General features: G+C 47.6%; 1 protein-coding gene across 1 annotated transcript; it reads right to left on the minus strand.

Moving 5' to 3' along the window:
• Positions 1-291: 291 nt before the first annotated feature.
• On the minus strand, positions 292-33,371 carry Dkk3 (dickkopf WNT signaling pathway inhibitor 3). The gene is made up of 7 exons (XM_048360730.1): positions 33,095-33,371; positions 26,915-27,052; positions 25,410-25,493; positions 5,137-5,229; positions 4,164-4,308; positions 3,164-3,320; positions 292-1,736 (listed from the first exon to the last, which is right to left on the minus strand). The coding sequence occupies exons 1-7, from the start codon at positions 33,317-33,319 to the stop codon at positions 1,529-1,531; spliced, it is 1,050 nt and encodes a 349-aa protein (XP_048216687.1). The 5' UTR covers positions 33,320-33,371; the 3' UTR covers positions 292-1,528.
• Between the last annotated feature and the right edge of the window lie 38,163 nt (positions 33,372-71,534).

The raw sequence follows: 71,534 nt of genomic DNA on the forward strand, positions 1-71,534 counted from the left end.
CCCAGGACTACATTTGACTCCAAGACAAAGACTCAAATAGCCCACTTGTTCTTTCAGGAGACAGTGAAATATTTACTGTCCTAAAACTAACTTTTTCCATCCAGAAAATGATTAAGATTTCTGACATATTTTGATGCTAAAAAAGGGTGTGTTCAGATGTCTGGAAATCTTGCTTTTATGGAAGAAACCTTTCTTTTTTTCAACACAGGTCATTCCTGTTTTATTTTTCCTGGCTGAAAGAGTTATATTTTATTCAGAGTCAAAAGGAAAAAAGTCCAAGAACTACAGAAGAGTAGTTGATGTGATTTATGCCTGATTTTTAAATGCAGCATATGTGTTTATACATAATTTAAAACTCAAAGCATGCTTATACAGTTGTGTGCAACTTGAAATTTTAATAACTCTGGATGAATACATGATGGAAACAATTTCTGGCACCTAAAAATTATCCATTGTGGGAGGACATCCAGTTCGGTGTGCTCAGTGTTGGTTATTACAGTCATATTTCACTTTCTCCATGTGGCTGATACAGCTCTAAAGGTGCTGGTAAGCGATTTTGCACATTTCTGTTATGATCTTGGCTCTACAATTACCTATGTTTTCTGCAGGTTAACTTGCATACTGCATTCCAGTAGTGTGCCTTCAAAGCTGCCAACATGGTTACACTGTCCATGCCACTGGTCTCTATGAGAACAATAACCACCCACACATCATTGTTTCTAATAGAAGTTTAATCTCAGAGGGGACACAAGAAGTAGTCTGACCTTGATTCCAGGTCTGCCTCAAAAGGAACATTCATTCTCCTTCCTTTTCAGGGCACTGCTGGTGGCACTGCGGCTGGTGTGGAGTAAATGGGAAAACACTTGGCTTGTTGGTCACGCCTGAGTGATTCACCTGACCACCCAATAAAACTAGCTGTGCAACCTGAACAAGAAACTTGTCATCTCTGAGCCTCCAAGGTCCTTGAGAAACAGAAGAGTTCCTTCCCCAGAGAAGAGAAAATGATTGCTGTGGGAGCTGAGGCAAAGGGCTGAAGGCTGGATGCAGGTGGTGTATGCAGATGGGTGGGAGCTGGCTGGTTCCTAGCAGTTGCCTCCTCCCACCAGGAGAACTGCTTGAAAAAGTCAGGGGCTATATCTTCCAGGTGATTACAAAGCAGGCACCCTTTTCCACATTTTCCCCTAAACACATCAAGGGGAGTCTCCATCTATTCTCCCTCTTCTCCCTTAAACAATTCTCAGTTTGATATAGAACAAAGTGTATTATCTGTCCATTATAGAGGCCAAGTGGCCAACAGCACGGGGCCACTGGGCCCCAGCCCCCCGCTGTGCTGCAAGGAACAGCAGTGCGTGGATGACAGGTAGGGGCAGCAAGACAAACACACAACATCTCATTTTGTCAAGCCAAAGTGAAAATTTACTGGGAAGGGGGCACAGAGAAAGCCTGGCCAGCCCACACCTAGGGGACACACCTGGAGAAATAAGTTAGGCATTTCTATTGCACATCTACCCACTGCATGGGTCTGGATCTAAATCTCCTTTCCACCTAGTAGCTCAGTGGGGGGATCCCTGGGCATTATCTCCTGGGCCAGGCTCCTCTCCAGGTCCTCTAGGTCCTGGCGCACTGCCTCCATGATGTCGCCATCTTCGTACTCCATGGGGACGTCCCTGGGCAGCAGGCTTTCTTCAGGTTGGCTGCCAACAAAAGTTGGCTTGCACACGTACACCAGGCTGTGGCTGTGAAAAGAAAGGCTGTGTCTTGCCTGGGGAAAAAGGAGGTATCTAGGCTCTGTACCAGCCTCCAGCCTCACCTGCATACCACCTCTTCGTATGGCTTAAAAGGGCTCCCCTCCTGCCAACGTCTTACTGAAGAGTAATTGGAACATTGTCCTCCAGCAATAGCAACCCCCCACCAACTGTAAACTTGGCTTCCTGGGAATGCCTCTCCTGGCTTGATAGCACAGAGAGAGCCCCAAGGACTCCAGGGTTTGGGGCTTCAGAGTCACATGGTGCCCTTTCAGCTGCCTGCCCATCTGGACTCCTGACAGGAAGCCTGACAGTGAGGCACACCCTAAACTCCCACATCAGTTGCACACCTGGGCTCTGGGGACCCTGGGCCTCTACAAGGGGGAATTCCATCTGGCCAGGCACCCTGGATTCTGCTGAGACAGAAGGTTGAAGAATGCCAGCACTACGGCTCACACCTGTAATATAACTAACTACTCAGGAGGCTGACATCTGCAGATCGTGGTTAGAAGTCAGCTCAGGCAGGAAGGTCCATGATGCTCTTAACTCCAATTAACCAACCAAAACAGCTAGAAATAGAGCTGTGGTTCAAGTGGTAGAGCACCTGTCTATTTGTCTCTGTCTGTCTGTCTCTGTCTCTCACTCTCTCTCTCTTTTTGCTGGTCTTGGGGCTTGAACTCTGGGCTTGGGTGTTACCCCTGAGCTTCTTTTGCTCAAGGGGAGTGCTCTACCACTTGAACCACAGTACCACTTTTTTTGAGTAATTTATTGGAGATAAGAATCTAACGGACTTCCCTGCCTGGGCTGGCATTGAGCCATGATCTTCAGATCTCAGCCTCCTGAGCAGCTAGGATTACAGGCGTGAGCCACTGGTACCTGGCAAGCACCAATCTTCAATGAAAAAACTGAAGGACAGAGTTCAGGCCCTAAGTTCAAGCCCCAGTGCTGGCATACATACATACACACACACACACACACACACACACACACACACACAAAATACTAGTGTACACATACACACACAAAGAAGGTTAAGTAGAGGCTGCTAAGAGAACAGAAATAGGTAAAGAGACATTGACCATGTCTCAGCCGGTTCTAGCAGCCTGTGCCACTTTGATGGTCTTCTCTCCTTCCTGGCTCTTGGCCAGCTCCTCGTCCTCCAGTTGAGCAGGGGTCTATCACTATGATGGGACTGGGCCCCTCTACCAGTTTTTGTTCTTTTCCTCCACATTCTCACCATCTAGAGCCCTAGGTCCGTACCTCAGAACCCCCAACCTGTTATCCAAAGGATACCTCCACTTACACCCCCCTAAACTGCATCCACATCTTCTTCAGCCCAAACCTCCTGCTCTCTAGAAGTGCTACATGGCACTTCGTGTGCCCTCTGTCCCCAGGAGGGACGGCGGGAGGAGCCTCACCTTTGTGGCTGGCAGAGAAGGCCACTGGCACATGGGCATCGGTCCAAAGCTCCATCAGGCTCTAGCTCCCAGGTGATGAGGTCCAGCAGCCGGCTGGCAGGGTCATGGCAGAGCTCGCCCTCCACGGGCAGGGGTGTGCACACGGGGAACAGCAGGCCTGGAAGCAAGCAGGGAAACGGGTGCAGCCTCCTCCTACCTCAGCACGCCCAGGTAAGGTTAGGATTGAGGAAGAAGAAAGAGAGGACGGAAAAGGCAGTATGCATGTGGGAGAAAATGGCCTGTGAGGACGGGAGCAGCTAGGGAGCCACTCCACCAGCGGGTGAGCTGGCTGTTGAGGGCCAATACGACCCGGAGAAATTAGGAGTGGGAAAGAGGCACTCAAGCTGAGCAAAGGCCGGAGGTCAACATAGCAGGAGAAACTGGAATGGAACTGGGGTGGGGTACGGGTGGGTGAGCTGGGACAGATAAGGCCTTGCCTGTGGGAGACACGGGAGCTACTGCAGGCCCTAAAGGGAGCAAAGCCCCAGAAGGTCACTCTTCATATGAAATGCACTGAGGCAGCATGTGCTGGAAAAGACCCAGGGGATGGGGGAGACCCAACTGGGGAGGGAGCTAAAGAGAGCTTCTGGACATCCTGGTGAGAGCAGAGAAGCCTGCGCATGCCTTGCCTAGGAAAGGCAATGGCACTGAAGCTAAAGGTGGAAGGGGCGAGTCACAGGAAGAAGGGCCGGGGCTCAGGCTACAGTCAGGCCTGGCTAGCAAGTGGATGCTTGAACTCTTCATATGGGCTGTTCCTTCTTCCCTGGGTGCAGGCATCCTTAAAGAATGAACTTTCTTAAGTATCAACAGGACAAAACAGTAAGACGACAGTCTGCAGAGGTGTAGGTCTGGGCCCTGAGCATTTGAGGAACCTGTGGGGAGGTGACAGACTGGGGCCCGGCAGGAAAGTCCACTGGAGCTTGCGACAGGCTGCCCTGCCACCCATGGGGGTCCCGCCTACCTTTCCGGAAAGCACAGCACAGCCCAGGCTGGCAGTCCCTCTGGTTGTCACAGATGGTCCCGTTGCCACCTTTGATGGCCTTTCTGGTGCAGTGACCCCACACGCACAGCTGGTCTCCACAGCACTCACTGTCCCGGGTGCAGAGCTGGGGAGAGGTGGGAAGAAACAAGGGGGTGCCGCTCATGGACCCAGGAGCTCAGCTGACTCAGCCTGGAGGTACAACATGCGGGTGGGCTCCCCTGCTTCCCCCTCCCATCAGAGAGGGGAGGCTGTGGTCATAGGTGGTGGGACATTAGTGGGAAGACAGGAAATGGCAGTCACAGGTCAATATGGGGTCCCAGTGGTGTGGGGGTAGCCTGGAAGGTATACCAACAGCTACTATACCCCAGATAGAGCCGAGCAGAGTCATAGGAACCCCTTTATTTTCCTTATTATGTTACTATTATAAGGAAAAACGAAAATCTGATCCCAAGGCCTTCTGGGTAGAAGACAGTTTTCCAGTAAAACCTCCACTGAGGGACCGCTCCCTCCTCTTGGCTCCTCTCTCTTCCCACTTACAAAGCAGATTGGGAGACGAATCTGGAGAGTGGGCTGTAGGTCCAGGAAGAGAAAGGAAGAGACGGGCAGGTAGCCCTTGTTCCTGCCTAGGGGCTTCAGACTTGTCATTTTGTGTCTACAAAGACAGGTGTCCCAGGACAAGGGACTGGGGCTGGGCCTTATCTCTGGGCCATACACGAGGCAGACAGTGTGGCCAGGGATTGTGAAGTTCAGTGGCAGTGGCAGCATGTCTGCAGGTAGCTTCCTGAAACCCTAGGTTGAGATGGCTTCCTAGGCAGTCAGGAGTTGGTCCCTTTAGGGGCATGCCTGTCATTGAAGGGCTCTTCCAGGGAGCCCAGCTATGAACCCCTGTGGTCCCTGGCCTTCTTTCTGACCCCCCTAGTGCTGTTGCTTTGGAGACTCCCGGCATTCTCACCGTCTGCTGGTCCCGGCATGGCTGGCAGGTATACTGGAAGCTGGAGAACTGGCAGTAGCTGGTGGGCCCACAGTCTTCATCAATGATACACTCCTGGAGGAGAGGAAGGGCAGCTTTGTTGGTCAACTGCAGAGCTGGAAGGGCCAAGCCTGGTTTTATCCCAGTCTTGGATGAGGCACAGACCCAGGAAGTTCAATAAAGGCCTGCAGACTTCAGTCCTCCCTGAGCCCAGCCTGGCTGGCATTCTCAACATCTGCCTCACCCACAAGGAGGGCAGCACTATCTTCTCAAACACCCCCAGAGCCTCGACAGTCCCACGTCTGCCCAAGTCACATGATCATGGCCTGTGTACAGTCTCCTCCTATACCCAGGGTGGGGAGCAGAAGGACCTGAGATGCTCTTATAGGGAGCAGATGGGTTTAATAAAAGGCGTTAATGCATTCCAGGCCCTGCATGACTGCACAGGAAGGACCAGAGGCCAGGCCCAGCGGGCTCTGCTGCCTGGGAAGACAGCAGATGCTGCCCCACTAGCCACCGCCCTGGAGGCCACAATCAGGTTGTAGGATGCCCTTTGGTAGCTTCCTGGGGTTAGTGCTCCTGCTGAGAGGTGAAGGCAACTCCAGCTTCCTAGGGAATGTTAGGTGGCTGGGTTCAAATCCTCCCACACATGTCCCTTCTTCTCACACTCCTGGTTCCACTTGGCAGAGGAGGGAAGGCCATCAGACCTGCTGTCAGGCTCAGAATGAGCTAGCTTCTTAGCAGGGGAAGGAGGCATGGCGGGCAGCAATGATAAGACAACCATGAATCAGCTGTGTCCTGGGAGTGAGAACTGCGCTGAACTTGACATCTTTGACCAGCTAGGACCGGCCTTCCCTGTGTTGCTCCTGTGAATGGAGGCCCGGCAAGGCCACAGGGGTCTCTGTGAGGATAAGGTTAGTTCAGGTAGAGGGACAATTCTTTTTTTTTTTTTTTTGGCCAGTCCTGAGCCTTGGACTCAGGGCCTGAGCACTGTCCCTGGCCTCTTCCCGCTCAAGGCCAGCACTCTGCCACCTGAGCCACAGCGCCCCTTCTGGCCGTTTTCCATATATGTGGTGCTGGGGAATCGAACTGAGAGCTTCATGTGTAGGAGGCAAGCACTCTTGCCACTAGGCCATATTCCCAGCCCGGGACAATTCTTACCCATGGCCTCAAGTAGAGGGGCTCAATCAGGGCTCCTGATGTGGTAGCCAGAGATGGGAAAGGCTCCCCAGAGGCCTGGTGTTACCAGGTCTACCATGTGGAAAAGGGTCTTGATGGAGAGTGTGACCTACCACCTTCCACTTGGTCTCAGGACATCCTTCAACCTGAAAATGGGTGGAGTCCACCCTGGAAAAGCATGGGTGAGCAGGCAGGCCTAGGCTACCATGCTCAGGGTCATCCCCACTTCTGCTGAGCAAAGCTAGTTGGGCCCTGGGCTCCAAACAGGGTCTCTAGCGCTCTCAGCTTGTGTGGGCAGGGGATCAGGAGAGAGGCCCTGGCCAGGTGGCTGAGGGAAAGAGCAGGCACCCTAGCTCCAGGTCTGGCTGCCCCCTGGTCAGCCCTGCAGGATCTGAGGAGATGGTGTTAGGATGAGGGCAGCTGCAGGCCTGGCAATGGCCCCAAGGCACTCATGGCTGGATGGTAGAAGTCACCATCACACGGGGCTTTGTGCACAGCAGGGGCTTCAGACTGACTCACAAAGTGACACAAAACAAGTTTACTCTTCACTGTGATTTCCTCAGACAAAAAGAGAGAGAGGGAGAGAATGCCAAAAGTGATCCCTTTGCCTGACCACCCCACAAATGACCTTACTCTCCTGAGCCTCTCCCCACAATCCTGCTTCATCCTGGCCCAGCAGCCGCCGCAGGCCTCTCCGAAGGCAGTGCCGACACCGTGGGGTGCTGACAGCTCAGCCCTGTGGGGTGCCCCAGCACAGTGGAGTGGCTCTTTACATACTGATTTGTTCAATACATGACTAAAGTGAACAGAGGTCAAAAGTATATTTCCCACTTTTAAAAAGCAGACTGATAACACACATCTGCCTGCGGAGTCCAGCCGAGTTCGTACCTGGCACAGAGCAGGCACACAATGGATATGCATGGATGAAACTGTACATTGCCGAGGTGAAGAGGCCCAAAATGCTGACCATGAGCAGTGATTGCAAATCAAAGCAAAGAACAAATACATGCCATGATCTTGGCTCTCATTTCCCCAAAGTCCTTGAAGAATGAGTAATTTTACTATATCCTTCCTTTCCAGATCTTCAATCAAATAATCATAGACATACATACACATATACACACATATACACACACACGAGCTAGGAGCCTCCGTACAACAATCCTTCCCGACTCTCCATTGTGAAATGTCTGTCAATCCTCCCACCCCATGCTTGCAGTGCAGCAGTGAAACAGTTTGCCTCTTTCATTTTTTGTTTCCAGGAATGGGAAAAGTATGAGGCCTAGAAACTTTTCAAAGGCCCTTTAATAACCTAAATACAGGAAAGCTAACACGTTTTTGATACTCCCAAGAGCTCTGGGAGGTCAGTTCCATCTGACATTCCATTCAGAATATTCTGTGTTTTTGTTACAAGAGAGCTTTACAGCTCGTCTGCAGAGAACATGCAGCCATCCTTCTTAGCAATCTCTATCATCGCTCTTGAACCCAGGGCCTCATGCGTGCTAGGTAAGCACTCCACCATGAAGCCACATTTCCAGCCCATTGCTTTCCAAAGGGCACAATTAGACTAGAGATCCTGATACACCCAGAAACCTTGAATCCTGGCTTTGCCTCTTGAGAGCTGTGTGACCTTAGCTGCTGGTTTAACTTCATTAAGAAGCATGGACCAGCTAGGCAATGGTGGCTGATATCTGTAATTTTAGCTACTCAGGAGGCTGAGATCTGAGAATCACGATTCAAAGCCAGCCCAGGAAAGTCTGTGAAACTCTTATCTCCAATTATCTATCCAAGAAAGCTGGAAATGGCACTATGGCTCAAAATGATAGAGCACCAGCCTCGAGTATAAAAGCTAACGGACAGTACCCAGGCCCTGAGTTCAAGCCCCAGGACCACACACAGAAGACAGAAGAAGAAAGCAGCAGCAGCATGGACCACAGCAGGAGCTATGTGCAAGGCTGTTGTGCTATTGTGGTCTCTGAATAGTGGCCATAGCAACAGGCAGCCCGGCACCAGCTCCTCCTTTCCTCCAAGGCCTAATTCCTGGCATGTCCCACCTGGGGCCAGTGTGTCTGTAGAAAGCAGCAGGTCTGAAAAATAGGGGCCTAATGCTTCCTCCAGCACCTATTGAGTCTCTGTGTCAGCATCGGGGCTCCACATCTAGTCCTGACTTCTATCTACAGAGCATCAACAAGTGGGCAGCAGCCTGTGTGCTCTCAGGAGAACAAGTCTTGGTGTGAAGCAGGCCATGGGTGCAATCACACCCGGCTTTCCCTGTGGTAAGGTTGTTTATATGGGTTCTCTCCAAAGGACCCCTTAGAGATAGGAGTGTTAGCTACCTAAGGAAGAGATCTAGTTCTCCGTCCTTAGCAGAACTAAGCAGGTGAAAGAGACAATGTGGGCCAGTGACCCCCTAAGCACAGCCAGCCCCAAAGCCTGGTTTGGATTTTTTTTTTTCCATTCATTCCTTCTCTTTCTTGTGCTCTTCATTTAGGTCAACACACAAAGGGAGGTCAACTGGGCCCAGGCTGGGGAGAGGGCTGAGGTACAAGACAAAGGTCTGGGGGAGAGGAGGGAGGGGGAGGGTGTCTGGGGTGAGGGGTGAAACTCAGCTGCTTCCCCCATTACAGGCACCTACAGGCCTCCTGTCTCTGAGGCTCTAGGGCTGGTGGAGGACTTCAGAACACAAACAGAAGACTCACACAGAGGGCAGAGCACAGCAGGATGGACGAGCTGCTCTGCTGGTCACCTCCACTTCAGAGGCTGTCATGGTCATCCATCTCCTCCCAACACGCACCGCATGCCACCAGGAGGCACAGATATGGTAATTGCATTCACCTCACAGATGTGGACACTGAGACTTAAGGCCAAGGATCTGCCTGAGTCAGGTAATGACAGTCTCTTCCTAGTCCCTGGGAAGATCATGGATTTCCTCTCCCTTTAGCCCCAGCCCGGCTCCTCTTTGCTCAGTCACAGCCCAGCAGAGTTGACCCAGGCCAGGGCTCTGAGCCCACACAGCCTCAGAGACAAAAGGCCAAGGCCATGGCCTCCGGGAGTCTGGACCTAAATGTCACTAGGCTGCATAGTGACTTTTATGGCTGGCTCAAACAAGTCCCAGCCATCTGCTTTCCTGACACACGGCCCAGAAACTGGTCATCGGGACTGCAGCCATGGGCACATGGTCTCTCTGTTGTTCTGGGAAGGAGCTATATTTAGCAGGCTCGGCAGGCAGCAGGGCTGTGGACTGGGAGTGCAACTCGGCCTTAGCAGGGATGCTTGGGCCTGGCCCCCGCCCCTGTGCATCCACACAATGCTGAGATAGTGGAAAATGGTAAAGAAGCCACTCCACGTCTTTGATGTTCCACTTCAGAGTGTGTCCAAGGACAGAGGCTCCCAGGAAGTGGAGGGCAAAAGTTCCGCAGGGAAGAGCAGTCAACAACCTTGTCTTCCTAAGATTTCCAGGGTGTCTGTGTGGAGCCAGGGGCACATGGTATCCACTGACTCATCTCTATTTTGCAGATGGGGAAACTGATCCTCAGAGCCTAAGATCATTAGAGGAAGAAAAAATAAGATGACACATATCTTAGTGTGCAATTGTGTGTGCATACTCTTTCCACTTGCATTCTATGGCCTCAAAATGTCCTGCTCAGGATTTGTGTCCAAATTCCCATGTTCAAGTCCTAACTTCAGAGTGAGATTTTACTTGGGAGATTGGGTCGCTGGTTGCCGTCCTTGTAGGAGAAGGACTCTAGGCCCACACTCACACGGGGAAAACAAACACGGAGAGAAGACACATCTCCAAACCAAGGAGAAAGGCCTGGAATGCTTCCTTCCCCACAGCCCTCAGAGGGGAGCAACCTGCCAGTTGGGTTCTTTTCCTCCAGAACTGTAACATCCTAGATTTCAGTTAAGTGACCCAATTCATGCTACTGTGTCCCAGACAACATTACTACAAGCTTGGAACTACAGAAGCTCCTGGGTGGCCTCAGGAATGCTCCAGCAACCTGCCAAGTTTCAGTCTGAGCCACTGGATCTCATTCTAGCAATGAATACTTGCTCTCTCAATTCTCCCCATCCATTACTCCATCTCAACCTCTTGCTTCCTCCCAGAGTCCTCTGGTAGGGAAAAAGACAAGCCAGAGGAGAACAGCCACGCACAACTCCAGGAGGACCCAAGACTGGCCAAGGTAGACAAGCAGGTGGGCAAAAGCCAAGAAAGTATAAACACAAAATCAATGTTAAGAGCCAGGCACTGGTGGCTAACACCTGTACTCATAGTTACTCAGGAAGCTGAGGTCTGAGGATCGTGATTCCAAGCTAGTCCAAGCAGGAAAGTCTGTAAGACTCTTATCTCCAATAAACGACTCAGAAAAAGTCAGAAATGATGCTATAGAGCTCAATGGATAGAGCACTATACTTGATGAAAAGAAACTCAGGGACAGGGCCCAGGTCCTGAGTTTAGACCCAGGACTGGCAACACACACACACACACACACACACACACACACACACACACACACACACACACTGCTAGAAGCTACATCCTGGCTGAGAATGTGGCTTAGTGATAGAGTACTTGCCTTGTATGCATGAAGCCCTGGGTTCAATTTCTCAGTATCACATAAACAGAAAAAGTCAGAAATGGCACTGTGGCTCAAGTGGTAGAGTACTAGCCTTGAGCACAAAGAGGCTCAGGGACAGTGCCCAGGCCCTGAGTTCAAGTCCCAGAACACCCCCCGCTAAAAAAAGAAGAAAAGAAAGAAAGGAAGAAAGAAAAAGAAAAAAGAAGAAGCTACATCTACCCATAGCCTCATCCTCAAACTGTCTTATCTTCCAAAGTGCATGGAAAAGCCCTGATTTACCACAAGGAAACTGAGGCAATGGGATGAAGTCATTTTTCAAGGTCATAGGTGAATGCAAGGCTACACTCGACCCCTAATTTAGGATTCTGTGAAGATAAGGGTAGACACTGGGTCCCTCCAGACTGGCCCTTCTGCTAGTGACTGGAAAGTAAAGAGTAGTGCTCTAGGGAAGTGCACGAAGCGGCCTTCCCTTTCTTCTAGAGATTTCTAGGTCAGATCTTTCTCATTCTTGGAGATCCTTTTATGACCTGTGAGCCAAGCCAAGAAGCTATTAATGCACATCTGTCTCAAACACAGAACACAGCGGGGAGCCTAGAACCTTTTCTGGAGGCTGTGTTGAAAACTGACTGGCCGTTCAGGACCATGGGGCAACCCCACCAAGGGTTCTGGCCTGGCACATGTTGTAGAGTCCCTCCTTTGGAAAAATCTGAGTAGGAGCCAGTAGGAATTGATGCCAGCCATTTGTCATCCTCGAGTGCCAGCCAGTGTCTACAGAAGCCTGCATTGCCTGGGCCTGCTGCCACCAACTCCTCCTCTCCCAAGTCTCAGGGTCCATGGAACAGGTGCACACCCCGGCTCCCCAAGCTGGAGTGTGAAGCACACCGTGCTCCCAACCCACGAGGGCCTGGGATTGTGAAGTCTTCTTGGAGTTTGCTCCTCCCATTTTTCCTTCAGCCCCCAAGGTTGGGGCTCCTGAACAGCCTCCTCTCGCTGGGCCCGCAGGGGTTGTCAACAGAACAGCCTGCTCCTTTCTTGAGGGACCTTACTCTGCTGCCAGGCTACAGGCTGCCAGCCAAACACCCCATGCTCACCTGCACATTGTTGGAGCTTGAGTGCTAGGAACCTTCTCTTGAAAACATATGTGCCCAACTGGGAGTCTTTGGGTCTGCACAGCCCCTTACCCCATTCCAAGAGCACACAGGGGAACCACTGAGCCTGCCCTGAGCCCATCCTCTCCAAGCACAGTGGCGCACACTTGATGTTCCCCCTGCAGAAGGCCAGGACACTGGCATAAGTTCAGGTATAAACCTCATCTGACATCTCATGGCTCCCTGTGTGAGCAAAGAGCCTGTCCTGTCCGCCTCCCCCAATATTACATCATCCCTTATCCTGGGAGCTGCAGGTAGGATTGCCAAATGTCACCAAGAAAAACACAAGATGGCCAATGGTCTTTGAATTTCATATAAGCAATTTTTAGTAGAGTATATCCCGATTCGTGCATAGGACAGACTTACAGTAAACATTATTTTGGCATTACACAGTATTTGACATGACAAGTGGACCAACAGGGCAAGTGCCACAGGTGTTTGGGAGAGGCAGGGCAGTGGCCTTGGGCAGCAGGATGAGGAGGGAGGCTGGTGGCCACAGAAGGAGCCACTTGATCTTAGGCCGCCACGTGCCATGAAAGATCTGACTTCTCAAAGGAGGAGGCTGAGCGGGGCTGCCCACAACATCTGGGTGCCCCAGACTCTGGCCTGGACTTAGAGGCTATGTTGCAGGTACAGGGTTGAACTGAAGGCCTCCACTGGAGCCATACTCCAATCCTTTTGCTGTTGATTTGTTTTCCAGATAACGTGGTGAGCTGTTGCGAGGGCTGGTCTTAGACACTGATTCTTCTACTCTACCTCCCAAGTAGCTGGGATTACATGTGGGCACCTGCATGCCCAGCTGGTCCTCTGGTGCTCTAGGATGGGAACAGTTATAGGAAACCCATCATAGTCCCAGCAGACCACGCTGACACTGCACTTCTTGTGAACTATGCCGGAGCTGCTTTGCATCCTAAATACCAATGTGTGGAATCCCCAGAACAAATCCATCCATACTGTATGCACTGAAACAACTCTTTAACACTGTGACTATTACCTCCTGGTTTACAAATGGGGAAAAAAAACCCAGAAACACAGTAAGGCCAGGTAACTTTCCCAAAGACACAGAGCTACTGAGAGATGGAGCTGGGATATGAAGCTACCAATTGGCTCTTAAACCTAGATCAGCCAGCAGTTAGAGGCCAGAAGGCAAGATGCCATGGGCTCAGTGCCCCTGTGGCCTTGCTTCTCCTAGCCAGACCCTCTGCCCTCATGCATTTTCTGGTGGGTTATAAAAAGCAAGGCAACAGAAGTGAAAGATAAAGTCACCTATCTAGGCAGGGTGCTATGATTTGGATGTAGAATGTTCCCCCAAAGGTCCATGTGTTACAGGCTTGCCAGTCATCTTTAAGAAGTAAGTTGGTTAACGCAAATATTGGAACCCAGGCCCCTCCCCTCCTCTACTTTCCATCTATCACGAGGTGAACAGCTTTGCTCCAGCACCCCCCCCCCACCATGAGGCTCTGCCTCAGCCCAAGGGAGCCAGCTGACCACAGGCTCAAACCTCTGAGACCATGAGACCAAACAAACCTTTCCTCCTTTGAGCTGACTATCACAAGGATAGAAAGCTAACAGAGAAAAGCACAAGTCATGAGAATGACCACCCATGACCTCCCCCTGCCATTCAGGTCTCCTCCCACCCACTAGGAGTGAACTTTACTTCTGCTGCTCCCCCTTACCCTCAGGAGCTCTGCCCACCCTCTGGCTAGGCAAAACGGTGACAAAGGTGGGCTAGATCTGACCAGGTAAAACCCTTCTAGGCTCTTGTTTCTACACAGGACCCTCAGGCCTTGCCATACTGCCCACTCGAGGCTGTAAGCCCCTCTGGGCCTCCACTGTAGCCCACGGGAGACATTCCTACGTGAGTGTAAAGTCACGTGGATGACTCCAAGAGAGATGTTCCAGCAATAGGCAGAGAGCTAAGATCTTCCCAGGAACCAAATCTGATCCTAGGTCCCCAAGAAGATGCTAAGGACCAGAGAGAAACTGAGTCAGCCTCATTCTTGTTTACCTTAGTTTCCTGAGTGGGCTCTCCCGGGCCTAGCTCCTGCTTGAGGTTGGAAGTTTGGGAGAAAGGCTCTGGGGATTTGAGGTTCTCTCTTAAGCTTAAACGTGAGTGGCTTTCCTGGCAGGCAGTGGAGAGCTTTGCTGCCCTCACAGATAACCCTCTCCCCCTCCCCCTCAAAAGCTCCTCCATAGCCACCAGTCAGCCTCCCTCTCCACCAGCTCCATGCTGCCCCAGTGAGCATCTTCAAATGCAGCCCTTAGCTAGGCACATCCCAAGAGGCCCTGAGCTAATTCAATCAACACATAATTAGAGGAGACAGCCGCCTTCTAGGCCCTGGTAACGGTCACACTGCATCTTTGATGCTGGCATAATCAAATAATGTGACAAGGAGAGAGCATGAAAGTAAGTGGGAAAATAAGTGTGTCCCTGAGTGACCAGGGAGTAGGGGCCCTGGAGTGTCTGCTGGGATTGCACCAGGCAGTACCCAGGAAGTATCCCTTCAGTAACTTCTCCTTTGGCTTTGATGTTCACCAGTAACCTAAAGACAGCCAGTTTTGTCCTCTAGGATCCTGACACCAAATAGATAATGATCTGGATAGGATCCCAACTTTCCTGCCACTGGAAAGAGATGCTTCTCACCTACTGCAAACTGGTAATGTTGCTTTTGGAAGGGAGGGATAGGTAAAGTGGGGTCTTGCTAGGCAGCCCAGGCTGGCCTCCAAGTCACAATCTTCCTGCCTCAGCCTCTCAAGTGTTGGGATGACAGTTGTGTACTAACACAGTTGAATGACAACCTGACATGAGTGAGGTCTGAATCTAGTTAGAACCAGAATATGGATCTGCAGGGCTCTAGTAAGTTCACCAAGGCTGTGAGCCCGAGTATGTCCTTCTACCTTCTCTACTCTCACCAGACAGGAAATACAATCCAGTTGTCTCACCCTAATTTTCTGACTATAATCTGGATTTCCATCCATGCTTCTAGTATCTCTTACCTCCCCTACCTGCTGATTCATATTTAAGGAGCAGCACAATAGCTATTCCAAATAGAAGCCTTTCCTGTCTTGACTCCCTGCAGTAGGTAGCCGGTATAGCTCTCTTTGGTGCTCTCCAGGCCTTCAGGCTCTACCCCAGGCAAAGTCGGATAAAAAGACAGAGGAGTAAGTTCAGGCTTAAAGGACCAACAGGTGTTTATAAGATTTTCCAAGACTCACACTCAGAAAGCCAGTGACTTTACTGACTGCACCTAGCAGTCAGCGTGACCTGTGGCTGGCTGGTATCTGTCTTTCTCTAGGTGAGATAAACAATCTTGTCACCAGTCACCATTTTGTACTAATATTTCCCTAGAATGATTTGTTTCTAGACCTTAGACTGTAACTATCAGCTGTGTTATTTGTAACCAGCCAGCTGTGTCAAGGGTCTGAGTCCTTACCAAACAGGTTAAAGAACAGACACACATACACCCTCCATGAGAATGTTTTCACTGTCAGAATGAGTTCTAACTTCCTTGTGCCACATCCATTACATTGGTAGCCACAATAAAATGTGAGCTTGACCCTTAATAACAAGAAGAGACAGTGACACCCTTTGTATTAAGATAAAAACAAAGCAGTCTTCTCCATTCAGTGTGTCTGCCTAACTCTGGGTATTGTACCCTTCCGCACAGAAGTAAATTGCCTTGATGAGATCTCCTTTATCTATTATGTGTCTATGTATCTACTATCTACTATGAATTATAGGCCTGGACCACCAGTGCAAAGCTACCACTGGTCTTTTTTTGTTTGTTTGCTTTTCCAGTCCTGGGGCATGAACTCTGGGCCTGGGCTCTATCCCTGAGCCTCTCTGTGCTCAAGGCTAGCACTCTACCACTTGAGTCACAGCACCACTTATGGCTTTTTCAGATTAGTTTACTGGCGATAGAATCTCACAGACTTTCTTGCCTGGGCTGGCTTTGAACGATGATCCTCAGATCTCAGCCTCCTGAGTAGCTAGGATTATAGGTATGAGCCACCAGCACCCAGCTTCAAGCAGCTTTGTTTTATTCTGCTTCTGAGCAGGCAGATTAGAGAGGCAATTATGATGTATACTCAAGGATAAGAACTACTTTTTCAGGGCTGACAGCCTATCATCCTTCTTTAAAGATATATCCCAAGGCTGGGTACCCAGTGGTTCATGCCTATAATCCTAGCTACTTGGCGGATAAATACTGGATGGACCACAGTTCTGAACCAGTCTATGCCAAAAGTTCTCTAGACCCCATGTCAACAAGTAGATGTGTACAGTTGTTTCATGCCTGTCATTCCAACCACACAGAAGACTGAGATCAGAAGGATCATGGTTCTAGGCTAGCTTGTACCAAAAAAAAAATTGCAAGACACTGTTCTTAACAGAAAAAGGCTGGGCATGGTAGTATGTGTGAGCGGTATCCAGCTATGGTAAGATACAGAAATAGGAGGATCATGATTCAGGCCAACCCAGACAAAACAATTTAAAAAGACCCTATCTCAAAAGACTGGGGGCCTGCGTGGCTTAGCAGTAAAGCTCCTATCTGGCGGCACAAAGCCCTGAGTTTAAAGACCCCATATTGCCAAGGAAAAACAAACATCCCAAAGGGTTCCCACAACTTCTTTTTAAAATAAGCAAACAAAATTAAGAGGTGGGAAAAGATGAAGGCAACGGAAAGCAACACAGCTCCTGGCAGGGCTGCAGGGAAGAGACACCGCCAGGCATTCACCAGGGCCTCTTGTGAGTTCCAAACCCCTCAGATTATTTTTATTTCTGCATTTGCCATTTTTCTTCCTCTCCCCCTAATGCTACCCACAAAGTTCTTCCACAGCATGGATGAAAAGTGGGAGCCTGGAATTTTCTAACTTCATGTTGAGCCAATTATGTTAATGGTTTTGGTAGTGGAAAACAACAACAACTATATTTGCCCTCGGTTTGCTCATCAGGACCCACAAGGCTCTGCTTCATCTTCTTGGGCCAACAGAGAATGCAGGGAGCTTCCACTTCAAGCAGAAGACTTTGTGCATGGATGGTGAGTACCCCCCGTCTTGCCCAGACTCCTCCCCCGCCATGCTTATTCTACTTACATGCAAGTAAGGGGCCTACAAGAATACAGGAAAACCATATGGGACATGGTCACACAGTGCCTGGCACAGAGTAGGTATGTTTCTCTTCCTTCTATTGCCCTGGGAATCCCAGGCAAACTGGGGGCAGGGGAGCCGCTATGCCTGCAGCCCTGCTGAGTGACTGCAGTCCTTGGACGTGGCCAGTGTGCTGCAGGAAACACAACCTCCCTGGCCAAGGAGATTCCCAGAGATATTCTCAAGAGGCGCAGGACCCTGGAAGTAATGGGGGCAAAGCCAACTGCTGGTGGGACCCGTGCAGGTATAGGTGAGCCTGTCCAGGCCTGCTACCTGCCAGGCTTGGCAAAGATGGGTCTGCTGGCGTCTGTCCACTTTAGTCCCTGGGACTCTCTTGCCTGGGATGTCAGCCACAGGGAAAACTCATAGTTGAGGGCCAGGCAGAGTACACAGTGGTTAGGATACAAAAGCACACAGTCTGCCTCTGGTATCTGCCTCCTCATTTCAGAGGCCCTCAACTATGAGTCTATGGAACATTCTGGCTGCTTTCCCTGTGGCTGAATTTTCCATTCGCATCATTGAAATGAGTCAGTCAAGTGGCCAATGTCTTTGGGCAGATGCATGGTCACCTACTTAAAGAGCTCCTCAGGGGTGGTGGAGAATGTTCCTCTGCAGTGGCACCAAGTCTGCTGTCATCAATTAAAAGCTCAAAGAGGGTGAGGGAGAGGGTGTGATTTCCTAACCACTCTCCTCTGCTGTCCTCTCCCATGCGTCCCAGGTAGAAGGCAAGAGTCCTGTGTGTCTCTCCCCTGCTTGTCCTTTTGTGATTCTGCTTTGCTGCTTCATTCAGCCATGGGGGACCCGTGCTGCTCAATAATGGCTCACATAAAGGATCGAAGTTACAATCCAGGGGAAGGAGACCCAAAGCTATGGCTGCAAGCTTCCATGACCTTTCCTACCCTGAAGATAGCAGTATGTTGAAATAAATAATAAGCCCCGCCCAACTGGAGCTCCAAGTCTTCTAGAACATTCTCCTGTCAAGTTATGAACTTCTGTTCCCCTCATCACACCCACACCCACACAAAGCCCCAGGCTGTGAAAACCCTTTTCCTCAGCACGGGGCAGCTCCTCTTCCCTGCTGCTAATCCTCTGAGTCATGACAAACCAGGGCACCTACGCCTGCTTCCTGGAAGAGGAAATTCCTGGTCCACTGTGTATTAAAATCTGCATCAAACTAGAGGAAGATTATATCCCTCCCATTGCTGTTTTCTTTTTTTTTTTTCTTGCCAGTCCTGCAGCTTGAACTCAGGGCCTGAGCACTGTCCCTGGCTTCTTTTTGCTCCAGGCTAGCACTCTACCACTTGAGCCATGGTGATACTTCTGGCTTTTTCTGTGTATGTGGTGCTGAGGAATGGAGCCCAGGGCTTCATGCATGCTATGCAAGCACTCTACCACTAGGCCACATTCCCAGCCCTGCTGTTTTCTTATCTACAAAATGGGAGGTTAAGAGGAGTGGAAAGTGGGTTTCAAATATGGTTCTTTTCCAGTTCATTATTTAGTAATACTACGTGGGCTCAAGTGCTGAGACTATCTGGGTTCACAAGGAAATAACTCTGAGATCAATTAGTAATGTCTGCTACAGGTGTGGAGGTGAGGTGGCAGTGTGTGTGTGCTGTGTGTTTTCATTTTGTATGGAGGGGACTTCAATGGACCCCGTGAATTTTGCAATCATAATTGTATAACTCCATGAACTCTTTCATTTTCTTTGGCACAAGGCCCGTCTCCACACATACATCTATTTGGTCTGGCTCCTTGGCCACTGCCACTTTTCAGAAACGTTCTCAGTTACTGTATCTGACGCCACATTAACCTGACAACAAAATAAATGTCTCTGATGATTTATCACACTCATATCCAGTAAACAACTGCATCCTACCTCACGGGGTCCAGGAAATCAACTCAGCATAATTTATACTCAAGGTAATTTACACTTACTCAGCATCTCTTAAGTACCAGATACTATTTCCCATACGTTGCATCCTCCCTCCCCACTCGCCCAGGTCTTGCTGTGTAGCCCAGGCTGAACTCCTCATCTTCCCAGTCCAGCCTACCCAGCACTGGGATTAGACCATGTCTGATCCAGAGCATTATCACCTGATTCTAACACACACTCCTTAGGCTGTCACTATATCTTCCTGCAGAGAAGGCCTCAGAGGAATGCCCGATTACAGCCTAGAGTGGGGGTTCAAACCTGTGGCAATGTGAATTCCAAATTCTAATGCACAGTACACACCAAAGTGTCTTGTTATAAATGAACCATGGGTCTAGACAGAGCAATGAGATCTGGACAAGTCTTTAGATGGCTGGCCCTCCATCCATCATGTCCACCTATCCGTCTCTTGGGATGGGACCAGACTAGAAGCTTCCTTCCTGCTGATTTTGGAGGCCAGCCTGGCTTGTCCTGCTGGAGCAGACTGCACATCTCCTGGAAGCATCAAGCGTCTCCCCGACATTCCTCACCCTCTCTGACTCAGTCTCCTTCCTCTGCCCCTGCAGCTTATCCTGGAGGAAAGGGCTTAACTCTCTCGGCACCTCTCAGGAAGCCCTTCCTACTGCTGGTGTGACTCGAACACCACTGCCACCACAAGATCTCCTTGGGGGCTAGAGCCTCGAAGCCCTGGAGTCCCTGACTCCTGGACCTCCCAGAAGCCTTGAGGGATTTCTGCGGGAGGAAGTCGTGGAGGAACTCCTGTAGGGAAAGCCCACAGTGGATCCTGCAGCTGAGTCTGAGGTGCAGCCCCAGCCTGAAGACAGCAGGCCTGGAGTGTCTTTGGCATGTTGCTAAGGGCCTCTGAGCAGTGGCCTGGCTTATACCTCCAGAACATTCCACTGCAGAGGCATTCCTGGAACCAGGATCGGAGGGTGCTGTCCACCCAAGGTAGCAGAGATCAGGGACGCTCCCACTGCTCTGAGACCACAGGAATTAGTTGTTCTGCATCAGTCTAACATGATTTCAAGTCCAACCACTGCTGCTTCTCCAGCCAGTCAACTGGCACTAAGTAAAGGCGGGCTGCTCCACTTCTAAAATCAAAGTTTCCAGATTTTCAGGCCTCGAGCCAGGCATCTGTAGGGCACAGGCTTGGCAGCCACAGCCCAAAGGAAACTCAGGCCTCAAGCTTCAACAGGACCAGGCCAAGCCCAAGCATGTGTCTGCCATCTTAACCACGTGCCCCTGGCTTTGTCCTCTGGAGATTGCGTGGCAGCTTATTATTTTATGAAGTGCAGGCTTGCTTGGGAAGGCCCTGCAGACACAGGCTCCGCATGGATTCCTCACTCCTTGCCTGGCTCACAGAGCTCTTCCTGATCCAGCTTCTGATGAAGACATCCTTTTAGTCTTTGATACCAGCTGATACAAAGCCTCACTGATTAACTCCATAGTATTCTGATATAGGATGTGGGATCATGTATGTTTAATAAATTACTTTTTATTGGGGGTGCTGTTACTGTGTCTTGAACTCAGGCCCTCACAATCTCATAGCTTTCTTTTTTTTTTTTTCCTTTTGCCAGTCCTGGGCCTTGGACTCAGGGCCTGAGCACCGTCCCTGGCTTCTTCTAGCTCAAGGCTAGCACTCTGCCACCTGAGCCACAGCGCCCCTTCTGGCCGTTTTCCATATATGTGGTGCTGGGGAATCAAACCGAGAGCTTCATGTGTAGGAGGCAAGCACTCTTGCCACTAGGCCATATTCCCAGCCCTTCTCATAGCTTTCTTACTCACAGTTGGTGCTCTACCACTTGAGCCACACCTCTACTTCCAGATTTTTGGTGTTTAATTGGGGATATGAGTCTCATGGATTTTCCTGCCCTGCTGGCTTCAAACTATGATCCTTAATCTCATGTCTCCTGAGTAGCAAGGGTTCTAGTCATGAGCCACCAGGACTTGGCTAATAAATACCTTTTGGAAGGGTATATAACATAATACCCCAGGTTCAAAAAGAAAGGCCTCCACCTATACATTGCCCATTCACCGCATCTATATTTGGGGGGAGCTCACCTACTCATTTCTCAGAATAGTAGCATTCTTCAACTTCCCCTATCATTTCTTCTACTAGGTGAAGGCATGTGGGCCTTATATTTGGTCATAAGTCAACTCAAAATAGGCGTCTAGAAACATAAATGTTCCACATGGCTTATGTGATAGTGGGGAACACCATGGAACTGGAAACCCCCCCAGACTGAGCCATCATCCCTTACACAGCAGGTCTGTTTTCATCTATAGAAACACACATGTACCCAGCCACCTGGGACCTCAGCCTCCAACCTGTTAGTACCTGACCCGCAGCCACTTCTCTGGTCATGCGTGGTGACCTGCCCTTCCTGCCTTCCTTTGTTTGCATTCCCATTTCTTCCCCAGACACATGGTCCCAGCTAGATGAGTCAGCTCGTGATTAGGAGCATGTAGCTTCAGGCAAGGCTTGTACTTCGAGGTGGAGGCAGAGGCACAGAAGGGAATGAAGCCCAGAGCCACAGCACCAGGGGAGAGGGACACAGCAGGCCTAGCACAGAGCCTCAGCTTCCATCCCAATTCCTTTTTGCAGAAAGTTGCTAGGAACCAGGGCAGAAGCCAATTAGAGCCTGGTTTTAATTAGTTTTCGATATTAATGATCCCCACACAAAGGAGCTTTTGTAAAACTTGCCCTGGCCTTGTGAAAGGGAGATTATCAGCTCCATTTGGTAGATAAAGCCACCAGTACCCCTAAGGGGAAAGTCTGTTAGGATTATATCAGGACTCGAACCTAGGTCTGCCTCATGCCTTGTTCAAACTTCTCCATTCTGCCTCAAGACTGACTGAAGGAAGAGTGGCATTTCCCTTGGCTTAGCTATCCTGGCAGGACGCCACTGGAGGTAGATCCTCCTAGAAACTGTGTCTCTCCAAAAGGCCTAAGTCTTCCCCTAGGGCAACTGTTAAAATGACCCCCCCCCCCCCCAGGGGATGGACAGTAAGTTAAGTACTCTCTGGCCTTCCATTATCTTGAAAAGACAGCAGCAGCAGTAATCAGGGCATCTTTCCTCTGTGATATATGACCAAGTTGAGGGCAGGGAAACTGCAAGGCCTGAGCAGGTTACTTGATTCATCTTCCTCTGTGTCAATAAACATGCGTGCGCGTGCAAGCGCACACACACACGTGCACCCCATCGCCACCACTATCACTGAAAAAGAGAAAGAGCAAACAACTCCCAAGAGTTGTGTCACAGTTAACGTCCCTCTCTCCTCAGCTTCCAACACAAATATCATCACAGCAGGGAAAGCCCTGCATGGGCAAAGCCTTCAGCCCCACTATCTACAGCCTAAAAGGCGCTGTCAGCACTAGGCACTCTGGAACAAAGAAGCCACTGGGGCACTGAAATGTCTATGGCCTGGATGTTTCTGGTAGTAAAATAGGTCCCCCAATGGCTTCAAAAATGCAGACCAGTCAGACACCAGTGGCTCATGCCTGTAATCCTAGCTACTCAGGAGGAAACCTGTGGTTCATGCCTGTAATCCCAGTTACTCAGGAGGCTGAGATCAGAAAATTAGAGCATGAAGCCAGTCCTAGAAGGTCCTAGAAGGAAGGTCTCTGAGAACTTATCTCCAAATAACCATTCAAAGGCCAGAGAATGGAGCTGTGACTCAAGAGGAGTGGAGTGCCAGCCTTGAGCAAGAAAAAAACCTAAGAGACAGTGCCCAGACCCTAAGTTCAGCTCCAGTACCGAGGAGGAGGGGAAAGAAAGAAAAGGATCGAAAGTGAGAGGAGGGGGAGTGGAGAGAGGGAGAAAAAGGAGAAAGAAGTGGGAAAGGAAAGAGAGAGAAGAGGAGAGAGAGGGAGAGAGATTGGTTGGACTGAATGAACCTATAGCTACAAACCAGAGGTGTTAAGGTGGAAAAATAAACTCACTCAGTTATTATCACCTTCAAAGGTAAAACCAGAAAGAAAACAAATGTAGGACTTGTGAAGCTCTGTCACTGGAAGCTAGATTTGAATCAAAGGGAGCCTCACCCGGATAGAAAAGTCCGCTCCTTTTGAAAGGGCACCCTGGCTCAGTGAGCCAAACTCTTCTATAAATAAAGCTTCCTATGCATGCACAATGGCCCGTCCACTCTCCAGCTTCCAAGGCCCCACGTCCCCCTAATCCCCATACAAAGGTGGCACAATAGGTCAGCCACCCGCTGCCCTATGAAGGGGCCACTGTGAGACTCAGCACAAATGCTCCCTCTGAGACTTCCCTCCACATCAGCACCACCCTGTGCACTCAGGAGAAATAACAAGCGGTGGGGCTCCTCTCCCCCTCACACTTGAGTGTAAAAACAGACCAGTGCCTTGCACAGACTGCAGTTTCTAGACAGGCAGATAGTGTTACTGTCTGTAACTTTCCATACGCAGCCTCAAGTTACCATACCTAGTAACACACATACTAGCATTTAAAGAAAGGCAAGTGCAGGGTTCTTGGTAATTACTTTTAAAGGGATCCACTTGGGGAATTTTAAATCCTCCAGATTTAGCCTCTGTTAATGGTATCGGAAGGTTTTGAACAGTATATGATTCTGCCTTTAGAGTGATAAATCTCCCTTTTCCCATTAAAAGATGCTTTCTGTCCTGCGAAGTGGTGTTCAGAGCCAGCTGTAAAAATGATTAAATTGCAAAACTATGGAGAGGGATAGTGGTGACAAGCCATGACACTTTTTATTGCTTTCCTGCCTGGATAAAGGAGCTCTGTGCCTTTGCAAAGATGGTACCTGGGCCCTGGTTCAATGTTGGGCAACAAGAAGCCCAAAGTGTGATTGGATGGAGAATGCTGTAGACCCTAGATCTCACCTCCCTGGCCTTTGATAGACCACTTTAACATGGGCTGCTGTGACATACCATCGCTGCCACAAGACATCCTTCCAGTGGATAGCTTGAAAAGCCTAGAGTCTGTTGTTAACAAGCCAGACATGGGGGCTGGGAATGTGGCTTAGCAGTCGAGTGCTTGCCTAACATGCGTGAGGCCCATAGGTTTGATTCCTTGGTACCACATAAACAAAAAGTAAATAAAATTAGTTTTCAAAAGCACCAGACATCAGTTAGTCAAGTGTCAGATCCTCGGGCCTTCCTTCTAGGCAGTCAAAATTGCATTTATTCTCATAGAAAACTTCACTGAGCTCACATCCCCAGGGCCTGAGCAGAACTCAAGAAAAACGTGACAAGTCCCTGTCTTTCTAGGTCTCGTGGATCTGGTGCTCTGCCAGAGTCTTCTGCACTCTGGGTCTATTACATCCCAGGAATCTGATTATAGGCTGCACAAGGATACTGTGCTTATGTACCTGCCACCAGGTGCATGAATGTGAGGTTGTGGGCACATGAAAATTTCCTGGGTGAGACCCAAAACCGGGGTTCATGTGGGCATAGCACCCATGCACAGCAGGAAAGCTGACAAAGACCCAAGAGTGTTCACACATTAACTAGGATTTGAACTTCAGGCCTCACATTTGCTAGGCTGTCTCTCTATCACTTGAGCCATGCCATCATCCTTACTTTTTGCTGTGTTTTGGGGAGATGGAATCTAGTGAACTTTTCTGCCCAGGATGGCCTCAAACTATAATCCTCCAGATCACAATCTCCTGAATTGCTAGGATTACAGGTGTGAGTTACTTTTATTCTAAACCTGAAAGGGAAAGACTAGACCAATGACTCTGAAAGAGTTATCTCCAAATCCTTGGCCTTATTTTTCCCCCTTTTTCTTTCTTGCCAACTGTGAGATTTTTATAATCCTATAAAATCCCCAGGCAACCAGCAACAGCGTTGGGACCAGAGCCCACCGCTTGGACCAACAGGCAGTCTTTTTCCCTCTTTAAACACCTGGATTCCATTTAAGGCACCCTTGCTCTCAAACCACCTGGTCAGATTTGGGATGACACAGGGGGAGGGCTATCCCAGAGCCTTTGTCAATTCATTAGCTGATGTACCTACCAGCTCTGCTACTAGAGCCCCAATCTATTTACCCAGCACTTGCTTGATCTCTTTCAAAGCTAAGATGCAAAGACACGTGGGTTTAATATCTTTGTGGCTTCTGATAGCCGGTGCCTAGAAACATAGCTTGTTACCAGACTGCGTGTGGGTTCAGAAATGGAGTAATGAGGAATCTGGGCAGAAACAAGAGGGTCCATGGGAGTCTGCTCCCTTCTCCACCCCCATCCTCCAGGGCAAGTTACACAAGGCCTAGGAGCCTGGAGATGTCAACTTACATGGTTCCTTTTGCCTTCTTCATCTCCCACGGATGTACTGATTGTCTCTGAAATGACCATCTGCCCAGTCTGGTTGTTGGTTATCTGCAGTAGAACAGAGACAGAAAGTGTAAAATGAAGGAGCTCTGGAACTCTAGGAAAATACCACAAGGTATTTTTTTTTTGGTTGGTTTTCATTTCCTGAAGCAAGAGCGTGCAAGCCAGGCTGTCCACCCCCTTCCTCTGAGCTCCACCAGCACGGAGGGGTGCACAGCTCCCCCTTGGTGCAGTGCCAGGAGGTGTTAACACAGCCTGCCTCACTGGGTGGTCACGAGGAAGAATGAGGTGACGGAGGACAGCACTCAGTGCGCTTGCCTTGATACCTTAGCAACTTCTCAACAACACAGCTATTTTTGCTATTCTTGGGGCTCATCACTTGACACTCCGTGTCATCTTGTGTTCTGACAAGTTTCAGGTCTGGGTGTGGAGTGGAATGTCCTCATGAGAGGCAGATGGGTCTTGGCCACAGCAGCCTCATGCTTCTAAAGACTGAAAAATGGAGCCCTGTCCCACGCATCTGCCTGTTATCTGTCTCTGATTCTGAACCAGGTAGAGACACCTCAGGCTAAGTAAGCATGGTGTGGAACCAGGCCACCCCTGCCCTTTGCTAAGGCCAGGTCTAATCATGAGAGTGGACCAGGGAGTCAGAGATGGTGTTCACAAAGCCCTTGCTTTGTTGCCAACCACATCTAGTATGTTACCTGGAAGGCCATTCCTTTTCACTGATTTCTCATTTCCACCTCATTTATAAGGTCCCTCTCAGCTTTAATCATGAGACTCGGAACTGGAAATTCACAACGGCAGGTCAACACTAAGGCCTCCAGCAATGACCCTGAGTATTTGTGATTCTCTTCATGAGATGACTGACTTAGTACTCTCTCTATGTTCTGCCAAAACACACTAGAAATATATCAGAGTAGGGGTAAACTAGTACTCTGCTACTCTAGATTTGTAAAGTTCTTCATCAGGCCAGTTTAGGAATAAATCTGCTTGTTCCTCACATAAGATCTGGGTCCAAGAGACATTGAGACAGGTGGTGGACTGGAAAAAATACTGTTATAGAATGTCAAATCAACAACCAACAAATGAATAAATGTTGAATCTTGTGGCAACAGAAGGCTTCCTTTCTGAAAGTAGAGTGCACACACTTGAGTTATTTCTAAGGAAACAGTGAGAAGCCTTTCACCATAATTGGTGTTTATTTCAACCCCTCCTGAGACACCCATAGAAACCTGAGATACATTTTCCTTGAAATGTTGGGAAGCCTAGAGGTAAGTACCAAATGCAAAAGCAATTTAGGTTCCTGATACACATCTATCTCTTTTAAATCGCATCCTTTTTCTCTCTGGTTCTTAATCTATTTTATCATATGCATTTGAATTTGTGACTTGTTGATGAAACACAGAAATAAGCCCTCAGTGGTCTGACAGTGGGAAAAGGGAAGTACAGGTCAGGACCTTGCTTACCTTGTAAATTTCTTGATGCACATGGATGGTATTGTTCCCAACCTTGGTATCCATGCTGCTCTCATTGTGATAGTTGGGGGGTAAGCTTGCCACGTTCACTTCCGATGTCGTTTTAGCAGCAGCTTCTTCTGCCTCCATCTGTTAAGTCAAGGAAGTTAATGAGAAAAATTATTTAGTTACTGAGGGTCCATTAGGAAAAAAGCACCATCTCTCTTTGCATTGTCTACAACTACAAAGGGGGGGGGTGTGCCACTAAGTAGGCATTAGGACAAGACCTCATATCAAATGTTTCATGTGCATTTCCACCCTTATATCTGACAACCTCCCACAGGAGCTGGGTGTTGAAGCCTCCATTTTATAAATGGGGAAACTGAAGCTCTGGGAGGCTAGTTGGATTCCCAAGACTCCCAGTGGAAGGTAAAGTTGAATTTGAACATACTTCATAAAGCAGTCATTTATGCAGGTGCCATTGGTGCTTTGACCATCTCCTAGAAGCCTAATCTGGAGATTATCTGCAACCAATTCATGCCAGCAATCACCTCTGTGTCTCTCCAAGGATATTCTCTGGCCCCACACATGTGCTCATCTTGCCCAGGCTCCAATAACAGGTTCCAGGGATAAGAACTCTTTTTTTTTCCCCTCCCCTCCCAAGACAATTAGAGTTTGCAGTCTCTCTCTATTGGCCCCAAGTGAGATTGCCCATTGCTTATAGCAGTAATCTTTCTATAGAAATAACCCATCTATAGCAGTAACATGTGGGTGGGCATACTTTTGATTCCCTTTCTACATGATGCTCCCACTTCTTGCTAGTGGGAATAATAAATGATTTGTTCCCACATCTTTGTTGCAGGGTCTGATGGTAATGGTGATCAGGGAACAGGGGGGCGCAAACTAAGATAGGGCTGTATCTCTGTGCAGATATGGCCATAGGATGTCTCCTTTCCCACCATGCCTAGAGACCCTTCTATAACACCAGTAGACTAGTTCCCAGGATCCATGCCCTATCTGACTCTCCTTGAACATTTGTCTGTCCTTCTCTGTTTCAGATTTCTGAGGTCTTGTCCTCAAATCTTCCAATCTCATGAGTCTCTTTGATATCTATATCAGACCTACCAGTCAACATGCTTCAGGGCCCAACTTGCCCTTCCAGATTCATCACCCTGCCTTAGCCCTCCCAAGTGGGCAGGTGACAATGTGACCCATTCATAGCTGAATGGGCCTGAAGGCAGGCCACATCATAGAATAGTGTGCAAATCAGATACTCTCTCTAGCAATTTCAACTACAAAGTACAGTGAATTCTAGTTGATGACTGGCAGTTTTCCAATATTACCATCTAAGACTCTATTTTTATTCCTTAAAACGAATCCTCAAAAGGTATTTTTATATGTCTTTTACTCCCTTAAGTATTAGAGGAGCCTCTCATTGCTCCTTGATTAGGTAGAGGGCCCTCGCTAGGAGCAGGAGGAAATGGTGTCTGATGGAGTACAGAGGTTTCAACAGGCAACTCCAAGGGCAGTCCCAAAGCAGAGATGTTCATCTGCTTCTCAACCAAATGGAGACTTCAAAGTCATGCCTATAATTAAAAAAAATATTTATCTGGATTTCTTCCCTGACCTGTCAAATTGTAATTCCTGTTGATGGTACTCCAAATACCAGTTTTCTCAGGTAATTCTTAAGATTTCCCTCCTCTCCACCTCCCCCCAGATAAGAAGGCTGCTATGGGCAACAGGGAGCTACAATAAGTTTTGGACTACTTGGGAAACAATTGAGGGAGCAGGGAAGCAAGAGAAAAGAGTCAGGGCACTGGTTTGGATTGGTATAGGAGAAGAGAGGCATATTTAGGGAGAGACCGTCTAGGCAGCAAGGCTCCAAACAAGTTTAGCACACAGAGGGATTACGTAGGCAGTTGCCTCCAGCATTAGAGGAAGGCACAATGGTAGGGAGGTTCTGGACTCAGAGAAGATGAGTCCAAGTTATGGCTCTGTTCCAAAGTGTCCATGTGACCCTGGGCATGATACCAAATCCCTCTAAATCTCAGCTTGCTATTTGTAAAATGTGGGTAAGGCTTTGTTGAGTGGATAAAAGAATTATGGAACAGGAAATCTAAGTGTTAGCACAATACTTGTCACATGGTTGACATGTAAAATGTAGCTGCGTGCATACTAGTGCCTGCAGGAAAGCAGTTTTGGAAGACATAGTTTGCCAGAAAGGGGGCGGGGGACATGCAGTAGATAGCATTGGCTTAAAGAATCTCTTCCCCCCCCCAAAAAAAAATGGAGAAGAAAGAAAGGGATAGGAGAAAGGCTAGGCATGAAATGACTTATCTTTTCAAGCAAGAGACCCTTACATGTTTAGCAATAGAAAAGAGGAAACAAAAGATATCCCAGCAGGTCTCTTCCAAAGGAGGAAAAAGATATTTCAATGCTTTAAAAATTCCTGCGGGAATGTTACTGTACAGTTTGGTTTTCAGATAACTGACACACACCCCCACCTCCTTCAGTTTGCTAGGGGCTCAGCCCACAGCCTGCAAAGCCTCTCCATCTCAGCCAGTGGTTGTTTGAACAGAATGAGCTCAGAGTTTTTCAGTGGCACTGTGAGCTAAAAGTACAGTTTACAATGGAAAGTTCAGCCACAACCACGACAGCCACTAGCAAGAGAAACTTAAGCCTGAAGCCATAGTTATTTCATAGAGGAAGAATGTGAGTGTTGCTTAAAATGGTATTTAGGGTTGGTTAAAGCTGTGTCTGTTAAAGGGGGGGGGGCAGTAGGAAGAACTAGACAGATAGAAACACCAGCTGGGTGATGGGGTTCCCCTAAACTCAGTGAGGCCATAAGAACATGCTAAAATGTACCAGCTAAAGATGAGGCAGTGAGGGTGAGAGAGAAAGGTGGATCAAGCCTCCTCCACATGCATTAATTGGAAGTATATAGCATAATAAAGCAGGAAAATAGAAGCATCTCAGGCTGAAGCCACTGGAAGACTTGCTTTTCCTAATAATGATCCTACAAGTAAAACTACTTTGTCTTTTCCCTTAAGAGACATCAACAGCTTGAGGCAGCTGGAATAAATAAAATACCAGGAAGTTACTTGAAAGCAGACTCATGATGCAGCTATGTAAACAATTAATGCATCTGCTTCAGGCTTTAAAAAAAATTTCCTTGGACAACAACTAAGTAGAAACTATTCTTTCTGTTTATGAGACTTAAGGGCCTTTCTGAAAGCTTCTTGATTTTTATTGTTTGTGGGGGGGCAGGGCAAGGGTCTTCCTAAGTACTGGGACTATAGGCAACCTACTGACTACATCTACTCTATTTTTAAAGATATTCTTTCTTTTTTTTTTTTTTTTTTTTTTTTTTTTTTTGCCAGTCCTGGGGCTTGGACTCAGGGCCTGAGCCCTGTCCCTGGCTTCTTGCTCAAGGCTAGCATTCTGCCACTAGAGCCACAGCGCCACTTCTGGCCATTTTCTGTATATGTGGTGCTGGGGAATCGAACCCAGGGCCTCATGTATACGAGGCAAGCACTCTTGCCACTAGGCCACATCCCCAGCCCTTAAAGATATTCTTTTTTTTTTTTTTTTTTTTTTTGGCCAGTCCTGGGCCTTGGACTCAGGGCCTGAGCACTGTCCCTGGCTTCTTCCCGCTCAAGGCTAGCACTCTGCCACTTGAGCCACAGCGCCGCTTCTGGCCGTTTTCTGTATATGTGGTGCTGGGGAATCGAACCTAGGGCCTCGTGTATCCGAGGCAGGCACTCTTGCCACTAGGCTATATCCCCAGCCCAAAGATATTCTTAAAAGGTATTTTTATGTTCAAAAATTAATTCTTAGTACGTTGAGATAATTAAAACATGCCATTGAGAATCCATGAGATGCTAGTAGTATTACTGTTGATATGACAGGAAAGATATTTACTGTCTAGTGGGAAGTGTCTCCAAATCAAGAAACTTGTATTACATCTGTTTTATTCCTAAATTATAGGACAACTTGCTTTACTCACATGCACTTCCAATTCTCCCTTTTCCTGAAATGAGGATACTTTCTCCATTTTGGGCCCTGGATTCTATCACTAGTAAATGATAGACTTGGGACTGGATGGAGGAAATCCCCTCCCCACCCATGCTTCTTCTATGAAAGAGTTCAATCTCATCCTGTCCCTACAGTCCAATAAGATACTCCTTGATAAATGACTGTTGATGAGAACAGATGTGTGACAGTTGGATATGCACAAGGTCAGCAGAGCTGCAACAGGAAAGGAAGAGGATGGAACAACGACAAATTCCCCAGGGATACCTCCCACAGAGAAGTCATGGTCTCACTGGACCCCCAAAGCGTTCTGACCAATGAAGAAGCTGAAGAGGCCCAGTCTTCATCAGGAGCTCAGATCCCAGATCATGTTGCAAACTTTCTGAATGGTAGTGGGCATTGCCTCACTAAAGAAAAGCATGGGGTGACTTTTAGTCTTACTGGGAATCTGTGTGCTGCAGGAAAAGTTCTAGAACCCAGATTAGGAAGGCAGAGACCTGCCCTAGAACCTACCCTAGAACCAGAAGGATCACCAGAAAGATCATTTTCATTTGAAGCTGACAGATTCAGGAGATCTGATTGTCCTCATCCTTTAGGTATATTCCCAGTCACCATGACTTTGTCATCTCAGGAAACTGACAGCAGTGGGGGATGGGATCTGTCCAGTGGATATCCAGGTATAGCTGCCCATGTCACTGCCTCCCAATCCAGGGTGCCCTTCACTGACATCTCCACCAGCCTGGCCTTTAGAGGACATAAGGTAACACAAAGCTGAGGAGAAAGCAACCCTTCCCAGTAGACAAGAGCCAGCACTTCCCCCAGCCCAAGGGTGTATGTACCAAATTAAAGATGCCAGGAATGTGGAGACCCCAGCTGATTCCTTCACTGGGATAGCCAGCTTCCCCTCCCCCCAACAGGTGCTAGCCAGCTGGTCCCAACTATGGCCATGCCTGCCCAGACCAGGTTCCAGGGACAGCTTGCTACACCTGAGTCAGGAGGGCCCAGACCGCTTTCTCCATGTTTGGGGTCCATCTTAGGGGACTGAACACAATGCCATCCACAGTGGGTTTTTTGTTTTTTTTTTTTGCCAGTCCTGGGCCTTGGACTCAGGGCCTGAGCACTGTCCCTGGCTTCTTCCCGCTCAAGGCTAGCACTCTGCCACTTGAGCCACAGCGCCGCTTCTGGCCGTTTTCTGTATATGTGGTGCTGGGGAATCGAACCTAGGGCCTCGTGTATCCGAGGCAGGCACTCTTGCCGCTAGGCTATATCCCCAGCCCCGTCATCCACAGTGTTTTGAAGCCGGGTGATGAAGGAAGAAGTCAGACAAAGCTTTCAAAAGTACCGGAGTACCAGGTAACAACAGCTACCTATTATTCACTAGGTGCTCGCACTTTATTATAGCATGTAATTCCTTACAGGAAGCTCAAGATCAGGATGCTAAATGACTTGCCAGTGTGCCTTGCTAGCAAGCAACAGAGGGGGTGCCTGAGCCCTCTTGGGTGGGGCCAGAGTTGCCTCTCAGGCTCACCCACTATCATCTGATGATTTATGTAGCCTGCGATTTAGGAGTCCCAACTTCCTTTTTCTGCGCTGCTGTAAGAAGCCAGACAAGTCAGACTGTCTGCCAGCAAAGCTCAGGACTCTGTCTCTTTGTCTCCACACCACATCCTGTATCTTGGGAAGATGGTGCAGGCTCAATGCCCAAGGGACACGCTAGCACCTGGGAACTGCCTGGAGCTGCCTGGCCTTTCTGCAAAACTACAGCGTGGGGAACACCAGGGGCCTTGCAAGCAGTTTCCAATAGGGGATAGCCAAGTGCATGCTCTAAGGCAAGGGAGGCTGGATGACCCGCAGCCTACGGGCAGATAGATGGTGACCCCTGCTACCCAAGGAGGGTCCAGCCCAAACCCTTCCAGGACTAGCTGTGATCCAGACCTCTGGGCCAAGAGGAAAAACCAACAAGAGGTGGGGGGAAAGGCTTGTCCCGTGTTGCGCTCAGGTCTCTCTAGGGCCGCGCCCTTCCCAGGTGCTTGGCGCCACGCCAGGTCCCCGTGGCCAGTGCACGGAGCCCCCTGCTTCCCCCACTCCCCGCCCCCAGGCCTGCTGCTCGACGCCCCGCTTTACCCTTCCTGATCCCCCGCGCGGTCAGGGCGCCCTCACCTCCTCCACCGCGCTGCGCAGTTTGTGCTGCGTGTCCTCCATCAGTTCCTCAACCTCGCGGAACATCTCGTTGAGGGTGGCCTCCTCCTGCGGGTAGCTGAGAGCCGGGCCCGACTCCACCGGAGCCGAAGTCGCCTCGGGAGCGGTGGTGGGAGCGGGCGCGGGGGCGGTGGGGACCGCCACGGCCAGCAGCAGGCACAGCAGGGGACCCCCGGGCCGCGGCATGTCTGCTCCGCGCCGGCCGCCACCGCCTGTGTGTCCCGGAACACAGTCGGAGGCGCGGGGACCACCCCCCTCGCCGACTCCGCCCCGACGCCCGCCTCCCCGGCGCCCCTCTCCCCCCAACCCCGCCCCCAGATCCCGAGAAACCCAGCGCGCGTCCCACACTCAGCAACTCCCGGACCCTGGAGTCTCCACCCACCCCCACCCCCAACACTACCACCCCAGCTCCGCACCCTGATCCTGTCTGCACCCCTCATTCTAGTACCTAGAGGGAGCTCTGCTCTTTGCCTGGGGGTGCACCCCCACTGCCGAGCCCAAGAACCAAGCACCCCAACACTGATAGGCGCCCCCACCCCTGCTCATCCCACCTCCCGTGCGAGGTTCGACGAGGTCGGAACTCAACCGTCCTGCTGGGAACCCCAGCCCGCCCCCAAACTTCTCCTTGCGCCCCCAACCTGGGTGGGCAGAGCAGAGGTCAGCTTGCCACCAGTCCAGCGCCCTTCCCAGCGGGACCAAGCCCGGCGGCCATCCCCGCCCTCGCCGCTGCCTCTCACCCCACCGGGACCCGACCCCCGGCTGGATCCGCCACCGAGAGCGCAGCGCTCGCGGCGAGTGCGGAAGCCCAGCAGGATGCGGCACCGAGAGGGCGAACCCGCAGCCCGTGCGGCGCCCGCGCCCCGCGAGAGGGGCCAAGCCCACTCTTCCCGACTTGAATGCCCACAGGAAGCCACCCTCCGCTCCGTGCCCCCCACCCCCTACCCCGCCACACCCCAGGCTGCTGGCTGGGGTCATAGCTTTCCGGAGTGGCACCTTGCTGACTCCAGCTGACCTCGCCAACCTGCGGGGTGGAGTCCCAGCCCCTCAACCTTCACAGGCTGGCCTGACACAGCCCACCTCGGTTAAGGTCGTGGGTGACCCCCGGGTAGCTCCCTAAGTGGGTCACGGAGTGTCACGCAAGCTCCCACAGGGTGGCAAAGCAGCAGGGTCAGGACCACACACTTGCAGCTAACGCTGGCTTCCCACCTGGGCCAAATTGGTGCAAAACCAGATGATCTGTGCCCGAGTAGCCAAATGTAAAATGAAGGCTACAGTAGTCTATGTACCTCCTCGTTAATATGTGTGGTACATGCAGATGCAGAGCAGTGGGAGGCATGCTGTCAGCTGTGTGCACACGCGCACGAGTGTGTGATGTGCCACCATAGGGGTTTGAACTCAGAGGCCGGCACTCTGACGCTTCAGCCACACCTCCACTTTGTGCTTGCTAATTGCAGATCAGAATCTCTTCGATTTGCCTGCTTCCAAATGGCCTTCCTCAGCCTCCTGAGTAGCTGGGATTACAGGCATGAGCCACCAGCGCCCCACCAGCTATTGATGGGTGCTGAACTTTGTCTTAAAGCAGGAATGCTCAGACTTTATATTAAAACAGGTGTAAAGAGTTTATTTAGCAAAGAGAAAATAAAGTCCGCTCATTAGAGTGAGCAGTGGACTTAGAAACTTTTGTATCTAGTCTTTTCAACTTCTGGACTAAGAGCTCTCCACATCCAGCATCTTCTGCCTTCTCCTCTGAGTATTTGGCAATCCTGGTAGGACCACTCATTCGCTTGGAGTTCTTAAAACAATAGGATATTATCTACAGGGAGAGTAACAAACAATATTTACAAGCAATAAAGTCACTACCTTGAAAACACAATGTGGAGTGGCAATTTGCAAAATGAAATCTTCAGAAGACTGTTGGTGCACGTTTGTAAGACAGAAACAATGGCTTCTGTTATTTATGGATGCCACATGTAGAGTACCAGTGCTGAGGTGTGCAGGCTGCCTGTCAGTGAGAAGAAAGCTGTAGCTGCACTTCTGTCATTTTATTTCTTTCCTTTTTAAGTTTTTAATTGTATTATATAGGTGATGTACAGAGGGGTTACAGTTACACAAGTCAGGTAAAGAATGCATTTCTTTTTGGGCAATGTCACCCATTCCTTGGCTTTCATTTTATTTCTTTAAAAAGGAGTATAGCTGGGCTCCTGAGGCTCACACCTGTAATCCTAGCTACTCAGGAGGGTGATATCTGAGGATCACAGTTCTAACAAAGCCGGCCTGGGCAGGTGCCCAGTTAATTAGTTATTTCTAATTAAGCATCAAAAAAGCGGAAGTAGAGGTGTGGCTCAAGTAGTACTGTGCTAGCCTTCAGTGAAAAAATTAAGGGACAATGCCCAGGCCAGGCCCTGAATTCTAGCCTCACTGGCAGCATGTGTGCACGTGTATACACACACACACACACACACACACACACACACCAGCAAGAAGGCATTCTGAGCAAAAATCCCTGAATAGTCATATTTGTTTAATCATCCCAGTTGACTGACAACACATAGGTATAAAGACATGTTTGATTAGCATTGGTTTATTTGAAATGTTTTGTGAATACACTGGCAAAAGACAAAAGAGAAAGAGATAAGGCAAAAGACAAGAGAGAAAAAGGCAACTCTCACACACAACATGCAATAGAGAAAACACAACAAAGAAAACCTTTCTTATGCCCAAGCCGATGGCTTTTAGCTCTGTTTATGACGGATGTTGATCCACGGCCCAGCAGTAGCTTCAGTCGGAGAGGTATGGGAATACACACGCAGGCCGAGGGGTGTAGACACATGGCCATTATTCACTGAGTTTTTTTTCCCTTTTGTTATATTTAATGTTTAAATTGTTATCTTTTAGCATTGGGGTTTGAAAGGAGGGCCCCATACTTGTTAGACTTGCTCTCTAACGCTCAAGTCACCCATCCAGCCAGGTTTTATGATTGCGATTTTTTGAGAGAGGGTCTCATGAACTTTTCTACCTGAGTCTGGACTTGGCCCACAATCCTCCTGCTGTTGGCCTCTCAAGTAGCTAGGATTACCAGCATGAGCCACTGGTACCTGAGTGTTTTTTTAAATTAACCAAGTGGGTTAAAAAAAATGAACATCAATTAATTGTACAAAGGTGTTGTGTTTTAGCATGTCCATTTATCAATGCATCTTGATGAAAGTTGCCCCATTGGTAGTGTTTATTATACATTTTTTCTCATTTCTTCCCTCTCACTTCCATCTTAAATAGATTGTTGTGAATATAACTTAGAACAAAAATGGAAAGAGCTGGGATGAGAGGTAATACATCTGCCAGCTCTTCAGTGTCTGTTTTCTCTGTTAGAATTCATGAGATCACACATGGCATTTTCCCTCCAACCACCTCCCATCCCAGCCTCCATAAAGACATGCTGAGTACATGCAGGACGATGAATCCACTGGAAAATCTACAGTGATGAGATGGTAAGATGGAGGAGAAGACAAGGAGACAAGTGAAGGAAAGGAGGAGAAAGACCTTCACAGTGTTCAGGAAGGTTATCCATCCCTGGCCCACCTACTTGAGTGACCAACCACCATGGACAGCTAAGTGGAGATGGATGCATCCGATTTGAAAAACTGAAGAAGAGAGTTGCTTAAAGAAGAACCCAAGAACATGATCAATTTTGTAGGACTCTAGTCATTCACACACAGTGAGCCCAAAGGAGGATATTCTTAGAAGAAGATCATAAAGGCACAATGTCAATGTGCATTTGATTATATGAAATATTTATCGAAATGAGCTCCAGAAAATGGAAGCGAGGTTTTCTTTTCTTCTTTGTTGCTGTTTTTGTTTTCTTTTCCTTTTGTCTTGTTTGTTTATCTGTCTTTGGGAGGGTAAGGGGGAACACAGAAATGGAGGGATAAAGGGCGAACAAATGCAGCAGTAGTGCCTACTAGACACTATGTTGAAAATAAACTATACAACTTGTGGTTAGGGATGGGAGGGAAAAACTGGGAGAGAGTGAGGGAAGGGGTGACATTGTTCCAAAAAGAAATGTACTCTACCTGACTTATGCAACTGTAACGTCTCTGTACATCACGTTTATAATAATAATAAATTAAAATTGCTTCATACCCTTAAACAAAAAAGCCCAAGAGCCTGAAGGAGCAGGGAGGGTGATGGGAAAAGAACACCTGCTTCACTCCACCAGCATGATAGAGTGGCTTACTCTCTAGTTCTTGGTTCTAGTCTGTATGAGCTCTACTGAGATCCAGCTGCATCATGGGCCCTTAGGCTCTAAGTTGTTTCTATTATCTTTCCTCCTTGAGGAATTGGTGTCAGAACCTCCATAGATACCATAATCTGTGATTTCTAAGTTCATTATATAAAATGGTATAGTACTTGCATGTATTTGTGCTCATCCTTTACTTTTTCTTCCTTCCTTCCTTCTTTCTTTCCTTCCTTCCTTCCTTCCTTCCTTTTGTGTGTGTAAGCTACATTTCCAGACCCCCTCTTTCTATGAGTAGGTTACTTCTGAAACCTAATATGATGCAAATGCTATGTAAATTATTGTCATTCTGATTTATGACATCATGGAAGAAAAAAATGACATGGGTTCAGTTCAGATGCAGAGTGTTAGGGTTAATACTTTCAAACCATGGTTGGTAGAATCCACTGATGGAAACCACAGATATAGATGGCTGACTCTATTTCCCTTTTGGTTCAAGCTGGTTTAATGGCTTTCCATTACTGTCTACCACACTGCCAACTAAGACACCAATCATTCTTACAAGCATCTGGTTGGGGCTTCTTATATATTCATAAACCTATTCTCATCAAGATAAGCTTGCTTAAAATGGGGTTAACCCCATCTGAAACCCTGAAGAAATAGGTCCTGATTAAAAAAGGACAGGTCATCAGGAGTGTGTCTTCTGTATTAATCAACCTATGTGCCGGCCACCAACTTCATCATACCTTCCCTGGCCCTGCCTGCAACTTGCTATTGTTCTGACAAAATCGATGCCAAGGTTTTTCTGAATGGAAACTCCATCTGCCTTTGGAAAGAGTATCCACATGGATTCAGGGTTTCCATGAGTAAGAGCCACTGAATATCCAAAACATACATTTAATTTGCCAAGTTTCCGTGGGTTACTGTGAAAGAGGCCCAGAGGACCTCGTGGCTGGCCATCGCCCATCACCCTTGGAGCACAGCAGAGGAGTGGGGAAGATGTAGCCTGGGGTTTGCTTAATTATGAAGTGTGTGTGTGTGTGTGTGTGTGTGTGTGTGTGTGTGTGAGAGAGAGAGAGAGAGAGAGAGAGAGAGAGAGAGAGAGAGAGAATGTACAGGAGCAAAAGAAATTTGATGGATTCAGCACCCAAAGAGGAAAAGTGAAGAATTAACATTAGGCACCTATGGAGGAAAACTATCTAGAACTGTGTTTCTACTCAATTGTCTCCACTGCCTGGGTGCAGAATTGCATGCTTATCTCTTCCCTGGGGCAGTTTATGGTTTGTGTATGTTATCAGTGTTAACCAATGCCTAGGTGCTGAAATTGATTAGACACGCAGGGGCTACCCTTAATGCTGTGAGTCAGTCCTCGTTCTGCAGAATGTGGTTCTTGCTGAGAAATCTGTTATCATCTTGTTTTCCCCCAAAGCTCTCTTGCCCTCCCATTGGCCTCCTGTCTGGCCTTCTCAACAGTGCAGCCAACCACAGCAGAGCTGGCTCTCCTGCTGATGTGGTTGAAACTGCTGGAGTAGTCAGAAGAAAGTTGGACTTAGAGGTAGCTGATACTGCTGAGTTCAAGTTCTGGGATGGCTCCTAATTGTCAATGATCTTAATCTCCCAGGAATCTCCAGCCTGTGGGTGTGTCAATGCCCAAACCACTGGGTTCCTTGCACCCTGACTCAGCCATCACTCATCATCTGGGGAGTTGTTTTTCTTTTTTTGGGGGGGGGGCGGAGCTTCCCCTGGGAGCCAATCCCAGCTTCCAATCATTGTCACGACCTCCATCTCCAGCACAGGTGTGCCCTCCTGAAGACAGTGAGGCAACATCTAAGTGCTGCTCTCAACCCCCTGGCAGGGATTCCTGTGGAAGTGGGGCAGCTCCTGGTGGGTTTGACCCCATTAAGATCCTTGCTGGCCCGCAGTAAAAGGGAGTGGTCTGCTATTGTGCATGGCAAGAGGGATGCAACTCAAACGTACTGAGCCACGCAAAAGAAACTGGATTTAAAAGGCTATCTTTGGATTCCATTTATATAATGTTCTAGAATTGGCAAAACTGTTGGGGCAATAAGCAGATCTCTAGTTTCCAAGGCTGGGGTGAGGAGGGCTTGACAATAGCTGAGGAACACTGGAAGATTCTATGCCTTGGTTGTTGTAGTAGGTATATGCTGTTAATATGTCTATCTATCAAAACTGAATTTGGGCCAGGCACCAGTGGCTCATGCTTATAATCCTAGCTAGAAGGCTGAGATCTGAGGACTCTGGTTCAAAGTTATCCCAGGCAAGAAAGCCTGTGCAGCTCTTATCTCCAATTAACCACCAAAAAGCCAGAAGTGGAGCTATGACTCAAGTGGCAAAATACCAGCCGTGAGCAAAAAAAAAGCTAAGGGATAGTGGTCAGGCCCTGAGTTCAGTCCTAGTACTGGCACAACAAACAAACAAACTGAATTTGAAAAGACTGAACTTAATGTATATGCATTAATCTAGATTAAAAGAAAAAGGAAGTAGAAGATTATTTGCTCCAGGTCAGAGTCAGGGATTCAGCCAAGTATGTTTAACTTCTGAATTCTGACTTTGAATTGCCACCTAGTATGGTCACTGGAATGTTCCACTCGGCTCTACAGGTGAAGAGGGTTGAGTCTCTGGAAGGGCTTTGTCTGGGTTCAGGTTAGCCAGACAAAGCAGCCTGGCATGGTAGTGTTAAACAGAGCTGGGTTCTTGTCATGGATTTGCTGGTGATCTTGGATAAGTGTATTTCTCTAAGGTTTCTCATTTTTAACATAAAAAAGTGTAACAAAAGCCTTTAAAACATTGTTGTGAGTGGTGCTGTGGCTCAAGTGGTACAGCAATAACTTTGAACTGAAGAGCCCAGGCCCAAAGTTCAAGCCCCACTACCGACAAAAAACAAAACAAAATAAAACAACAAATTGTGTGGTAGCCAAGTGCCAGTGGCTCATGCGTGTAATCTTAGCTTCTCAGGAGGCTGAGGTCTGAGGATTTTGATGGAAAGTTAGCCTGAGCAGGAAAGTGTATGAGACGCTTATCTCCAATTAACCACCAGAAAACCAGAAGTGGTGCTGTAACTCAAGTGGGAGAGCACTAGCCTTGAGCAAAAAGAGGTCAGGGACAGCACCCAGGCCAAGTTCCAGCCCTACAACTGAAGAAAAAAAAAAAGATCATTGTGGGAGTGCTGTAATTAATTGTCAAATCAGAGACTCTGAGTTCGAGCTTGTCCTCCATCGCTCATCCCAGGTGACCTGAACAAGTCTCTCCATCCTGAGCTCCATCACCCTTATTGCTACAAGCATGGGAGGAACACAATCTATCCCATGGGATCATTGTGAATCTTGCAAAAGAAAAATAGTTCCTCAAAGCACACAGCAAAGTGCCTGGCTGATAGCAGGCCCTGGGGAGCACTGGCTCATTAGATGCAGTCATCATGGACATCATTACCAGGCCTGGGCCAACAGGGCTTTGAGCCTTTTATCACAAAGTGAGCATGGAACAGAGCCCCTTTGTGCAGACTCAGCCAGGATCCGGAGAAGGCAGGGCCTAGGCAGTGTCCATAGTAAATGTGCTGGGACCACAAAGGGCTCTGGAGGGTCCGGTGCAGACAGCTCTTTCTGTTGATGCAGGCAAATCTTTTATCTTGCATAGAGCTCTTGCATAGAGCTGCCAGGATGGCTGGGTCAGAAGTTCACATAATAAACATATTCTGTCCCCAGAACATGGTCCCTTCCCTCCAGGGTCCTGTCACTAGGATTCTCGATTTTAGACTGCTTTTCATTTCTCAGAATCTCAGATCTCCATAGCCACTCCTGGGATATGATTCCCATCTAGCTTTCGCATGAAACATGAGTAAATTCAAATGAAGGCAGTTATCTCAAGTACTCCCATGGCTTCCCATGATTAGAGCAATGTGGGTTGGTTATGGGATCTACCGTGATCCTTTGGGGTATAATGTAGACCAGGACTTTGCTTATTACCTCTGCAAGACAATAATCCCTTATTATTTGGCTAGGCTGCCATCCCTGCCAGGAGTACATTCCAGCATCCAGCATCTTCTACATGAGCGATTCTCAAACTTCAGTATCAGAATCACTGGAACAGTGGGTGTTAAACACAGATTTCTGGAAGAGGTCCTGGACTAGACCACAAATTCCCAGGTAATGACCCCAGTAGAACTGATTCAGGGTTCAAGCCTTCAGAACTTCTTTTTTTTTACCCTTGAGAACCAGGGAGAGTGCATGCTTCATTTGGTGTCAAGAGGCAAACCCCAGCTCAAGTAAAGGAGAGACCTGAACCCACATAAAATGGAAAGAAAAATTAGGGGCGGGGACTCCACGTTTTCCATGCTTCTTCCAGTTTGCTGTTACCACTGTTTATGAATAGGTTCACAACACAAGACAAGGCCAAGAGAGGAAGAACTGGTAACTAATCTAAAGTGGGCCAGGGGAGGCTTCTAGAGTCACGGGAAGAAGGCTGTAGACAGAACACAATTTCAGAGGACACAGCTGGAAATATAATACTGGGTGTCCTAATTTATTCAGCAAGATAAGGTTGAAAAAATAAGAGATGATAAAAAGCCAGTAGACAAAAACTTTGTTAGAAAAATGGTTGTGACTCAAATTAGACTGTGGGATACAAAATATAGTTCTTACTTTAAAAGTAATGAGATTGTTAATTAGCCAAGTAGTGTGGTACACACTTAAAATTCCAGTACTTGGGTGGCTAGGGCAAGACAATTGAGAATTTGAGGCCAGCTTAGATTATAGAGTGAGACTCTATCTCAGAGAGAGACAGAGATGAAGAGACAGAGAGAGCAATTTTATTCTGAGCCAAACACAAATTGCCATGGCTAAGAATACAGATTCAAGTCATCCTGAATGACATGTTCCACAATGGAAGACGGTTATATGAACTCTTAGAGTCACAGAACTAAAGCAAGACATAAATCAGTGTTTCAAATGTAACTCTTCTAATTCTTAAAGATTTTTTAAAGGTACTTCCAAAAATAATTTCGAAGCATTATTGTAAGCTAATAATGCTGTGTTCTCCCAGCTTCAACTCCAGGTCTCTGGTTTGGTTTTGATAGCCTTGGGCTGGGTCTTTACCACGGGCCTTCTTCCTTCCCAATGATCTTTCCCTGGCAGTGCTACCCAGGCTCCAGGAAGAGCTGTGACTGGTGATGCACCTACTTCCAAAGTCATGGCTCCAGAATTCAATTCCTCAGGGCCAGGACTCAGGGAGACCCCAACTTGATGGAGGGGGGGCGCTCCTCCTGCAGCCCACAGACTCCTATGTACTGGCTGCCATGGTCTGCATCAGGCTCAGAGTCCCTTACTTGCTTCCCTAGCAACAGTTGAAAGGTTTTACAAACCAAATTGCAAGTCCTTGCCATCACTGGGCTCTGGGCATCACCCACGATGCTGCCTTCTTTCTGGCAGGAAAATGTGCACTGCAATTGGCTCAGGATGGATTAGTCTCTGTGTTACACTCCAGGGGGCTCAGTGACAGGACCCCACGTTTTTATGAGTGTTCCCTCTCATTTGTGGAAACTAGATCTAAAATAAAGCTGGGCATAATAACCTCTACAGGACTTCAGGCAATCACATACCAACCGTCAGACTAAAGGAGGATATCTTTTTTTTTTTTTTTTTGGCCAGTCCTGGGCCTTGGACTCAGGGCCTGAGCACTGTCCCTGGCTTCTTTTTGCTCAAGGCTAGCACTCTGCCACTTGAGCCACAGCGCCACTTCTGGCCGTTTTTCTGTATATGTGGTGCTGGGGAATCGAACCCAGGGCCTTATGTATACAAGGCAAGCACTCTTGCCACTAGGCCATATCCCCAGCCCTAAAGGAGGATATCTTTAGGGGGGAATCACAAAGGTGGAACTTCTCTGAACATTTAGAATACTATCTGTTGAAATGGACAAAAAAGACAAAACAGTATATGCAGTACGCTACTAGGTATCTATCTCCTGTTTGCTACTTTTCTGAACCTGCTGAAGTCTGTAACATGTGTTTCCCAGGCAAAACACTAGGAACAAGGAAATACATAGTTCATTTTTCTTTCTTCAAACATTTTTGTTGTTATTATAAACGTGATGTTCAGGAGGGTTACAGTTACATAAGTCAGGTAAAGAGTAAATTTCTTTCTGGACAATGCCACCCCTTCCTTCCATCTCTCCCAGTTTTTCCCTCCCATGCCCATCCACAAGTGGTTAGTTCATTTTTCAACATAGCGTCCAGTGAGTACCACTGCTACATTTGTTCACCCTCTGTCCCTCCATTTCTGTGCCTCTCCTTACATTCCTAAAGATAGGTAAACAAACATACAGAACAAGAAGCAATGAAAACAAAAGCCGCAAAAAAGAAAAAAAAAAACCCTCTGTTTCCATTTCCTGGAGTTCATTTTGATAAATATTACTTTGAATGATCAAATCACATAGGCATCGTGTCTTTCTGTTTCTCTTCTAAGGGTAGAAATCATTTTTCCAAGCTAAGTGCTGAGTTAGATCTGGGCTGAGATCCCACTTCTGCCCCACCCTCTCCAGCTCGTGTCCACGTGTCCTGTCAACCCGCAGCCTCTGCCCTGAGTTGCACATCAGTGACATGAGGATGACAGTGCTCTGCTGCTGAGTTAATTCATGAGATGGTGGGCAAAGAGCATAGTGCTTGGAGTTTGGTGAACACTGGTGGCAAGCCATGGTGAGCAGCTCCTCCTCACAACACTTCTCATACCAAATGTATGGTGTTTCCACAGCAACACAAGCTCTCTCCAACTCTTCAAATGCCTGCTGGGTATCCTGAAATTCCATTTGGTTTTGACATTCACTTCCAGGAGTTCATGCAGCCCCCATAGGTTCAGAGGTTAGTCCCACTCCCCATCCTACTTGAAGTTTTAGGCTGAACCGGGGCATTGAGCTTCAACAAAAGCTTCTAATGGCCGAGTATCTGTGGCTCATGCCTATAATCTTAGCTACTCAGGAGGCTGAGATCTGAGAATCGAGGTTTGAAGCTAGCCGGCACAGGAAAGGCTGTGAGACTCTTATCTCCAATTAATCACAGAAGAAACTGGAAGCAGCACTATGGCTCAAATGGTAGAGTGATAACCTTGAACAGAAGGAGCTCAGGGACAGCACCCAGGCCCAGACTTCAAGCCCCAGAACCGGCACCAAAAAAAAGAAAAAGAAAAAAAAAAGCTTCTGATCCTCTCCTCTCTTCGGGCTCAATAATTTGTCATATGGCTTACTATTTCTATGATGTACTTTTAAAAATTAGTTCCTTAAAAGTGCTTTACTACTGATAGCACATTATTATAAAGGCTAAAACTTAGGAACAATCCAGATGCAGGTGTGCAGAATGTCCACATCCTGTCTGGGTGCTTAGGAAAACCCCAGGCCACTTGCTCAGTATTTGTACCCTTTGTCCTAAAACCACAAGAGTTTAGCTGTACAGTTTGGTCTCTTAAATGTGCCTTTGAGGCCCATGTGTCAATGGCTTGTTTGTCAGCCTGTGGTTCTTCTGGGAGGTGGTGGAACCTTTAAAAGGTGGGCCCTTTAAGAGGTGGGCCCTAGCAGAAGGAAGTTAGGTCACTGGGGGTGTGGCCTGGAAGGGGTGGAGCCACCATGAGGAGAGCAGCTTGTTCCACCATGTGCTCATTCCATGATATTGTGCTTCTCCACAGGCCCTAAACTAATGGGACCAATTGACCAAGGACTGGAACCATGAGTCAAAATTACTCTTTCCTCCCTATACACTGATTATCAAATATTTTGTCACAGGGATGACAGAAAGCTGATTAACATATTAACTTGGTAATTCTTCAAATTCTCTGCTGTTTAGGGTTTTTATTTTTTTTTTTGCCAGTCCTGGGGCTTGGACTCAGGGCCTGAGCACTGTCCCTGGCTTCTTTTTGCTCAAGTCTAACACTCTGCCGCTTGAGCCACAGCACCACTTCTGGCCATTTTTTATATATGTGGTGCTGGGGAATTGAACCCAGGGCTTCATGTATACAAGCACTCTTGCCACTAGGCCATATTCCCAGCCCATTTAGGGTTTTTAAAGGAGGTTCCATTACATAGCTGTGATTGAGAAAATCATTGGCCATTGAGGAATGACCCAATGTCCAGCCCCTTTTCCTCTTCCCTGAGATTCAAATTGGGGTTGAAATTTCCAGCGTTCTTATCATCCTTGACCTTTCTCTGTGGTAGACTAGGGACTGACTACCTTTCAATCATAAACACCAGTCATCTCATGACTATACAAAAGAGACTCTTCTGTGCCAGGGGGCCAGGGTCAAATATATATTTCCCCTTGTACCATAGGTTGTTTATTAGCCAGATCTTCAAAGGAAGAAAGAAAAAACTAAGAGAAAGAAGAAGAAAAAACACCATATAAACACTATTCTCTCCCCCCAAATCATCCAGAATTTATTTTCTTCCTTTCTTCTCTTGTTTTTTTTTTTTTTTCCTTTTCTTTTCTTTTTTTGGTCAGTTGTGGGACTTGAACTCAGGGCCTGTGTGCTGTCCTTGGAGCTTTTTTGTTTAAGGCTAGCGCTCTACCACTTTGAGCCACAGCTCCACTTCTGGTTTTCTGGTGGTTAATTGGAGAGAAGAGTCTCAAGCACTTTCCTGCTGGGGCTAACTTTGAACTGTAACCCTCGGCTCTCAGCTCTCTGAGTAGCTAGGATTACAGGCATGAGCCACTGGTGCCTGCCTTCCTTCCTTCTTTCCTTCCTTCCTTCCTTCCTTCCTTCCTTCCTTCCTTCCTTCCTTCCTTCCTTTCTTCCTTCCTTTCTTCCTTCCTTCCCAGTGGAAAAGTCTTTGAGGCTTCTCATACCAAGTCAAAGACAGGGTCACACATCAGAGCTACCCTAAATACCCTCCCGAGGTGCCCATTTACACTGGAGTAAGGCCAAACCACAGCCAGGTGATGAAGAGTCATTTTTAAGAGACGAGACTGGGAGAGTCAACTGCCATTGCTCCAACATGCACATGGGGTTAAAAGCCACACCCTTCACTGCTGCCCAGCCTGGCCACAGCCCACAGCACCCAAGGGACTTCATTGGCTGCTGTTCCCATACTATAGTGCATCCTCTCCTTCCAAAAGCCCATAACCAGCCTGAGATATGCCTCTGGCCCCCTCAGTCGCCTGCAAGTGCTGCTGAGCTGCTAAACGTGTTTTTGAGCTAGTGGTCACTGGACAGAGAAGGTACTCTTCCAACAAGCCCTAGGCACTGCTTCTGCAAGCACTCGCTGCCCACTTGGCCCACAAGTTAGGAGGAGGGGGAAAGCTTGGCGTCCCTGCCTTCATTTCACATCTGTCTTCATTGTCTTAGCTTCCGATTATATTCCTGCTTAGCTATCATACAGGCATGTTAACCATTCTAGGAATGTGTCTACAATCCAGCCATACCTAACTAATCTCATTTATCCCCCTTCCAGGAGAAAGGCTTGAAGGTCAGAGTCACAGAGGCATCTTACTATCATCTTGCACCCCGCCCCATTCCAGACCCCCATGAAGGTGCCAGGAAAGCTTCATAGACAGATCACCAGGATGAGGACACCCCTACTCCCACCCCACGTAGGAGCCATCATCCCATGGGAGCCAGGTGGTCCTTTGTAGCCATAAGACCTTGGCCCTGACTCCTGTTGCCTGCCCGCCTGCTGGCTCTGCTGTAATCACTGGCCTCTCAGGTGCTCAGCATTTTGCTTCTGTGTTTGAAGCTCAGTTTCTCAGGTCCTGGGCCTCCTTGAGGATAGAGCTTCTCCTTATTACCCATGAGTCTGCCCAGCAGGAGGCTGGGCCTCCACAAGCGAGTGTTACCCTGAGGGGGCAAGGGCTCCATATTTAGAGGGACAGATACTTTTCTCTTTGTGTAGAGATCACACAGGTGTATATAGTACACATATAGCATATACACTGAGAGTGTATCTGTGCATTAAAATTGCACCAGGTACAGGGGTACTCACTGGACACTATGTGGACACTTGTGGGCAGGGATGGGATGGAAAAACTAGGAGAGAGTGAAGGAAGGGGTGACATTGTCCAAAAGGGAATGCACTCATTACTTGTCTTATGTAACTGTAATCCTTCTGTACATCACCTTTATAATAACGATTAAACAATAGCTATTGGTGGACTCACTGCTAACAGTAATCCTAGTTTTGAAGACATGCTTATTATGATGTTCCTTTTTCTTTGGGTATCACAAATTGATATTATTTATCCTGCCCTTCAACATTATTTAACTACTAAACAATAAACTTTTGTTCTATTTTATCTTTACTTATTTTGTACAACTGTGGACTGAACCCATTGTTTTGCTCTGCACATACTCTACTTCTGAGCTGTACTCCCAGGCATGTAGGACTAGCATTTTTAAGCAACATGGAATCATACTTGATTCTTATTAAATGCTATGTAAGTAAATATGAAGTAAATATGAAGTTCCCAATATGGGAACACACATGGTTCTTAATTTGTCCTTGTATCAGTGAATACTTTGGCCTAAATAGAAGACTTGAATTTCAGTCCTCATTCCAATAAAATATCTTTGTTCAACTTAAGAGAAACAAACAAATTTACACCACATGTCTGGGAAAGCAGGTTGGAAATGTAAAAAGAAAAAAAAATCCCAGAGGAGAAATAATGAAAAGGGAGGTAGCTACAGAACACATGAGCCAATAAAGCCACCAGAGTCTGTTAAGTTGAGTCACCTACACACAGACCTCTGGGCTTACTTAGCTTGATAAGAGGATGACAGGTGGGCTGGGAATGTGGCTTAGTGGCAGAGTGCTTGTAGCATGCATGAAGCCCTGGGTTTGATTCCTCAGCACCACATACACAGAAAAAGCTGGAAGTGGTGCTATGGCTCAAGTGGTAGAGTGCTAGCCTTGAGCAAAAAAAAGCTCAGCGACAGTGCGCAGGCTCTGAGTCCAAGCCCCAGGACTGGCAAAAAAAAAGGAGGGGGCAGATGTTACGCGTGGGGCTCTGGCACCCATCAGATTCTTCTATGCTAGGTGTTACCTGAGAGGACCACTCTTGCAGCACCTGGCCATTCCCTTCTATTGGCTGTTCCCCTGCCCCCAATGTGCAGCAGAGTTAGGTGGTCCACCATTGGGGACTCAGCAGCCAGCCTTGGCCTAGTACTGACTCCACAGGCCAGCCCCACAATAATACTGACCAGTGACCCCAGGAGCCACTTCTCCCTACTGTTGGTTAGCAGCGCCAGGAAAGGCATGAGGAAAATATCTGATCCACATGAAGGCTCCTGGAGCCAAGTGAAGTACTCCCAGCATTGGGAGCTAGAGGCCAAAGGATCATGGGTTCAAGGCCAGCCTGGGCTATATAGCAAGCGAAAAGGTTCTTGGAATCAAAGAGTCACCTAAGGATAAATACTGATGAGGAGAGGGAAAAATTGAAATCCTCGTCCTGCGCGGTAAGTGTAAATGGTGTAAAATAGTGCACATACTTTGGTAGATCCTAGCAGTTCTTCAAATGGCTGAATACAGTCTCCAAGTGAGAAAGCAATTCCACCCCTAGGTATTTACCCAAGAGAAATGGAAGCATTTGTACAAAACTTCAGAGATAAAGGAGTGTCTCTCTCTGTCTCTGTCCCTGTCCCTCCTCCCCCCACCCCCCGCCCAACAAATGATGACAAAAAAGAAAAAAGCTTGAAGATGAGTATGGTAGCTTCCATCTGTAATCCTAGCACTTGCCAGGCAGAGGCAGGAGGATTGTGATCCTGAGCTCAGCATGGGCTACATAGCCAGAATCTGTCTCAAAAACAAAGCTCAGAGATGGATGTTCATGGCAGCATTGCTTACCACAGCCAGAATATAGAAATAACCAAATTGGCCATCAACTGCTGAAGGCTAGACGATTTGACATGACATGTCCACACAAAGGCATATCATTGGACAGTAAATGGAAATGGGTCTCGATGCACATGATAACACACACTGGACGGAGGCAGGGCTGAGAGGGAAATGAGGCCATCTGCTGATGCATATGGGGCTTCTTTTGTGGGTGAGGAAAATGTCCTAAATATGATGGTAGTGGTTACATACCTCCATGTACTAAAGCCCACTGGACTGCACACTTGCCCTGGGTGACTTGTATCGTATGTGACATGTCTCAAAAGCTGTCATTTAGAAGAAGGCTCCTGTGGAGATGTCCTCCTGGTCTCTAGAACCAGTTGTGGTTTTGCGGGTGTTGCGGGTCAGAACTGACTTCCTTGGGGGATAACTCACACCTCTGGAGTGACTCGGAGTTTAATGAGGGCTGCTGTCCCTTCTGTGGGAGCCCTTTGCGCCCATTGAGGGCAGCTTGGGTAGCCACCTCCTCTCTGTGGCTGCAGACTGGGTCAGGGGCAGGCCCTTGCTCAAACCAGACCAAGGGCATGCTCGTTCTGGACATGCTGGACCTCCTGCCTGCGGCTGTGGACTTAGGAGGGGTTTCACCGCGTGCACACAGATACAGACAAGGACAGAGAGCAAGCCTTCAAATCCTGCACCAGAGGAAGCAGCCAGATCCTGAGATGCTCAGCTCTCCTGTGCCCACTGCCGGTCTTCCGGAGGCTGCCTGCCTCTCCACGTCCTTGGGATGTGTGAGGTACTCCTGCCCTGATAATAAATCCCCCCCATTTTTAAGCCAGTACTGAGGTTGATATTCAAGGCCTGGTGTTTTCCCTTAGCCTTTTCCATACACCTTACCACTTGAACCATAGCTCTATTTTTGGCTTTTGGGGTCTTAATTAGAGTTAAGAGTCCCACACCCTTTCCTGGCTTTGAACCAGGATCCTCAGATCTCAGCCTCCTAAGTAGGTAGGATTACAGCTGTGAGCCACCAGGGCAGAGTTTTGATCCCTTTCCACCTTTTTCTCTTCTAAAACTAGGTTATGCTATTTACAATGGAAGGATGCTAGCTAACAGGTCTTCTAAAACCTTCTAAGACTTTCTGCATTCATGTTCCCAGCTAAGAGGAATAAAGGTTACGCAAGGTGGGATGGACCACAGGGAGGGAGGCAGAGAGAGTTGTTCTAGAACTTTACACAGGTCACCTTTGAGAAGCAAGACTGGGTGAGGATTACAGTAACCTCCAACAGCAAATCAAATGAAAACAGGGCTATTTAAAAATAAGTACTGGGCAGGACACAGAAGCCCGAAGTTTTTCCACAATAGCAATTCCAAAGTCCTAAAAAAGGAAAAAGGCTTTCCTCCTTCTTTTCTGGTGCCTTCTTTCTCCCTCCCTGGCTTCTGCATCTGGGTTAGGAGTCCCTCCCATGTGCTAACGTGTCACCCAGGCCTGACTTGGTCACCTTTGGTCATCTCCTAATTGCTTCTGGGTCTGGGAGTTGCCAGACATCCTGGGCTCTGTCTCGTTGATCTCAGTGGTGCTGGCATTGACCACAGGCTGGCTCACAGCCCTGCCCAGCCACGGTGGAAGAAATGAATACATCCTGGTTCTGGGTTCCATCGGGCCTTGTCAGAGCTAAAGCAAAACAACTTCTGCAGGCTGGCTCTGTCACATGTCCCTCTTCCTCACACTGCTCTGTCCTTGGCAGGCACGGTGAAGACATTCTCAGACACGGTGCCAAGGGGTGACTTGGGTGGAGGAAATGATCATGAGACACTGTCCACCCCTCCCCCACCAAGGGGATGACTGAGCCCCCTGATCTGCCCAGCAAGAAATCTATTAGACTAGACTAGTCAGAATCTCCCTTCCCCTCCACCACTGACCTCAACTCTGGTCTCCTATACACTCCTACTTGTTTGTGCCATCGTCAGGGCTGACTCCACTTTCTCTCAGGTAGCAGACACCCTATTACAGAGGCCCATGCATAAAGTATGCCTTGCTGTTCCATAACAAGGGTCATGAACGATCCCTTCCCTAAGTCTAACCCCTCCTAGATACAGGCAATGACCCTACCGCTTCTTCACTGGACAAAGCCTCTGACCGTCTTCCTACATGTATGGCTCTCTGGAAGTTTGTAGCCTGCCGGCAAGATGGCAACTCACATCTTTAGCCATTTCCCTGAGCACTGGCAACGGCACGGGGCGGGTGTCAGGGACAACTGTGGTGAGTGGCCACCGGCTGGCTGGACATCTCCCCTTGCTGTCCCGCACATCCCCCATGAAGTCCCTGTAAGCTGGCTCTCTGCTTCTCACGATGCTTACACAGGGCCCAGCTACCTAGGAAAACAATTTGGCACTCTAGGATCCTTCCTTAGACTCTTTGCAGAGGCTGCAATTCTGGATTCCTTCCCTAGGCTCCTGTCTGGAGGAGCCTTCTCCAATGCACAGCAGAATGGTGGGTGGGTGGTAGATGAAACTTTCTGGCAGCCTATGGCTTGCCTGGCTCTTCAGTGGTCACACTTTGAAATGTTATGTTTCTCAGTCTCTCTCTCTCTCTCTCTCTCTCTCTCTCTCTCTCTCTCTCTCTCTCTCTGTGTGTGTGTGTGTGTGTGTGTGTGTGTGTGTGTGTGTGTGTGTGTTTCTGTCCTGGGATAGGGGTGTGGAGATAGGGTCTCACTATGTAGCCCAGGCTGGCCTGGAATTCTTTTTTTTTTTTTTTTTTGGCCAGTCCTGGGCCTTGGACTCAGGGCCTGAGCACTGTCCCTGGCTTCTTCCCGCTCAAGGCTAGCACTCTGCCACTTGAGCCACAGCGCCGCTTCTGGCCGTTTTCTGTATATGTGGTGCTGGGGAATCGAACCTAGGGCCTCGTGTATCCGAGGCAGGCACTCTTGCCACTAGGCTATATCCCCAGCCCCTGGCCTGGAATTCTTGATCCTCCTGCTTCAGATTCCTGGATGGAGGGATTACAGGGGTACACCATCACATTTGGCTCAATGTTCTTGTTTAAATCTAAAAATCAAACTCATAGCAGGTGAGAAAAAATATTAGCTAATATGTAAACAATAAACCACAAGAGCTAGCACTCTGTGAAAAAAAAGAATACTGGATCAAATATCTTATTATTGAATGTACTTATTTTCTTATTAAGGGCTCATTATGTAACAACAAATAAACAAACCCAACAAAGAAAAATTCTGCAGCTAAAAGATAAACAGGAAAACCAAATCACCCCTAGTGAATCCTTATAGCCATCCTAGTTCTGCCATTTGGCTTTGTACTGGCTAGCTACCCTACTCTGATTACAGATTGTGTGTGTGCACACGTATGTACATATGTTGTGTCAGGAAGAGTCTCTGGGCACAGAATCCCTGTGGAGGGGGATTTAGCCATGAGTCTAACCTACTAGATGTTTCAGGGACAATTCTTGAGTCTGAACTACCTTTGGCAATGAAGGCTGAGAAAGAAATTCAACAACGTATCCAGAGAAAATTATTTTTGTTAGATGAAACCAAGGCCCAAGGTTGGAGGAGGGGTGAGGGTCCAGGTGCTGGGGATGGAGGCTGTGGGAACAGCGCCACCCTGTGGTCCCAGGCATTACTTTCCAGAGCTGAGAGCAGGGACTTTATTTTCGCAGCTGGGAAGCAGCGTGGAGATCATTGATGTGTGTGTGTGTGTGTGTGTGTGTGTGTGTGTGTGTGTGGCGAGGGGTGGGGTGTGGGGGTGGGGGGTGCTCTGGCTGGCAGCAGGATCTGCTTCCATTCTCCTAAGGTGCATGAAGGCCATCACTGCAGGGGTAGAAATGAGACGCCAGGTGCCTAGCACCGCTGGGGCTGTCCCCTCCCTCTCCTACTTTTCCACACCAGAGGCAGTAACAACAGATCCCATCCCGACAGTAGCTATCACAGTTCATAGCCCCCTGCGGCTCTGACTAATACAAACAGGATGCTCACAGTAGGTGGAAGCCACTCAGGTAAAGTCTAATTTTCTAGTAGCCCCATTAAAAGAAGCACAAAGAAAGATCATGAAATAATTTTCATATGATTTGCTTAACCCAATACATTCAGTTCTCCTGTTGTTATTACGCGTAATTAAAGTAAAATTAAGAGCCAGGTATTGTCATTCACACCTGTAATCCCAACACTTGGGAGACTGAGGCAGAAGGACAAGGGGTTTGAAGCCAGCCTGTGTCGGGCTTAATCTCCACGTCCCCCCTGGGAAGATGCCAAGCCTCCAGTTGTGGGGACACTCGGCTCTGCACGCTCCTCCTGCCGGTGGGAGGGCAGAGCGTGTCCTGGTCGGGCTAAGCTGAGAAGAGTTAGGGCTGCCGAAATCCCCCCAGCCTTATGTTTAAGAGACCACACTCCACACGAAGATTGGGGGGTGGGGGCTGGGGAGTGCTTGCCCCGTATACATGAGGCCCTGGGTTCAATTCCCCAGCACCACATATATAGAAAATGGCCAGAAGTGGCGCTGTGGCTCAAGTGGCAGAGTGCTAGCCTTGAGCAAAAAGAAGCCAGGGACAGTGCTCAGGCCCGGAGTCCAAGCCCCAGGACTGGCCAAAAAAAAAAAAAAGTTTGGGGGGGGGGAGCCGCCCAATGGTCTACCGGCTTCCCAAAGGGTTTTATTCAAGGGAGGGGTTTATATAACAGTAATGGCGGCAGGAAGAGGAGGGACTAACTGGGTATTAACGATTGGCTAATGAACTGTCCATCACGGTGATGTCACAGAACTTCCTCTATGGGCGGAGACCACAGCCCCCCAAGGACCGGGCCTCTGGGGTCTCCGGCACCATTAGGAGACATGTGCTGGCAGAGGAGAGGGTGGGGCTGGTTTGGCACCTCTTCCAGTTTTGGACCTGGAAGGAGATGGGAGGGGCTAGCAGCCAAGCAGCCCCTGGGCGGGAGAAGGGGCCTGTCTCTTAGGTATAGACAGCCCGGACAGCCTGGGCTACATAGAGACCCTATCTTAAATAAGTGAATACGTAAATAATACAATTCAGTAATGAGATTTTGTATCTTTTCTCACAGTGTACTAAACTTAATGGAATTCTCTGGGTTTTGCATTTGCATTTCAATTTGGACTCTTGATATTGCAAGTGCTCAGTAGCATGTGGCCAGTGACTAAGATACTGAATAGCACAGGTCTCCTGGTGGGAGAGAATAATTTGGACTGTGGCAGTCAGGAAAGTCTTCGTGGAGAAGGAGACAGTCACATTGAACCCTCATGGCTGGTTGAGATTTGGAAAGGGAGGTGGAGAGATTGTAGAGGCTGCCCTGTTCCCATGTTCCTGTCAAAGGGGAGGGAGTGAACCATGGCTCCCAACCCAAACCCTAAGCACCACCTTTACCAATGAGTGCTAAACTAGAGATAGTTCTTACTCTTTTTTTTTTCTTGTACTGAGATTTGAACACAGGGCTTGGGTGCAATCTTTAGCTTTTTTTTGCTCAAGACTAGTGCCTTACCACTTGAGACACACGCTCACCTCTGGCTTTTGATGATTAATTGCTGATAACAGTCTCACAGACTTTCCTGCCAAGGCTGGTTTTGAACTATGATCATCAGCTCTCAGGCTCCTAAGAAGCTAGGATGACAGGATTGAGCCACTGGAAGCCTCCTAGTTCTGGAATTCTTAAATCAGCAGAATATTCACTGGCTGGAAAATGGCAGGAGGCCATCCCAGTTTCCATGTTCTTGGTGTGCTAGCCTCATTGGTGTTGTAGAGGAGTGTCAAGAGCATACTGTCTGATCCAGAGGCTCCCTAGCCCATTAGCCTCCACAGTCTGGGCACATGTGGAACCCACCCTGGACCCTGGAGCTCCCGCTCCCAACTGAGGAACCCCAGACCTACCAGATCCGCCAACCACACTTACTGTTTGTGCCACTGCAGCGCAGTCCCTCACCCCTGCTGCTGGGCAGCTGCATCTTCCAATGCATGATGTCTCCACACGTCTTTTAGGACAGATCTGGTTGGAGGCCAACAGCCAACTGATGGGGAAACTGAGGCCTAGAGACAAAAGAAATGTTGCCTGGCCACAAGGCAAGTCTCTTACCTTGTGTCTCCCTACTCCCTGTCTCCCTCTAAGCCATGGGGCCCAGGCCACCTGCTCCGTGCCCCTTGGTGGTATTTGCTATCTATTCTGGACCTGGCAAAGGCATGAACACTCAGGAGCCTCGTGAACTTCACCTGGGATCAGCTGGACAAGTGGAGGCTGCAGGAAGGAGGCCTTGGTGAGTGACCTTTGCTACTTCTGCAGCCTTGTCCACACACACCTTCGCTTCCAGCCTCACGGAGCCCTTGGCTTCCCAGTGAATCACCTCCCAGCTCATCACCAGTCTTTGCCTCCCTGAACACATAGCGATTTCCTTCTCCCCGTCCACAGCCAACCCTCCGTATCGAGGATCAGCCTGGACATCACACTCTTTGCTTGCTCCCCACCAACACTTCCACAGTGGTGACCACTAGGGATCATGTTTACTTTTCCCCAGAAAATGCAGCGCCTGACAAAGTTAGAGCCTGGACTCTGCTCATTCCAGATTTATACATCACCTGAGCTGCCTCCCCCACCCCTTCCTGAAGCAATGCTGCCAAGTGTCTTTTATATACAGGAAGGGGAGCTAAGCTAGAAGAGCTCCAGAGAGCTTGGACAAGAGCTCAGGGTCTGTGGCTGGCCCTCCCTGCCTCCTGGCTGACTGTATGCACTGGCATCTGCACACTATCCAGCAGGGGGCGCCAAAGGGCTGTCCACAAGAATAGCTTTGTGCAAGATGAGCACTGATGGAGACAAGTTGTCCAGGTCCAGCTACAGTTTCATTTCCATCCTGAGGTGTCCTTTCAGTGTGGCTTAGCTTAAATGTTGAATATTTTAAGTCTGTTTTAGGTATATTTCTGTCTTTCATGAAACTTGTTTTCAGTACGTAGTTGATTTTCTCTCTGATCTAGTGACTCGATATAAACTTCTATTTAGCTCAATTCCTACAGAAGACAGTCTTTTGTCCTGTGATTGCTTCCTTGCAGCAAAGCCATTAGTAATGTATGTTCTGAGATGTTGGTGAGAGACAAGCCCTGCTTTACTATCCCTGCCTTGGCACAAACTGCTGGGGTCTGCCACAAGATAGGCAGACTCTGCATTTGGCATTGAGTTGCAAGCAAGCCTTGCACAGACTAAAATCTACTATGCCAGGCTTTCAGCAAACTTCTAGTCCTTTCTAGAGACACATGTTCCAGGATTCTTTCCAGTGATCTTTCTTTTCATAAAGTATATAGCAATGGACTTAGATTTAATTCACCTTTCAATTTTCTCAAGAATCAGAGAATCATTTTTCAGCCAACTGCTCTAAGAAAGGGAAAAGAAGCAGGTTTAGGTAATAACCCTGCATTTTTTTCCTTTGCATCCCATTTTCTGCTTAGCATTAAATGAGAGAAACTTGGGCATCTTGAATTCATAGTTGGGACAGAACAATAGCACACCTAACAGGGACACACTCAGCTGGCATGTGCCCAATCTGAGTTGCCCTATTTCTTTCCAGTTGTGGTTCACTGATACCCTGGGTTAGAAGCAATTGAGGATCTGAGTGAGACAGTCCTTAGGGTGAATAACAGTGAATTAACAATGTGAATTACCTATACTAATTAGCTGCCTTGCTTCATTACATTAGGAAGCCAAGTTAAGCATAGATTTGAAAGCATGTACTTTGTTATGTGCTAAATTCGACTTCCTGGTCAGCAGAGAGCTAAGACAATGGAATACCATCAGAGAGGTGCTAACTGTATTTGGGTGTTACTAATCAGACTTGGACAAGTCGTTTATTTAAGTGGTTCCTGGTGGACAGAAAAAGAATTTATTAAAATAGTATGATCATATAGCACTGATGACTCTTGGCTAAAATCCTAGCTATGTAGGAGGCTGAGACTTGAGATCACAGTTTAAAGCCAGCTGAGCAGAAAAATCTGTAAGAAGTCATCTCTAATCAACCTGCAAAAATGCCAGACTGGAGGCATGGTTCAAGTAGTAGATTACCAGCTGTAAGCAACAGGCTGAGGGAGAGGGCTGCTCTGAATTCAATTTCTGCTACCAGCACAAAAAAAGACTAGGATCAGGTAAAATTATAATAACAACCCTCTTGGCAGACTTTGAAAGATAAACTAAATACCTTTATCTTAAAACAAAATCCTTGTGGGAGTCTGAATCAGAGGGTCTCTGTGGCCAGATCTCCCTTCCCCTTGGGGCAAGCTGGCCTTGGTCTTGGGCAGGTTCTCCTGTTGTAACTGGGTCCTGCTCTCCAGCTGTGGTCAGGAGCAGGTCCTTCAAGGTGAAGGGCAGAAAAGCTAAGAAAGTACCAAGTGATTTCCTATGGCCTGTGGCCCGGATGTTTCTCAACGCTGTGGAAAAGGCAGTGACAGCTCAGAGTTAGTGCTGCCCAAGAGAATTTCTGATGATACTCCTGTAGTATCCTGTATGGTAGCTACTAGCCTTGTGTGGCCATCTAGCGACCCACATGTGGCTAATGGAACTAAGCAAGTGGACAGAGATACCTCTGCTGCCCATAAGCTTCTCACTGGCTGCCTTCGGCCATCCTCATGTATTGGTAAATTTTCTAGGGCCCAAGAATGGTGATATAATATCCAAATAGCCTTTGGCAAAAAAAAAAAAAAACTCACAAAAATCTCACTCAAATTCCAGGGAGTTCTTGACTCTCCAGAACCCCACCTTTCATGGATATGGTAGTACAAGACTGTGGTCTGGTGTCTGGTGTCTGTCTGGGTGGGGAACACCAGGCTTGGTTCTCACATGGAAGAAGGCTGAAGGCTAGGTGAGGAGGAGAGAGGGGAACCATTGAACAGAGGAAACAATTCCTGGGCAGTGTGTGAGCCAAAGATGTGGGGACCTGCAAAGGCTCTGTATCCATGAGATTTGTCTGAGAAGGCCTGAGAGGGGCAATGGGACTAGACCCAGTCTGAAGGCTGCAGAAGTGATGAGAGGAAAATGCCAGTGGATGCTATTGGGCAGAGGAACCACGTGATCAGAGAAAATTGGCAGCAGAGAGGGGTCTGAACTAATTCCATGAAGGCTAGCCTTTCTAAGTTTCCCCAGGGAAAATTTTGCTAAGGAAATCACCAGATTTTGGAAGCCAGGCTGAGGTGCTGGAGTTGATCTTGAGGTAGGTGATCACCAGGTAGGTGGGGAACTGAGCTGGGAAAGAAGCAAAGCGTGGGGGCAGGAGGAAGGTCTGGCCAGGGGGACCAGCAGTAAGTGCGGACACCAGGATGGCACTGGAGCCACTCACAGATCTTTTAATTCACCCTGAGCTCAAATCACTGGTTCCCAACTTCAAACTAGAAACAGATTCAGTTGTCTGTGTCAGAAGTTCACATCAAATTAGAGGGAAAGCACAGGTGGGCATTGAGAGGAAGCAAAGGACATACATGCCACAGTCAGTCATTAGATGGCAGCTCTGCCACTGGTTAACACACAAAATAGCATGTGGGCTGAGACCAGAGTGCCGGGAAGTGGGACAAGTGTCTTCAGAGAAGACCAAGTGTCTGTGAAACACACACATGTGCATGCCTGCACAACACACACATACAAGCACATAACCTCTCCAGTTCACATACTTGTGCCAACCATGCCCTTGAGGATATGTGCAAGTGCACACACACACACACGTACACACACATACATAGCAACATACAAATGTTTTGCCCCAAGCCAGCCTCTTTAAGGCTGGAAGCTGGGGTTCCTAATGGTAAAGCCAGGAAGTGCCTGTCCTCTCCAGCCTTGAGTCCATTCTTGACGGAAGCTTTTCCAGACCTTGCTTGTAAACACTATTTATTTTGGAAAGCAACTTCTCTATTTTCAAATAAAACATTGGGACATGCAGTATTGGATTTCCCTGATTTGACATTGACCTAGAAAAATGTGCTGGCAGGAACATAAAATACGATGCCCCACTGTGCTGGCAGGCACCAGCCAGGGGCCTGCTCCTGGCTATGACTGCAAAGGTGAAAATGTGACGTGGGGGCCAGCCCTTGCTGTCTTCCAGCCCAGCAGAGTTCTCTTCTTGGTGCTGGGAATCTGAGGGCCTGGTGGGGGCTTCCTGTGGCCTACGTGCTCAGGGCTCAAAGAACAGGTGGTGGGGACCAGCTTGCTGGAGGGTGTGCTCTGGAGGCCTGCTTGTCAGGGGGGCTGGAAACTAGGCCAGCACTTAGAGATGAGGCAGCTCTGCCTATGCAGAACACAGGCAGGGCTCAGTCATATGGTTGCTGTAGTGGTCATCTGGGAACTAGGCACTGTGTGTCCTGAGCCTGAGGTGAGGTTCAAAGCTGATTCTTGTCTCGATAGTTTATAGAAGGCAGAGCTGCCAAGCCCAGCTCTGCCATGCCGAGGTGAAGGTTATGGCCCACCTCAGGTTGGCAGGGGGCCTTGGCATTTGCTGTAAGGTCTGAGGGTGGAACCAGGAGCAGCATCTGATGCAGGGGCCCTGAATGGTGGGATCATAGCCAGCTAAGGTCTCTAGGGACACAGGCTTCATTGGAAGCAAAGGAAAACTATTATCCCTGCTAAGCCACTGTTATCTCCCAGAATGCCCTAGTCAAACCTGCAGCTTTGTTTTGTACCTGTTTCCACTAGAGTTCATCCTGCACCCACCTCCTCCTTCATGGTCTGCCATGAAGAGGAAGAAGATCAGAAACATAACATGCCCCGCTGAGGGCTGGATGGAACGTGAGGGCGTAATACATTTGAGATGGAATCCAGCTTCACCACCCACTAGCTGGGTCGTGGTGGGCCTGCCTCTGTGTCCTCATTGTGGATGCAAATAGCATCAAAACATGCCTCCTGGAACCACCAGCATTGAATTCATATATGTGATGCCCTTTGCACAGAGCCTGTGCTGTCATGCATGTTGACTGTCTATCATGACCAAAGCATTGAGCAGGTCATTAGAGAGCATTTGTGGTATGCCAGACCTTGAACATGTGGCAATGAACAAGACCCCCAGGGGGGATAACAGAATGGTCCCCTCAAACCAAGTTCACATCCTGATCCCTGAAGGTAGTGAATGTGTTGTCACATGGCCAGAAGACATAAGCTTGCAGATGGCATGAGGGCTGCCCGTCAGCTGACTGGACACTGGGAAGCCAGTGGGGGACTGCTCGGGTACTTCTGTTTAATCGATCCAAAGGCCTTCCTAATGAGGAGGAGGCCAGAGGAGCAGAGCCCAAGCAGGAGCTGTGATAACCAGGCAGAAGTCTGAGTGACATGACTAAGGCTTTGAAAATGGATGAGACTGTGGGCCCAGGCACAAGGAGACAGAATCTCCTGGAGCTTCATTTTACTCAGAGAGACTTGACCTTCAGAACTATATAAACTTGTCTTAAAAAATTATTGGAAGGGTGATGTACAGAGGGCTTACAGTTACATAATTAAGGTAATGAGTACATTTCTTCTTGAACAGTGTTACCCCTCCCTCATTTTCTCCTACTTCCTATCCTCCAACTCCCCTCCCCACAAGTTGCAAGGTTCATTCCAACATAGTGTCTAGTGAGTATCACTCTTGCATTGGTTCACCCTTTGCTTCACTGTTTCTGTGATTCCTCTTCCCTTCCCCAATCAGATAAGCTTATATACAAGACAAAGGGCACAGAAATTAAAAAAACAGTGACAACAGAGAATAAACCAACAGGAAAAAAAAAGAAAGAACAGCAAACAGTACACACACACACACACACACACACACACACACACACCCTCTTGCTTCCATTTCTTGGAGTTTATTTCAATAAGTATCATTTTATATGCTGATAGCCATATTGCTATTGAGCTATTGTGATCCTCTGCTAAGTATATTCCGGACATATTCTAGTTATTACAAATGTGGGGGGGGGCACCATGCAGCCTGTGTTTCTCTGGGTTTGGCTTACTTTGCTTAATATAATTTTTCCAAGTCTTCCATTTCTTTACAGATGGGGCAATGTCATTCTTTCTGATGGAAGCATAGAATTCCATTGTGCATATATACCACATTTTCTTGATCGATTCATCTACTGAGGGGCATCTGGGTTGATTCCATATCTTAGCTATGGTAAATAATGTTGCAACATTGTTGTGCTGGTAGCTTTGGTGTGGCCTTGTTTGTGGTCATTTGGGTGAATGCCCAGGAATGGGATTGCTGGGTCATGGGGGAGCTCAATGTTTAGTCTTTTGAGGAACCTCCATACTAATTTCCAGAGTTTATATCCCCACCAATAGTATAGCAGCAGAATTTCTGAATGGCAAAGGACATAGCTAGCAGGATAAATAGAAAGCTCACAGATTGGGAGAAGATTTTTACTAGCTACATATCAGACAATAGCCTCATATCTAAATTATACCTAGAGCTCAAAATATTAACCCCCCAAAGAAAAATCCTCAAAGAAACAACCCCATTAATAAGTGGGCTAAAGACTTAAAGAGAGACTTCTCTGAAGAAGAAATAAGAATGGCCAATAGGCACATGAAGAAATGTTCAACATCCCTGGCCATAAAAGAAATACAAATCAAAACAACATTAAGATTCCACCTCAACCCAGTTAGAATGGCCATTATCAAGAAAACTAATAATAATAGATGCTGGTGGGGATGTGGCCAAAAGGAAACACTACTACGCTGTTGGTGGGAATGTTTTGTTATCTTTTTTTTTTTTGGCCAGTCCTGGGCCTTGGACTCAGGGCCTGAGCACTGTCCCTGGCTTCTTCCCGCTCAAGGCTAGCACTCTGCCACCTGAGCCACAGTGCCCCTTCTGGCCATTTTCCATATATGTGGTGCTGGGGAATCGAACTGAGAGCTTCATGTGTAGGAGGCAAGCACTCTTGCCACTAGGTCATATTCCCAGCCCCTGGATTGTTTTTTAAATCACAAAGTCTGTGAGAATTTGTAACTGTAAACTTGGGAAGCTATCATAAATGTTTCCTTGCTACCACTGTATTACACCCGAGTACCCTGGATACTGTTTATACTGTATTACACCCGAGTACCCTGGATACTGTTTATACAAGTAATAGAACTGGGGAAGAGAGAGGGAATACCAACATTGAGAGACAAAGAACAAAAGGACAAACCATTCAAAAAGCAACACTCACAAAACCATTTGGTGTAAACCAATTGCACAACTCTTAGGGGGAGAGGGGAAGGGGGAAAGGGGAGGGGCGGAAATGAGGGAGGAAGTAACAAGTAGAACAAGAAATGTACTCACTGCCTTTCATATGAATCTGTAACCCCTCTGTATCACACTTTGACAATAAAGAAAAAAAATGTTTTCGTGGGGGGGCGGGGAGTTTTTTTTAAATTCTTTTTTTTTTATTAATTCAAAAAAATTTTTGACATGGTGTTGTGCAAAAGGGGTACAGTTACATAATAGGGCAGTGTGTACATTTCTTGTTATATCTTACACCCTGTTTTTCTTTCCCTTCCCTAGATCAGGTAGACATATATACAATACACAGTGTACCAAAAACATATACAGTAGCCACGTGGCCTACGCCAATGGAAATTCACCTAGGACTTTAAAGGTAATGTCAACAATAGAGTTTGCTTATCCTTGTCTTATATAAACATACATACATAGCTTTTGAGCTATTGTGATCCACTAAGAGGTCTATTTTTGACCTTTATATGTTGAGTAGTTGTTTGGTTTTTAGTCACATAATGTAGGGTCGCTGACCCAAACCTGTTGGAAATACCATTTGACAAGAAGTTTTTGATTTCGCAGACCTGGTCTCGCCACTAGGCCATATCCCCAGCCCTCAGACCTGGTCTCTACTGTCTCCCCCTCTCCCCACCTTAACAGTCATATATCAAGGAGATCATGCCCCTTTGTTTTCTGTGTTCTAGGCTTGTCTTGCTCAACATTATTTGTTCAAGTTCTGACCATTTCCCTGTGGACACTAATATTTCACCATTTCTAATTGCTATGTAGTATTCCATTGTGTATAGGTACCATATTTTTTGGATTCATTCGTCTGTGGAGGGGCATCGGGGTTGTTTCTATATTTTGGCTATTGTGAATTGTGCAGTGATAAACATGGAAGTGCAGATGTCTTTTTGATATCCTGAGACCTGTTGTTCAGGATAGATGCCTAGGAGTGGTATGGCTGGGTCATAGGGTAGGTCTATGTTGAGCTTTTTGAGGAACCTCCATACTGTTCTCCAAAGTGGTTGAACTAATTTGCACTCCCACCAACTTAAAAAATGTTTCATTGTTAATATAAAGATGATATACAGAGGGGTTACAGTTACTAAGTACAAGTACATTTCTTTTTGGATAATGTTACCCTTTTCCTCCCTCTCTCCCAGCTTTTCCTTCCCATCCCCTCACACAAGTTGTATAGTTCATTTTCAACATAGTGTCCAGTGAGTACCACTGCTGCATTTGCTCACCCTCTGTCCCTCCATTTCTGTGCCCGCCCTTTACCCTCCCAAAGACAGATAAATGAACAAACAAGACAAAAAAGAAATGAAAACATCAACAAAGAAAAAAAATCTCTTGTTTCCATCTTCTGGAGTTTATTTCGATAAACATTATTTTATATGGTCAGATGCCATAGGCATTGCATATTCGTGTTCCTCTCCCAAGTGTGTTCTCCTAATTTACCATGTTCCTGTGTGTATTAGATCTAGCTTCTGCATCAAGAGAAAACATGCGCTGTTCGTCTCTCTGAGCTTGGCTTACCTCGTTTAACATGATTTGTTCTAGGTCTGGGGTTGAGTCTTTTTAAGGGGAGCCCAAGATTGTAGCTGGAGCAAGGATCAGACTGGCTGGCAAGGCCCAGAAGTCTGCTGTGGCTAACTGCCCTCCCCCGACCCTGTCTTGTCCCCCTCTGCCTAGACAGGGCCAAAGGGCCCCCAGCAGGGTGCATGGCTGAGGTTCCTGGACTAAGGCTGGGCTCCCTGTGGCAAAGGTCTGGCGCAATTATCCTGTTCACAGGTTATCTCAGTGGGGAGATGAGAATTTGAGATTTGTCAAAGGCTGAGGCTGCTGTGAGAATCTCCCAGGTTTCTGTAATTACAAGCTCTTGATTGTGCATAATAAGGAACACCTAGGATTCTTCCCTGAGGAGGTTGTAAAACACCACTTGGGTTGGCTTTCATCTTGCCAGGCTGCTGGGCTGCTTACAGAAGCCTTCCTCTTTCATCTTCTCCCTTTAATTGGCAGGTCTGAGTCTAGGGAGCCACCTCTGGAGAGGACCCAAGTCTGCCTCAGGCCCCTCCCTGTTCACATCCCCAAGCTCTTGGCTCTATCCTCAGCTGATACTGAGCCCAGCAAGAAGATCCTGAGGAGCTCATCACCAGGTAAGGTCTGCTTCGGAGGTTATTTATTGCTCATGGAACTCTTTGTTCTGAAAGGATGGTGGCTTGTGGGCCCTGTTCAGAAACTCAAGTTGCGCACTGCTCGAGGACACTACATCTAAAAAGCCATCATCCCCATGATGGGCATACACAATGGCAGCATACAGTATGGGAAGAAGACTCTTAGCAGAACTCGTTGACATAAATTCACACTCAGGGCTTACACAGTCACTCCGACACAAAGGAGTGCATCTTGTCCTACCTTCGTGCAGCTGCTCCACACTCCTCTAAGGCTAGCTTCCTGATCCTCTAAGACTTTGAACCTGAAATGGTTGCTTCATCTGCAGCCCTAAGGGCTGATAGGGCCAAAGGCAAATGACACAGCCTTAGTGTGTGTGTGCTGGGGGTCACGAAGGGGCCTCCAGGATGTTTGTGGCATCAGTGGGCTGTGTATGCTAACTTAGCCTTCCTTTTTAACTCAAGGAAGAGACAGCTTTTCCTAAAGGTGCCCTGTGGGCAGATGGACCATTCCCTGGCTCTCCAGAGGCAGGAGATGGGAAGGAAGTCCTCACTTTCAGTTTCCCTGGGTGAAGTCTCCATTCTCCAGTAGCAAGGGCCCTGCTCCCAGGCTCTCAGTCTGTACCCTCCTCTCTCTTCTCCTTTCCTCTCCATCTCTTTTCCCTGGGGCTAGACCCAGACCTGTGCTTCTGGTGAGTGACACAGGCTGAGCTATCTGACTGCCTGCTGCACCACACAGTGTGCTGACGGAGCCGCTCTGGAGAGCACATGGGGGGGATTGGCAGGTGAGGGGCTGTACATCCCCTTATGTGAACTCTCCATGTGGGAAGTTTTGCGCTGAAACGGCTTAGATTCTGCAGAGCTATTCAGGCAAGCAACAGCTGAAAGTCCATCGAACATCCCTGAATTCCAGGCTGCTTACTCTCTGCTCCTGCATACCATGTCCTGAGAAATCTGTCCCAAAGCTATGTATTTATTTGAAAGTTGGTATTGGGCTTGAATTCAGGGCCTTGCACTCTTACTCAGCTTTTTTCACTTAAGGCTGGCACTCTTACCATTTGAGCCACACCTTCACATCAGTTTTGTTTTCTTTTTTGCTAGTTATTGAAAATAAGAGTCTTGGGTAGCAAGGACCACAGTCATGAGTCACTGGTACTTGGCAACAATAGTTTATTTTTAAAAGCACAATAGCTTTCCAACTTGACAGATGTTTCTATTCCACCTCTAGGAGTAAAAACATTGTCAATCACTCAGTAGGTTTTCCCATCTTTACAAAAACCACTATAGCATAATATATTCATATATATTTACATTGTGAAATGATCACGTCAGTCTAATTAGCATACCCATCCACTCACAGTTAACTTTTGTGTATGTGCTGAGAACATTTAAGATTTCCTTTCTTCCCGGGTAACTGTGGCTCATGCCTATAATCCTAGCAACTCAGGAAGCTGAGATTTGAGGTTCAAATCCAGTCTAGGCAGGAACATCAGTGAGACTCTTATCTCTAATTATTCACCAAAAGGAAAGTTGGAAGTGGAGCTGTGGCTCAAGTGGTAGAGCACTAGCCTTGAGCAAAAATGCTCAGGGACAGCACCTGGGCCCAGCACATGTGCTGTTTTTGAGATATGGTCTTGCTTCCTGCCTGGGGCTCATGCCTAGATTGCCATCTGTTTTAGATTTCCCTCTGTAGGTAGAATGGCAGGCACACACCACCATATCCAACTTCTCTCTCTGGAGGTGGAGTCTCATGGACTTTCTGCCCAGGCTAGCCTGGAACCTACAATTCCTCTGACTTCAGCCTCCCACATAGCTTAAAATGATAGGTGCACACCACTGTCCCCAGCTGTGTGTTGGGTCTTGTGGCATTTTCTGCGTAGGCTGGCCTTGAATTTGTAATCCTCCCATTCTCAGCCTCCCAAGTAGAAACCACTGGCATCTGGCTGCTTTTGACCTCCTTCAGATTCCACAAATAAATGGGATCATGCTGTTTGTTTTTCTGTGTCTGGCTTTGTTCAATTAAGAATGATGTCCCTAAGGCCTATCCACATTGTGGTAGATGATATGACTGAATGACTAACAGTTGCTCTAACCTATTAGATGCAGTCTGTAATACCATGTACCTCCATTTGTGTTTTCTCAAAAGTAGCACTCAAGACAAAAGTTGGAATGCAAGTAATTATCTTTCAAAGAAATAGGATGGAGTAAAGCCAGAGAAATGAAGAAGGGAGGAAAGCTAAGGAAAGATAGTTTATCATCAGGTTGCTGGGGATGTCTGGGATCTAGTGTGGACCCCACTGGCCTGAGGTCACCGGGGCTGGGGTAATTATCCATTGCCTCCCAGAAGATAGTGCCAGACTTTCTGCAGAGCTTGAGGACCCAATGGCAGAGTCCCAACAGCAGTGATAGGGAAGCCAGATCCTAGCACAGGGAGGTCACAGTAGTTATGGCTAATAGAGGGCTTCTAGATTCTTCCTTTCATCTTGTTCTTTTGTTTAGCATTGAATCTAGAGGTGTCAGACAAACCAGAGGGCATTCAATAGAGTAAGATGATCCCCTTCCACTGACTTTCTATTTTGTCACAAGTCAATTATCACAGGCAGTAGCATTTCTCTTTTATACTTTAAACAATAAGCTATTAAATGCCAAATGAAGTCTCTTAATGCTCAAAGCAAAACAGTCATGGCTAACACTTATGAATGCATACACAAGCATGAGCCAATAATAACAATACAGAATACATATTATTACTGTTCTGATTGTTTTATACTTCAAGAGAGGTTGAATGATTTCTAAAGGACAAACAGTCTTTAGGAATCAACCTAGTTCCACAGCTTTTTTTTTTTTTGCCAATTCTGGGGCTTGAACTCAGGGCTTGGGCACTGTCCCTGAGCTTCTTTTGCTCAAGGCTAGCACTCTACCACTTGAGCCACAGTGATACTTCCAGCTTTTTCTATATATGTGGTACTGAGGAATTGAACCCAGGGCTTCATGCATGCTAACAATGCACAAAAGTTTCAAAGTTTCCAATTTGAATGTCTCAACAATGGTGTACTAGAAGGAGGTCTTAGCTGTGCTGGGTACAAGTTGTCATCTATGAATGCAGTTTCTCTAGGAACATAGGCTTCATATTTTCTGAGATCTGCGTGAGTTAAGTAAGACACACCCTGCAGATGAGGGAATTCATCTCTGACAGTGCTGGTGCAGTCTCCATCTTTTCCCAGGGTGGAGGAGGGTGCTTGGGAGGAGGGGACATAGTAGAAGGGAGTCCACACCAACTTGTAGATCGTGCGTGACACCATCTCTTTTAACCTGAACTTGTGTCCTCTCTGGGCTGCTGGTGGCTCTGTAGCAGAACTTCCATGCTTGCTGAGAAGGAAGGAATATCCTTCGTAGACTTGGAAAGGGAAACCCATTCTCTAGTGCATGATGTCGGGAGGTAAAGGCAATAAGATCACCAGGACCCTGCCCCCATCTGTAGATGAATACCCATTGCAAAATGTTTGGAGGTGGCCACTTTCAACTAACACTCTTGCTTCCTCTCTTGCTCTCCCCATCGAGGACTGATATAAGATGAAGGCCTCTTGCCAGGTGCTGCTGCCTTGATCCTGACCTTAGAACTGTGAGCCAAAACAAGTTAAGTTCATTATAACTCATCCTCTCTGCTATTGTGTTACAGCAGCAGAATATAAATACAACACCCAGCTTTCTTTGCTTTCTGAGATGAATCCCCCACATCTTTGGGATACAACTGTCATCTCTCACTCCAGCTCCATAAGAAGGATTCAGTATTGGGGGTGGGGGGAGAAGGGAGAGGTGATAGGATGAGATAGAACCACAGCTCAGCTTCTTCTCCTCTGCTCCCATCAAGAAAGTGTTCTGTTTTGTTGTTATGGATAGAAAAACAGTTCTGTCTATTGACTGCACAGTCCCAAGTCTGGTATATCATCTATCGAAATTCTTTTCTGTCCTCGTTTTTCTAAAAATATATTATCATGTGACAAACTATCCCCTTAAACTTAGTGGTATAGCTGACATATTTTAATCTTGAGTGGTTGGATAAAATGCTGCAGATATTTTACCTATATGTACTTAAAATATTTCATTTTTAAAAAACATATCATTTTTAATTTTATCCTTAAATACAATAGAGATAGCTGGGCATGATGGCACATTTGGAACGCCAGTACTTGGGAGACTAAGGCAGGGAGATCTGGAGTTCCTGGTTACCCTGCATTACTCACCGAGAAGCTGTCTTAAACTACCAAGGGCTAGAGCTGGAGCTTACTGGTAGAGCTAGCATGTAAAAAGCTCTAGGTTGAACTCCCAGACCTTATCGTGATAAAGATAAAAAATGTAATCTATGTTAAATTTGAATTTCAGATGCAAAACGTATACTTCTTTTAGTGTAACTATATCCCATGCAACATTTGAGACTAAAGTATCCATTGTTGATCTAAAATTAAAATTTAACTGGACTTGCTATTATTTTATGTGTCAAGTGTAGCAACCCTAATTTAATCACAGTAGCTTGGGTGAAGAATTTTGGAAGAACTGGGCAGGGGCTGAGGAGCCCCTTCTCCTCCCCCTTTCCTCTCTCTCACCTCCCCTTCCCATCCCAAGCCTGGTGCCTGGGTGCTTCTAGGCCTGGAACTCTTTTCTCCACAAGCAATGTCCTCCTCCAGGGATCCTACTTTAGACTTTCTGTGTGGCAGCTCCAGGGACAGGAAGCAGAAGCTGTCAGTCTCTTAGATAAGAGGGATGGGACAACAGTGCTAGTACCACTTGTTCTAGGGCTCAAACCCTCACACACCTAACATGGCTTCAGTAGGAGGAGCCATAGACCCTGCCTGTGTGTGTGTGTGTGTGTGTGTGTGTGTGTGTGTGTGTGTGTTTTGTGTGTTTTGCCAGTCCAGGGGCTTGGACTCAGGGCCTGAGCACTGTCCCTGGCTTCTTTTTGCTCAAGTCTAGCACTCTGCCACTTGAGCCACAGTGCCACTTCTGGCCATTTTCTGTATATGTGGTGCTGGAGGATTGAACCCAGGGCTTCATGTATGCAAGACAAGCTCTCTTGCCACTAGGCCATATTCCCAGCCCAGACCCTGGCTCTTAATGAGCCTAGAGTTTGCTGTCATCTTTCATCCATCACACCCACTGAGAAGGAATCGATTTTTATTTTGTCACCCCAGAGCTTCAAGTCGCTAACTTTTTTCTTACATCATCCATTTCCTGAGGCAAAGCTATAGTCTGGTGCAGCTGCTGTCTGCTGGATGAAGAGCTTTAGAAAAAGAGCAAATTCAGACATGAGGGCTTCCTCCATTTCTATTTGATAATGCCATTCTACAGTGCAGTGATAATGATAATGATAATGTGAAGCATAAAGAGTGCTAAAGATTAAAATGCTAAGCATAAAAATCAGATTACAAATCAGATCTGTTTATAGCAGGATGTTACTTTTGAAAGCATGAGTACACAAACATCAATAGATATATGCAATAACATTTCAGCAGTAGTTGATCTGGAAAGATATGATTCTGGGACATTCTCTTGTTTTATTTTCTGTTTTGTGTATAGGAATGATATATTAGAAAATGTGTGTGTGTGGTTTATTTTAGGATGAAAGAAGTTATCCTAAAATGAAAAACAAAGAAACTCTTGTTGCAGTGGATTAAATGGGTAAAAGCCTTCACTCTCAATCCCATAGTTGGAACCTTAGTCTCCATGTGACAATTGTGTGATTTTCTTTGACTTTATGACTTTTTTTTTTTAAAGTGATATCTCCTTGGTAGAAACCATACTTGGAGTTTTGAATTTTTATCTTTCTCAGCCTAGTGATACAAGCCACTGCTTCAGTGGGTCTGAGCTCAGGCTTGGGAAAGGCCACAGTGTTTTGTTTGTTCCCTTTATTTAGTGTCTGTGAACTGAGAAACTGCTACGACTCTGTCCTTGAACTGGGTTGAATAGCATTCCCTTTCATGGCTTATATGTGCCCCTAGAAGTTTCTTTTGGACACTCAGTCCTCAGTGCAACAGGATGGTATGCTTTCTGGGAGGAACAGAGGATAAAAGTCAAGGGTGCACCATGAGCCAGAACCCATGGGTCAACTAAACTTCTCTTGTTGTTTATGTTAGCCAATGTGTAGTATTCTGTGATAGCTGCACAACATGGAACATTGCCTATCCAGAAGTTCAGAATGTTAACTTTATTTGGAATTAGCGTCTTGGTCGATCTAGTTAGTTAAGATGAAGTCTTCCTGGCCGAGGGCTCATTCTAATGAGTAAAGTCTTCGGAAGAAGAAACAGAGCCAGTTGCGTACATGGCGAGAAGGCCCTGCAGTGACAGGTGGCGATTTCTAAAGAAATTAAGGAGTGACTTGCATTGTTAGCAACTGCCAAAGCTGGGCAGAAGCAAAGGTGTCTTCCTCCATCCTTACAGAAGGAGCTGGGCCCAGCTGACACCTCGATCTTGGATATTTTGCCTCCAGTACAGTGAGGCAAGAAGTCTCTGTAGTTCAAAGCCACCAGGTTGTACTGAATTGTTATAGTGGCTCCCAGGGCCCAGCACAGCAGGATTCCTTGAATCCTGGTCACCAGTGAGGTAGGTCACCTCCCTGGAAATGGAAATTATAATTATCTCCGCTTCACAGATAGGGAGCTGAGAATTTTTTTGTGGAATGGGAGCCTCTAGCCCCACAGAGAATGACTTCCACAGCAGGGTGAGAGCTTAAGCCCAGGTATCTCTGTCACAGATGTCACAGCTGCATCCTGTAGGCCTGAGTTTCCAGTCGTTTCCATTCTGTCTCATGCATCTGCTTCCAAACTCATTGCCTCTTTCCTGCCTGGCACTCAGCAGTGGTGAGGGAGCCATCTCTGGGGGCTGCTCCATGGCAGAGCCCCTCTTCCTTTTGGCTGATAAACAAGGATAGGTATGTCTTGAGTCAAGCCCTGCCCAGCACCCAAAACAGGCTGAT

Source organism: Perognathus longimembris, chromosome 13, assembly GCF_023159225.1.
Source record: "Perognathus longimembris pacificus isolate PPM17 chromosome 13, ASM2315922v1, whole genome shotgun sequence".
Lineage (NCBI taxonomy): Eukaryota > Metazoa > Chordata > Mammalia > Rodentia > Heteromyidae > Perognathus > Perognathus longimembris.

What these genes read in the sequence shown, in the direction of transcription:
- Dkk3 (XM_048360730.1), bottom strand. Translation starts at nt 33,319, where the DNA reads ATGCCGCGGCCCGGGGGTCCCCTGCTGTGCCTGCTGCTGGCCGTGGCG. An exon ending in TGCGCAGCGCGGTGGAGGAG is followed by an intron (nt 27,053 to 33,094) that starts GTGAGGGCGCCC and finishes TTGACTTAACAG; the next exon opens with ATGGAGGCAGAAGAAGCTGC. An exon ending in CTTCTCTGCCAGCCACAAAG is followed by an intron (nt 1,737 to 3,163) that starts GTGAGGCTCCTC and finishes TTCTTTTCACAG; the next exon opens with CCACAGCCTGGTGTACGTGT.